The sequence below is a fragment of the Pleurodeles waltl genome, chromosome 10, assembly GCF_031143425.1.
Source record: "Pleurodeles waltl isolate 20211129_DDA chromosome 10, aPleWal1.hap1.20221129, whole genome shotgun sequence".
Taxonomy (NCBI): Eukaryota; Metazoa; Chordata; class Amphibia; order Caudata; family Salamandridae; genus Pleurodeles; species Pleurodeles waltl.
The window spans coordinates 565,724,213-565,796,301 of record NC_090449.1 but is presented as its reverse complement, the minus strand read 5'-3'; positions in this window follow the sequence as shown (position 1 = coordinate 565,796,301).

Below are 72,089 nucleotides of genomic sequence, written 5' to 3'. Positions count from 1 at the left end.
TGTATATTATGTTGTATGTGTGCGGAGTTCCTGGCCAGTGTCAGTTGTGAGTGTTTGACGTATTCATATTTGTGCGCTTGTGGTGCTGTTGTTACAAGTTTGTTTGTTGGATATGAATTGGTGAGGCTGGCCATGTGCTGTGTTGCCGTGCATATGTGTGTGTTATTGAGGTGTGGTGTGTGTGTGTGCTGGCTGCAGGGTGCGTGTTGTGTATGTGTGGATGTATTTATTGCTGTATGTGAGTGTGTGTCACTGTACTGTTATGTGTGAGTGTAGCCCTCTCCCCCTCTACCTATGGTTTGTTATGTAACAGTTCAAATCTATACAATTTATAACTGGAACAAGTGAGTGTGTGTACTTAAGGTTGTTGTCGTCCTCATCAGCAATGATTCTGTTGTCTTTCTGAGCGCAGGAGCAGGGGGATGTCATCTAGTTGTGGTTCCATGGCAGCTCCGGACGAATATGGCTTTCCGGAGGTGAGTGTCTCGTAATTTAGCAGTCCTCTCCACCAGCCTGTTGACGGTCGGACTGCCACCGCCAACATGTGGTCCTTGGACCGCCAAACTCGTAATGAGGCTCGTAGTCTTTTTCTTGAAGATGTTATTCACTGGGGCAAAGTAACAATTTGGATTTGACCTCCCTGGAGTCCTTTTTGGATACGGTTCGCAGGACACCTCAGTGAAGAATTCTACCTTCGGACTTAGAGGATTTTCCAAGACAAAAATCTTCATACAGGCCGACTTGAAATTGGATCCGAATTCCCTGGAGCCCTGCTTGCATACGCTGGGCGTGTAGCCTCTGTCAACCTTCTACATTAGGACTTAGAAACCTTTTTTGAGCTTTTTCTCTCTGACCTCTCTGACATCAGACGACCCTCCACAACAAGCCGATTTTGAGTCAACGTCATTAGATTGCCTTTCCAGGAGCCCCCGATGAAACCCTGGAAGTTTGGGGCTCCAGATCTTTTCAACTGAATGAACCTGCAAGTCTGGCTAGGTCGCAGTTGACGTAAGCCGGTTTGACTTACGACATCAGGTCGGTCCACTTATGGAGCTTTTTTTCAAAAGTTTCTCCAATCTTCTCAAAACTTCTGGGTCTTCTTCCGGAAGATATTTGAATGTCCTTTACGGGTCCACAACTCACCAGGTTCCAGAAGCTCTGAGTTGCTCCTTGAGGGTTAGGACTCCAACTCCCATGGGTCCAGCAGGGAAGTCCTTCTTCTTACTGTCTTTGTTCCTGGTAAGGATCTGAGGTGTGCAAAAATGCAATCTCAGGGGTTAGGTCTGGCTGAGCCCACCCACTGGTGTGGCTCAGTTTCCTTAACATACCCTCTGGCTGTCTGGTTTTGCAGGAAATGGGGGAGGTCCTCTTACAGGACGAAATGTACTTCTCTTCATTTAGTCCAGTTTGGCTGCCCTCCCTCATCCTGCTTCACTATCTGCTGAGGCATTCTTCTCCCTCAGGCACTTCCTTTGTGTTCAGCCCAGGCTACTTCACACCTTATCAATGCAGCCTAGTCAGGCTTCCAGGGACTGGCTAATCAGAGAAGGGCACTACAGAGTTTAAACTGGCAACTTTCAGGTAGAGTTCTACAACTCTTTCCCTGAGTTAGTTATATTAAATTCAACAATGGCAAGTTGTTGGATTTATTATAACAATACGTTTGATACTAAAAACTTATCATATCTAGCTCCTTCTAAGACTTTATTAATTAAAAATAAAGTCTCCCCATGTTAGTCTTTGGAGCACATTCACTACGATGGGGGGAAACGGATTTAGCTATTTTTCCCTCACCAGGGCTTATAAAATATCTTTTGTAAGGTCCCTGCTTATAGTTACACTGCACCAAACCCTGGAGGCACCTAGGGCACACCTTAGGGGTGACCTATATGTAAAAATAAGGTATTTTAAGACTTTGGAAATACTTTTAATTCCAAAGTCGAATTTGGGGTTAACTTTAATTTAAAAGCAGCCAGAAAGGCAGGACAGCCTTTAAAATGGCACTGGACAACACAGCAGTGCACCCGTGAGTGTACTACTTATGCTGAGGCCCCTAAACCTACATGCCCTACCAGATACTAGAGACTTATCGGTAGGTTGACACAGCCAATTAAGATTAGCTTAATTTGCATAATCATTTTAATCAGCGAAAAGGCCCTGGGACTGTTTAGCAGTGCCCAGGGCACCATCAGAGTCAGGAAAACACCAGCTTAAGTGAAAAATGGGGGGAAACATGTAGAAGGCTTCTGCAATCAACCTAGTTTTCTCACAAGGGCTCATGGTTTCAAAAGACTTACTGAAGGTTTAAAATACATATTCATGTTTATGTTCTTGTGATTGAGAGCTGTTATACCTGGCAGCCTTAGGATGGTCTTCCCCCAAACATTTTGACTGCCTTGCTTCACTTTTGCTGATCTGTTTTATTGGCTTTAGGACTCTGGCCACTTTACCACTGCTAACCAGTGCTAAAGTGCATGTGCTCACTCCCCTAAAAATTGGTAACATTAGTGTACCCACAACTGGCATATTTAATTCACGTATAAGTCCCTAGTAAAGTGAGATATATGTGCTCAGGGCCTGTAAATTAAATGCTACTAGTGGGCCTGCAGCACTTTTTGTGGCACCCACTTAAGTAGTCATTTAAACATGTCTCGGGCTGCCACTGCAGAGCCTCTATGTGCACTTTCACTGCCATGTTGACTTGCCATTTAAAACCCTTTGCCAAGCCTTAAACTACCCTTTTCTAATGCATAAAACACCCCTAAGGTGGCCCCTAGGTAGCTCAAAGGGCATGGTGCTGTGTAAGCTAAAGGCAGGACATATACTTTTTTGTTTTACATGTCCTGTTAGAGAAAAACTCCCAAATTCATTCTTCACAAGTATGAGGCTTACACCTCTGATAGGATAACATTGGGGATTCCTAAATACATTTATTACGTGTAATTCCCAATGGAGAAGGAGGCGGACTGTTATGTTTGATACCTATGGACTTGTTTTAATGAATTCTCCTTAATGGTAAAGTTGGATTTATGATTACACCTTGAAAACTGCCACTTTTGGAAAGTTAGCATTTTTCTGCTCTAAATTCCTGTGTGCCTACTACCTGCCTCCAATACATGTCTGGGTTTGGTGACAGCTAGACTTTGAGCATTTCTCCTAGACAGTCAGACACAAGGGGAACTGAGGTGTGCCTGATGGGCCATTCATATCCTGATAGGCCATCACTAGTTTTATGGGCCATCCTGGGCAGAATGGGATGGAGGAGCTGACACTTGCACCTGAATAGCGCCCTCATCCTAAAGGGTATGACGCCGCACCTGGAAGACATTGCATCAGCGACTGTGCGGATCGAGAACAATGTATCCCTGACTGCATGGATTGAACCCAATGCATCGCCTTCACAATGTCTCCTCTGCTCCTTGCATTGGATCCTCAACATATAAGGTACTGTTTTAGCAGGACAAGGTTAGTCCCTGTAGCCGGCCCACACTCCAGGCAAGCAAGCCTGCCTGCTCTGTGCCAAGCTACTACAGGGTGAGCACATGTTTATATATGGTGTGTAACTGACTTACCCTGACTAGGATTGTGGTCCCTATTTGAACAGGTTACACACTGCTGTCAACTACAGACCCAGTTTCTAACAAGAGCACAGTTAGTTAATGTTAAAGTACTGCAGTGATGTATGATGAATAGAGCCTTTGGTGCAAATATGGCCTAATGCCACTTAACCTTCATTCTTCGTTCTCTTTGGGTCCTTCTACAAAAAGAAAGCGCCACGTACAAATGATTATTGTCATATGGAAATGTAGTCAAAGTTTTGGCTTCAGAAGTACTTGTGAACTCTTTATACGTAGAGCCCAAGATATGCTGCCCTTTTCTGAATTATTGCCTCTTCCTTTCTACCTCACATGAGTCAGCACCATGGTCTCAGTAGGCCGGATGTCACTTCTCACCATCTAATAGGGTCAGTAAGTGTTGGTGAGTACAGTGCCATAACAAATCTTGAGGGAGGCCCCCTGCAAAGTACATGCCGGGCCACTCTGGACCCAGTCAGAAGCTCTTAGGCCAGGGGTGCACAGTGTACTGTGGTGAGGCGGCCCCTGGAGCTCAGAGTCCCTTCCACACCACAAGGGCTGTGGGGGCTAAGTTACACCACTGGGTGAGTAGACTGTTTCCTGAATACAGACTGATACTGCCTGAACAGTTACTGGTTCAGCTGCTTCCAAGCATACACCAACCAGACATGTGCGTCACTTCCTTCATCTCTTCTCCCTGAGATAACTCCATGTACTATTGAAGCCCCTTGTGTAGCCCCTTGTGTAGGGTGTCTTCTACATAGTTCTGCCGAAAAGGTTCCCCTGTGCTGCTCCTGAACATCGTGACTCTGCTCGAGCTTTGGCCTCCCTGGCCTACTTTTGCTGAGCCACAGAATGACCCACACGGCTCCCTTGTGAATGGTCCCTCTGTTGCTCCCACAGCGTTCACCTCAGGCATGAGCCACTGCCTGGGGATTGCTAGTTCAGTGGGTAGGACATGAGAGTCTCAACCACTCAAGTGGTTTACCCTACCAAGTACAGTGCTGTAGAGTGTGTATATGGTTAGCTCGTGATGCAGCCTGTGATATTCCTGTGAGTGCGTGCCTGTGTGTGTGTGGGGCGGGCTCTCACTCTTTCTCTCTGTTCCATGCCTGTGAGGAGGCATGCGTGTCTGCTCCTTGTTTTGTGCCTGTGTATGCGTGACAGCCCTGCAAAGAAATGCATTCCAAGCGTAAGAGTTAGGTCTAGGCCCCCTGAGTCGGGTCCCTTATGCATTTGTTGATTTTACTCGTTGTCCTCGTTTGTCTAAAAGGTTTTAACTTGCTATGTTTTAAATCGGGAATTAAGACTGAGGCCCAACTAATCAAAGCAGTATTGTTGAACTTGTTCCTCATGGGAACAGTGTATCCCAAACCTATAATCCCTCCATCTGTTTTTTGGTTTAGAAATGTACGATTCACTTCCCTGCCACCTCTGAGCCCCCACCCCATCCGAACCTCATTGATATGCTACGCCCATGATTTACATATGCCTTTTAACTTTGATTCAAAGTCCTCTATTGTGGGACCAATAGGTTGGAACATGATAGGTATTTTTCCTGGCAGCGTAAATGAAACTGTTAATTAGTGCGTTCTACTCAAAAAGCAAATATAGCAGGGATTGCTAAATGGATTATTGTTGTCACTGCTCGCTGGAGGTATACTGCTTAAGGTGGCAATAGTTAATCAGAGTGCATGTGAGTTTTCAACGTTTATTACTTGAAATTTTACTTTCCTCCCCTCAGGAGAACTGTTCAACTTCTAGCTGCGGGCTTTTGAAACCATGATGGATATTCAACACGATGGTGGGGCGACTGACTGTCGTGTTGCTTATTAATGGTTATTGAATATTAATAATTGACTACATAAAATGTGTCAAACCCCATATATCGGTTACTGCAAACTTTTACTTAATAAGACTAAATACCCTGCACACAGAAAACTATTTCTCCATGGCCCAGTCTCCACAAATTATTGTGACACTGTGATCTGCATTTTGACAGTTGATTTGGAATTAATTTTGGGCAAAGTGTATCAAGAAAACACTATCGTGTATATTTAAAACTTTCCTTAAGGCAACGTCACATCAAGCGTCTCAGTTTGACATACGGCCCTGTGGCTATTAATAACGGGAATACACTTTAAAGATTCACTCCAGGGAATGGCACTAATGTTATCATTTACTGTCCGTATTGCTTCAGTGGCCAGATCTTTTTTGAAAAAAAGTTCAGCAATCGCCGAGGGGTTTTACGCTTCAATGTTATGTAGCTGGCATCTTTCGATAGAGTGGTTTACGGTACGTCTGCCAGAAGTAGCTGAATAAATTCGAATGTGCAGTTTATTTTAGTTTCAGCTTTTGGCTTTCTTCACAAAGTGCAATGCACGCTGGGAGTTGTAGTATTGATTAAAAAGCACTGAACTCAGAGCCCTTAAGTTTCCCAGGTTCACGCTTGAGTAGGTGATCTAGTCAAGGTTTTTGCTTTGCAGTCTCGGGACATGTAGTTCTGTTCATGCCATTGTAAAATTGGAGAGCTGTATGAACAATCTGGACTACCACGTATGGTGATGAATTGATAGGTGTGACTCTCTATTCTCTAAATCTGTATATTTACTGCTACAGCATAGCCACAGTGGGAAACAAAACACAATTGCTGCGTCATGAATCTCAGCCTGCTCTGCCAGGACACTCTGGGAGTCTGTCAATCGAGTGCTGGCTCTCTGCTTCGATGGAGAACAGGGTGCACAGTTTCAAGAGTGGAGGGGAAAGGAAAGCACAAAGGTTGGTTGGCAGGAGTCCATTTATTTATGTTTGCAACAGGGAGGAGAGGCACATTTTGTATGACTGCTCCATTACTTTAGTGCTTCTGTATAATAGTTGAAAACAGGGGCAGATGATTTGGGGAGCCAATACAGAACATACAATCATAAATGGGTAAAAAGTGAATAACACATGTTTTTCACTGCAGGGTTCTGAGTAACATAATAGGCAATTTGAGCGTCACTCTCATTTTCAAGTTGATGTTACTCAGAGCCCCTTAGTGAAAGAATTCCTCATTTTTCACGTGTATTCTTTTGTAGTTCTATTTTCTAATGGGAAGCTCAGGACTGGAAGAACGTTTCTAGTCAACACTAGGAGATCTCAGAACATTACCCACATTGTAGTGGACCATCAAATAAACCATGGGGCATATTTATATTCTGTTTGCACCGAATTAGTGTCATTTTTTTAAAACTCTAATTCGGTGCAAAACTGACTCCATATTTATACTTTGGTGCTAGACCCCTCTAGCGGCAAATTTATGGAGTTATAGTCATTTTTTGAAAGTGGAGACCTACCTTGCCTTAATGAGATGCAAGGTAGGCGTTCCCGTGCAAAAAATGACTCTATGGCCTTAACGCCATATTTAGGGGCATATTTATACTCTGCGGCATATTTATACTCTGTTTGCACCGAATTAGCGTCATTGTTTTTACTCTAATTCGGTGCAAATATGACTCCATATCTATACTTTGGTGCTAGACCCGTCTAGCACCAAGGCCCTGATTCATACTTTTTTTGTGCCACATTAACGTCATTTTTTGATGCAAAAGTTGCGCAAACGTACAAAATATGGGCCCTTATTTATACTTTTTGCTGCAAAACTGCACTAACACAGTTTTGCACCAAAAAGTTTAGCACCGGCTTGCACCATTTCTGTGCACCAGCCGGGCACCATATTTATGGAATGGTGCAAGCCGGTGCAAAGGGTAGGCTAGAGTAGAAAAAAATTACTTTAGTCGGGTGAGGCTGGCAGTATAGAAGAAGAGGGTTTAGCACCCAAAAATGACTTTAGGCAGGTTAGAGTAAAAAAAAAAAAGACTCTATTTAGCGTCATTTTATGGTGCTAAACCTACCTTGCCACATGACTCCTGCCTTAAAAAAGGCAGGAGTCATGCCCACCACCCCAATGGCCAGCACAGAGGACCGGGGTCCCCTGGGCCTGGCCATTGCACCCATGGGCCCATTTCAGGGCCCCCTATGGCACTTTCAAAATTAAATGCAATCTTACCTGTACTTACCTGGGATAGGGCCTGGGGAGGACACCCGTGGGCTTATTCCATGGTGTTCCACCATGGAATTAGGCCCACAGGGCCCCTAACGCCTGCCCTGACCCAGGCTTTAAAAAATGGGGCAAAGCAAGCTTTGCCCCATTTTTTGACCCCTCCTCCCTCCCTTGTACCATTTTTGCATGGGAGTGTAAATATGGCGTTAAGGCCATAGAGTCATTTTTTGCACGGGAACGCCTACCTTGCATCTCATTAAGGCAAGGTAGGTTTCCACTTCCAAAGAATGACTTTAACTCCGTAAATTTGGCGCTAGACGGGTCTAGCACCAAAGTATAAATATGGAGTTCGTTTTGCACTGAAGTAGAGTAAAGAAAAATGATGCTAATTCAGTGCAAACATAGTATAAATATGCCCCTTAGCGTCAAAAAATTGTGCTAATCTGGTCAGAATCATTTATTTTGACTCAAACCTGCCTAATTTCATTTTTTTAAAGCTGGCCTACCCATTGCACCGGCTTGCACCATTCCATAAATATGGTGCCCAGCTGGTGCTAAAAAATGATGCAAGCCGGTGCAAAACTTTTTGGTGCAAAACTGTGTTAGTGCAGTTTTGCACCAAAAAGTATAAATAAGGCCCCATATTTCTAAAAACTGGTGTTGGGGAAGGTAAATGTTTATTACTTTTGTGCTCTCAAGCAGGATATCTCTAGTGTACGCTACCATTGGCTGCTTTGATGTGGTTTGGTTTAAAAGTGATTCTAACCCATCAGCTATTATTTAGTCTATAAATTTGGCATGAATTTGGCATGATAGGTGTACACAGTGCTTAATTTGTAAATGAAAAGGTGCCGGTGCCCAAAGCCCTCCTCTTAGACAAGCGGCTGCTGCAATCAAATGTGTGAACATGGAATATTGAGGCAGAGTAATCTTGAAGCCGTCTCGGGCCTCTTCTAGCCATATAAACCCACTCCCTGCCTCTTTAGCTCACTCTTGCAGCTTTCTACTTTCTCCCTTTGTGACGCTTTTTCGTTTTTGCCATCATCTGTCTTTCCCATATGTGTCTTTTGCTCGCAGCAAATGCCTGAGGCAGAAGAATAAGCCCCGGCCCTTAAAAATAAGTGCCGGTGCTCAGCTCCGGAAAGAACAAGCACAAATTAAGCACTGGCTGTACATCTCTTTGCCAATTGAAATACATTTTATTTAACTTCTAAACCGTTGTCAAAGACATTGCTTCATATAACTTTAACAGTTTATTTTCTATAGTTGCTGTTGGTGCTGCTTGCTGCCCGTGCAGTGCCTGTTTTATTTTTGAGAGTAGCTTGACTTCTGCTCCAATTCCTGCAACTGTATTTTTTATTCAAGGGATGCTACATGTCAAGCTTCCCAAGCTCATGCCAGAGTAGTTCACACAGTCCAGATTTTTTTGCTTAGCCTTTTGGACGTGTAGACCTGATTTTGTAGAGGGAGCAACAGGACACACAGGGACACATTATGAGTCTGGTGGTCCCAGGACTGCCAGATTCGAGGTAGGGGTCAGACGGCTGCACTCCAGGTGGTCTAACCACTACATAACGACCCTGGCTGTCTGATCACCAGGGGACCACCATCCCCGCAAGGAACATGGATCGGATGGGCTGACAGTGGTCTGATTCCTGCTCAGCCACGGTGGTGCTGAGTTCAGCACTGCTGTGCTGAGCATGAGACCCCTTCGCGCCAGTTGTATCTTGTAAGTTGCGCCGCATTTGTGTCAATAAATGACGGTAATGCGGCTCAAAAAAAGTATAAATCAGGGCCTAAGTTTGGTGACTCCAATCTGGGCTGGGCAACCGAATTTAACAGGGAAGAGGCCTGGGAGGCTTAAAAGGCTTCTCTGGACAGTTACCTGGCCACGAGAACATTTCAGAAGAGTGTTACAAACTTTACAGGACAACAGGCAATAGACTTCTATGGATGGTCCTCATGCAAAGGGATGCAGGGTTAAAGATGCTCAATGGATGTTCCAGATGCTGTGTGGTCTATAGGGGTGAAGTCCAGTCGAGTCATCAGTCCACAGGTGAGTGTGGGTAACTCCATTCATGGATCTTGGGGTCCAAGAAGTCCTCTATGCAGGGGTGAAACAGCTTCTGATGTAGACCTTTTGTTCTTGCAACACGGCAGCCATGAATCTTTGGTGGGGCCTGGAGTTCCTTGGGGTGGACAAATCTTGTCACAACGTATACTACAGGCCAGCAACTTCTGGCTATTTCCAAATTGTTAGTTGAAGTGCTTGACATCTGGTAGATGCAAAAGAGCTGTAGTGGCTACCAGTGATGCAGTTTGGGCTATTCCAGCTTTAATGTCCCCAGTACCATTCTCGGGGGGCCAGGTATGCAGAACAGGGGCCAAACTCGGCTAGCCCAAAGTGCAGTAGGTGGATTCACTCCGCCATCAGGGCATCTTTTTGTGCACTTCCAATGGGTGCAAATTAGCCTTCTTCTCATCCTTGTTCTAAAACCAGAGAGTACTGAAGTCTTGGGTGCCGGGGGAGCTCATTATATCTCAGTAAAGTGCCCCAAGGGGACAATGCGGTCAATAGACAATGCGCTAGTAGGTCCCCTCCTATCTGGTGACACTGATCCTGTGATATGTGGCGTCTGGATATCCCAGAGTGCATCTTCCATCTCACAAGCAACATGGCTGAAGTCTTCTTTGAGTGTACGGACCTTGGGAGCCCACTCCCGGGGGTGGGGCAACCATGGGCTGCACACACATAGAAAACTGATTCTGAAACTGGTTTTCCCTTCCTTTGCCTTGGTTCTACCTTTTCCAGGGGAAACAAAAGGCTTCCTACAAAGGAGTGTGGTTGCAGCGGCCCTTCAAGGCAACATCACCTCTGATGCCTGCTTTTTGGGCTAACACCCTTTGCAGACCATCCTGTGGGGGGGATCAGTCCTACAGCGTGGCAATAGCCTTTGTTCCCAGCCAGGAAGGCATTAACATGTCTCCCTAGGTGGGTAGAAGCCTGGCTCAGTCCCAGGCAGTGCCTTTGCAAAGTCAGTGGACCAGCTGAGTCGAAGAGTTGCAACTTTTGCGAAAGTGGCCTGTATTAAATTTGACCTAAAAGTTGACTGCACAACTGAGTTGCATTTCATTTCCCCTTTAATTGGATACCTTACATGGCATAGTTAGGTAGCCTCTGTCAGGAGTTAGATGCATTGGAATGCCAATGGTAACCCTGCAAATACCTTACAAGGCCACTTAACTGTTCTCAGCAACAGCAGCACTTTAGGGTTCTGCTGTCCAGACATATCAAATACATATGTCTATCTTAACAATATATAGCTCCTTGCTTTAGGGCTTCATAGGCCTGCCTCAGAGGAGACATATGTATAGTTAAGAGTCTATGCACGTTGACACTAGTATTAGTGGCAAAGTCAAGTGTGCAGTGTATGCACAGCCTCTTCAGTCTGCAGTGGCATCTAAAAGTCATGTTTTCACTTTGTCACACACAGAGTGTCACAACTGGTGCTGCAACTTTTGTATGGACAGCCTGAGTAACCTGGGTACCACATACTAGGGACTTATAACAAAGTCAGCACATGCCAATCGGGGACACCCAATTACACATACCATTTTGAGAAGAAAGAACACTGTCACTGAGGTCTGGGCAACAGGCCTCAGTGTACTCCCAAAGTAAAAAACCAGCAGATAATAGTCCAAATTGGGGCAAAAAGTTGGGGAAACCTGCAAAAAGCTTGTTTTCTCACACCTAAAAACAAGACTTTGGTTTATTTCATAGATTAATTGAAATACATATTGTGTCTAATGTATTCTTGTCCACAGGTATTCTTCGGATCATCTCAGGCTACAGTGTACAGAAATCTATATATTCACTGCACCTTACAATACTAAATCACTGACACAACATCATTCTAAGGAATAGTGCTGTCAAAAATAATGGCCATAATATCATGATCCTATTCTTACACAGGTAAGAAAAAAATATCAGAAGAAAAATCATTGACACTAATGTTATAAAAAAATAGATACGGATATTGATTTTTTAATTATAAATAGATTTTGAAGTAGTAAATATTAATTATCTCATTACAAAATGTTATTATAATGTATATTAAATATATCCCACTAATATGTATTATTATCTATCTAAAAGATAAATCTATTAATACATTTTTGAACTGTAACTCCAAGTTTCTCATATATGTCCTTGAATGCCCATGCAAGAAAAATGCATAGGAAGTACATTCACCCAGTCAAAAAGCATATCTTAGAGCATATTAGGGCAATCAACAACAAGTTTAAACATAATTCAGTGGCCTGCTATTTTGCGCAGTATCACTTTAGTAATAAAACATGATAAAACATTATGCGATAAAGCAGATTAAAAAAAAACCTAGAGGGGGTGAGAGAGCTCTGAAATTACATAGAACTGAATCTAAATATATGTATAGTATCTAGAAACCAAAGGTCCCACAGGGTTGAATACAGAAGAGGAACGTAGAGTACATTTAGGAGAGTGAAGGGCCAATGTCTGTTTTCTGCTCTCTGATGTTTGATGCTATGCCATGTATCATGATTTGATATTAACCTTTACCTCATTTTCATTTTCACAGGAAGCAGAGGAAGAGGTCAGGAGGGAAGACATCATGGAGGACCAGGTCAGCTGTCCTTCAACCCTCTACCCTTTTCTTCTCACAGACTGATCCCACTTTGAAGTAAGAATTTATTTGTTTACTGTTGTTTAGGGACTGTATTTTCTTATACAAGGCAAATATAAAATAGGATTCTACTTTATTTGCATGTCATAGGCTTTCCCTGGTTTATTCCTGTGATGATTGTTTCTCTCTCCTGTTTTGACTGATGTAGCAATAGACAGTTTTTTTGCTCAGTGGGGCTGTACTTTGAGCCAGATGTAGCAAACCATTTGCGACTCGCAAACGGCGATAATCGCCGTTTGCGAGTCGCAAACGTGGGTTTGCCATGCAGAAATGCATATTGCGAGTCGTTACCGACTCGCAATATGCATTTCCGACTCGCAAATAGGAAGGGGTGTTCCCTTCCTATTTGCGAGTCGCAGTGGGATGCAATACCATTTGCGACCTCGTACGCGGTCGCAAATGGCATCGCAGTTACCATCCACTTCAAGTGGATGGTAACCCACTCGCAAATTGGAAGGGGTCCCAATGGGACCCCTTCCAGTTTGTGACTGGACCCAAAAATATTTTTTCAGGGCAGGGAGTGGTCCAAGGGACCACTCCCTGCCCTGAAAAAATACTGAAACAAAAGGTTTCGTTTTTTTTTTAAGTGCAGCTCGTTTTCCTGTAAGGAAAACGGGCTACACTTAAAAAAAAAAAAACTGCTTTATTTAAAAGCAGGTCACGAACATGGAGGTCTGCTGACGTCAGCAGGCCTCCATGTTAGCGAGTGCCTATACTCGATACTCGCTATGGGGCCGCAATTTGCGACCCACCTCATGAATATTCATGAGGTGGGTCATTGCGACCCCATAGCGAGTCGCAGTCGGTGTTTGAGACACCGTACTGCATAGCAATTTGCGACTTGCAAATTGCGAGTCGCAGGGACTCGCAATTTGCAAGTCGCAAATTGCCGATTTGCTACATCTGGCCCCTTTATCACATAATTACTTGTGTATTATCTCACAGCATTGGTGGGAGTGTGATTAGTACCTTGGTCCTGTTGTTTCTTCCCAATATCTTTACTTTCAGCTGCCATGTTTGAGTCAAGTGCCAATCAGAACCTATTGTGTTCTTATGATTTGTTTTGAAACCTCAACAAAATGTATCGGGCTTTCATCTCATGAGCATCAGATGAATATTTTCTTCTTTAGTACATACCGTGAGCTTGACTACGGCACAAGCTGATGAAAATTTTAATTGTTCTTAGTTGATCTATATGTTTAAATAAACATGTAGGATTAGCTGGTTTGGAAAAAGATTTGAAGCATTAACTGCTATTTGCCACATTTTTAAATACATTTGTGACATTTCAAGATGGCGCCACGTTTACAAGGATATTTACAGTCCTTCTTTTATGTTTTATAACTGTACGTGTTAGCAACACATATTTCAGCACTGCTATTATGGCGTTTTGGTTATTGTGAACAAAACCAGTTAGGTCCAAACACATAAAAATGAGGCAAAATACACCTTTCTTCAGCACATCATTCCTCGGTCTGTGTCTTTCTTCTATATACAAGGTTTGGCATTTCTCCAGCTTCTCCACCACATCACGCACCAGCCCGCTGGGCAGTGGACTGGGCGTAATCTGGATGATAGATATGTATATGGCTAGTTTGATCACTACTTGAATCTACATATGGACAATCACATCATGAATTGGGCTAAGGCCAGTTTGATTATCACTTGAATCTATATGTGGATAATCACATATGAATCAATTAAGACAAAAAAACATTTTTAAGAAGATTTGACTGGTGCAATAATGTGATATATTGCATTTCATGAGGATATGTGATACACAAGGAAACCTTTTTCCGAATAACAGTGGATACAAATGTGTGCTGAGTCTCACTTTTATTAGATGGGGAGGTGGTGGTCCCCGGAGCAGCGGGGGACACGCGCCCCCTGCATATTTAATATCATTCCTGGGTAGGTGATGGTCCCCAGTGCAATGGGGGGCACACAGCCTCCTGCATATGACTCATAAGCTCTGAAGGGTGGTGGTCCACGGGGCAATGGGAGGGGGCCAGGAGCCCGCCTACATTTTTAAACAAATGCCCCTGGGACTTGGCCCACCTGGGGGCTTTATAACAGCGAAGCGCAGGAGACCATGCAGATCCGCTGATCCAAAGTGACTCCATTTGTAAAATAAAAAAATGCCTTTTAGCCCTTGGGGGTCCCTTTGGGAACCCACCACCAGAGCTAAGGGGTCAGAGTGTTTGTACCCTAGGCCATTTTCTTTATTTGTTACTTGTTTCTGGGACTCAGTTTCAGCTGAGTCCCAAGAGGACTGACAACACTTCAATGGCTTCTGATTTTGAAGTGTTATCAGATTTCTGTAGATCTCAAGTGGGGCCAAGAAAAAGAGGGGGGCCCAAAATGCGATTCCTTATTCATTTTTCCATAGGGATTTTGAACAGCAATAGCACCTAAACTAATGGACGGAATTACACCAAATTTGGCAGAAAGGTAGCTCTTGGTCTAGACAGTGGCCCTTTGGTTATCTGGTGTAAATCTGTTCTGTAGTTTTCAAGTTATTAGGTGAAAAACAAATTTGTATATATAGGGACGCAACTCAGCGCACGTGAAGCAGTACAGTGATTGGCTGACCACAACCTGTGCAGAAAGTTGCGGCCACTATTTTATGAACCGGCCAATGGTCTTGGGTATGGAATTCGGGGCAGAAAACAAAAGAAGGGATCAGGCTCAGGGGAACTCTAACCCCATGAGGTTTACTAAAAGGTGTATCCGAGGTCCGTTATGACCTTGAAAAGGTTAAAAACCATTTTTTTATCACAATCATGAAGCCCTGACTCCATTGTGGTGCTCAGCACGCCCCCCCATGTAATGCCACGACTGAGTCACGAACCCTTCTGAAAAAAAAATACAGATTCACACAGTCACTCACAGACCCAGACCGACTCTTGTACACCCACACAGACATCCTCTTAGTCACTCATGCACCCACGCCCAGACCCAGTCAGACACTCATGCATCCACTCACAGACCCACTTGGACTGTCATGCACCCAGTCACGGACACACTCAAACACTCACACACCCATCCACAGAACCAGACAACACTTGTGCACCATCTCAGAGACCCACTGAGTCACTTATGCACCCACTCACAGACCCACTGACTCACTCATATACCTATTCACAGATACAGAGACACTCATACACCCACTGAAAGACCCAGTCAGACACTCAGACACCCACTCACAGACACACTCAGATACTTATGCTTCCACTCACAGACCTACTTGGACCATCATACACTCACTCACAGTCCCACTGACACACTCATGCACCCACTCACAGCCGCATTAGCACTCATACACCCACTGAAAGACCCAATCAGACAGACACCGACTCACAGACCCAATCAGATACTCATGCACCCACTCACAAAATACACTCAGACTATCATATACCCACTCACATAGCCACTCAGATACTCATGCACCCACTCACAGACCCACTCAGACACACAAGCACCCATTTGCAGACCGAGACAGACACTTGTACACCCACTCAGAGACCCACTGAGTCACTCATACACTTACTCACAGACCCACTGACAGACTCATGCACCCACTCACAGACCCAGTGATACTCATACACCCACAGATGAACCGGTCCGACACTGAGACACCAACTCACAGACCAACTCAGACATTCATGCACCCACTCACAGATGCACACTGACTGTAATGCATCCACTCACAGACCTACTCAGATACTCACACACCCATCCACAGACCCAGAGAGACACTTGTACATCCACTCAGAGACCCACTGAGCCACTCATACACCCACTCACCGACCCACTGACAAACTCATGCACCTACTCACGGACACAGTGACACTCATACACCCACTGAAAGACCCAGTCAGACACTCAGACACCCACTCACAGACCCACTCAGATACTCATGCACCCACTCACACACCCACTCAGACACTCACATGCCCAACCCATCCACAGACCCAGACAGACACTTGTACACCCTCTCAGAGCCCACTGAGTCACTCATACACTCACTCACTCACAGACCTAATGATACACTCATGATCCCACTTAGAGACACAGTGACACTCATACACCCACTCAGTTACCCACTGATGGACTCATACACCCACTTGAACACCAATTCAGACACTCAGATACCCACATACAGGCTCACACACCCAGTCACAGACCCACACAGACACTTATGCACCCACTGAAAGAGGCACTGATACTCATACACCCACTCAAATACCGATTCAGACACAACCACTCCCAGACCCACTCTGACACTTAAACACCCAGTCTGACACGTAAACACCCACTGACAGACTTACTGAGATATGTTATCACCTATTTACAGAGCTACTGGAAGTTATAGACTCAGTGGGAGACACATTCTGACATTCACATATCTACTCAGAGACCCAGTCACAATCTCATGCACCGACCCACAGACCCTCTCAGATAGTGATGCACTCACTTACTGACCCATTCAGACAGTCATGCACCCACACACACAACCAGTCAGACACTCATGCATCCACTCACAGAGCCACTCACTGTTGCACTCACTCATAGATCCACTCTGATGCTCCTGCATCCACTTATAGACCCAGCCAAACTGCCAATGTCATAAGATGGAGGAGAGTACTGCCAGCCTGTTGGCAGTACTTTCCTCCATACTAATGCTGACCACTGTGGTCTTAATGACTCCCTCAGTGTCCCAGGGCTCCTCTCTTTCAGTATTAGCCCACAGCTGGTGATGGGGGAGGTGTTTCACATCATGTTAGAAAGCGTTGCCTTGCTCCCTATCAGCACGGACGTGCGTGGGAAGTGCCCAGGAGGCTGCCAGGGCGAAGACCGGGTCAAGCGTGAGCCCGTCTGTGCCTGTCAGAGCCCCGAGGAGGCCGGGCTGGGCCACCTCTCTAACACCTTTTGCCTTAGGTGAGTTCTTATATTATAGCATAGAATTGCTCAGCAAGTGCTGTTTCCTTTCTACCTCAAGTGGGAACTTTAGACAGGAAGCCGAATATAGTGACCCATGAATTTGTTCCTAGTTAATGTTTTAGGAACCATGAGCAAAAGAAAGTGTTTGGGACCACCACACGCTGCCACTCCTCCAGTGAGAATCACCCCAATCGACAAAATGCTGCAGCATGTTATAGGGGTGGTTTCAAATGTAATCTGGCTCACAGACAGAAGGCTCTCAATAGAGGAAGGGACGGTCCCACAATTGCAAGGCCCAAAGTCGGTCCCTTGAACTATACATTTGTTTTGAGTGCCGGTAGGGCTACTGAGGACTTGAGCCGTGCATTAGCTATGGTTCAAGCTACCAGCTGGGAGGAGGATGGTGCTGCCAGTTCATCTGTGGTCATCAGCGTGGGAGGCACTCGACCTGAAAAAGGTCAAAAGAGATCCAAAAGGGCACTGCGGAGCAACTCCAAACGTATTAGTAAAAGATGGGGAAACCATGGTGTGACTTTTGTTCAGTTACCTGATAACTAACAAACTGTGACTGGTGCCGACATGGCATGGATAGAAAGGTTTATGGTAGAGGTAGTGTCTGAGATGGCAACCAGGGTGGAGGAGCTTCTGAAAGCAGAGCTTGTACATTTAAGGACTTGTCTGGACAAGATAGAGCAAGTTCAGCTTTATTTCAGTAAAAAAAAAATACCATAAAAGCACACTTTACAAAACACCATGATAAATATAAAAACAGAGAGAAAAAGTCCTCTGGCTCATAATTTCAAACATCCAATTGATGCTATATAGCATGAGCAACATCTAAAACAGGAATACAAATACAGAGATAAAAATACAGTGTAATATAAATACATTTGAGTTTATAACCAAATATTTAAAAAGTGGCCTCACGAGAGGAACAAGTTTCTTACTCTCAATATAATACTTCTCATTCATAAATTATGTATAAAAGACTAAACTATTGGGCTGCGACTCCACGCTCAAATCAACTTTGATACAATACATTATAAATTACCCCTCAAAGATTCTGCTCTAATATGCCAGATTGCCTCTAAAAAGTTTGCCAATGCACATGCCACAGTCCCACGAGGGTTTGTTTTGCAAATCCTAAGGGCTGAGGACAAGATAGAGCATGTACTTAGCATTATTGCTGAGCCAGAACCGTGATCTACCTGGCGGGTGGGGGTGGCGGGCAAAATCTCCCCCAGACATCACTTAGGCACTGCACCTGGCCCAGTGATTCTGTCTTCTGAGTTAGTGTCAGAACATATGCTTAACTAATCCTTCACTAGCGCATCATTAATCCACTGAAAGTAATAGCAAGGGGAGGCACAGTAGAATAGATTAACAGGGAGGAAGATAGAGGGCAAACTGAAGGGAGAGACGACAGTGCACAAACTACTACCAGACCTGTTATTAATTTGCCCCGCATCATGTCCGTATGTGGTTATATTTTCAGTGGTACCAAAGTTGAGGATGGGACAGAGTGAAACACAAGAGGAACTGACTAATAAATGCATGCAATGGCTTGGAAGGAACGGAAATTTGGGCGACAAGAGCTGGGATGATGAGGCTGATATCCACGCAGCTCTCTTTGATGACACTTGTCTGTTTTTTACAGTTCCTTAGGTAACTAAGAAAATAAAACCTCAATTGTTCAAACAGGCAAGCTGGTATAATAAGTGGTGTAGATCAGCTAGGACAGACTTGGCTAAAGCCATTAAATCAAAGGATGGAAATAGCTTTCCAAGGTTTAGGGCATCTTATACGTTGGCTCAGGTACATACTAAGAAGGTCTGGGAGGAAAATAGGTGGCCAGACCTCAAAATAGCGTGTGAATCATGCAAAAGCACTAACTTTTGGAATTTAGTGAGTAGGAGATGGTGTAAAACAACATCTCGTGCAGATCCCAATAATGTGACTGCCCAAAGGTGTGGGTAGACCATTTTAGATCCCTCTACTCAAATGGTCATTGGTACACTTCATATAATTTTATTTGTATAGTACCCATAATTAGCCGTAGCAATATATTTATTTTGAAGGAGATTGTTACATCCATTGACTTCATCATGGCTTGTAAAGCTCCAGGGACAGATGGCACCCCTGGTGATTTGTTTAACCATGATAAGGGAGTTTGGGCAAAATATATGCTGGCTCTTGCTAACAAAATAGCTAAAGGTGCTCCTATCCCTGCCCCATCTTGGAAGTTAGCAGAGGTGGTACCAATTTATTAGAAGGGAGCAAGGGATTCCCCCATAAATTATAGTCCTATAAGTCTTACAGACGTAGCGCAGAAAGTGTTTAGTCGGGCATTATTAGGTTAAGATTCTGGAGTGGATTGAGGACCGTAATATCTTGTCTCCTTATCAGGCAGGCTTTAGGCCTAAGATTACCACAATAGACCAAGTCTTTAGGTTTATGCTGGTATATTGGAAGACTGTGGTGCTAGGAAATGGTAGCCTATTTGTGGCTTTCATTGATCTAAAATTGGCTTTTAATATGGTTCCTTGAAATAAATTATGGTCTACGCTAGCAGATATGGGTATGCCAGGGGATAATCTGTCGATCATCATCTGCTTGCATGAGAACAACCAAGCAGTTATTAGGTGAGGGACTCAGGGACAAGTTACTGAACATATTGCGATTGAGAAAGGAGTTAGGCAGAGCAGTGTCCTTTCCCCTACTCTATTTTCCTTGTTCCTGAATGAGTTGGTACATTTTCTGTCTATCCCACAGGCGGATGCCCCTTCAATTGTCAACCATAAGATCACTACATTATTAAATGTGGATGGTACTGTGCTGGTATCCAAGGCCACAGTAGGCCTACAGAGGCTTCTGATCAGATTTGAAAATTCTGCAAAAGTAGGGGCCTAGTTCTTAACAGCAGTAACACCAGGTATATGGCTATCAGCCCGCAGAAGTCCTTTAGGGGGCATTGTCTTTGAGGGCTAATAAGCGAGAGATAGTGACCACATTTGATTATTTAGGCATCAAGATGGCTCATAATATGGTATGGCAACCTCATATTAATACAATGGGAAGCAAACTGAGTCAAGTGGTGGGTACTCTTTTGTGTGAACATAAGGCTTCCTTCTCAAAGCCAGTAGCTGCCCCTAAACAGATCTATTAAGTAAAAGCAGTGGCGTCAGTTTTAAAAGGAGCAGAGCTATGGGGGTTTGAGGGTGTCAGTGAGCTGACTGGGATGGAGCTTAAAAGTGTTAGGAGTCTGGTCCAGCTACCTGCTAGTACACCGCTTCTGCCCCTGAAATTGGATTTGGGTTGAAAGTCCATAAGGGACAGGGCTAGGTTGAACCCTCTGATGTCCTGGAGAAGGTTGATGGTGACTCAAGAACTTGAACACTATGCCTCTACTTGTGGGGAGGTACTCAAGACATTGCTATGTGATTTTGGCTTCCAGAGCTCGAAATAATCTCTGAGAAAGTGGAATTAAAGAGAAGGTATTGAGCCTGGATCTTGCAAGAGGACCTAAAACTGGGAGGGAGGGGTACTTTAAATAGTGTGCTTCTGGACTTCAAAGCCACTAGTGTTTTAGAACCCAATCTAGAATTTATTCCAGTGCCAAGGGATAGGAAGCTAAACGTGCAGTTTAGATTTGGCTCCCTTCCCTTGTATTTTCACTGGGTGACAAGTTCAGCAGCATCATCACTATGCCCCGGATGCAAGCTAACAAAGTAATCAGTTAGCCATGTCTTTTTTGCATGTCGGGCTTATGCAGAACCGTGCAGAAAGCAGATTAGACCAGTTGCCAGAGCCCTGGCACGCACAGCAGCCTGGTTGTTTTGCGACTTTTTAGGTCAAATCCGAACTTCCTGTTTGCTTGCGCAGTCACAAAATTTGGGGGGATTGCCAAAAGATAGAAAAAGAGATCAAACAATGGGAGTGCACTGAGTGATAGTGGGGGTGTAGTGGGGTGGCTTGTGAGAGGGATTTTGTCAACACGGATCCTGTGCCTTATCATGTGATTTGCCAGTTGAATTTGCACTGAGTACTGTATTTTAACATGTTTATTTATTTATTTATTATGAAATGTATTTTTATACTGTAGAACTATGTCCTGCTGAGGGGTAATTCTGTCTTATTCTATTTTATTGTCTTTATTAATCTGTGCTTTATCGTGTTATGCGTGGTGCTTTAATGGCTATTTTTTGTCGAAATAAAGCTTATTGCTGGGACAGTGGTGTGTTCTAAAGAAGGTTGCTATGGCAGCTGTGGAGAAAGAGAGTGGGGAAATGGGGAGTTTTGAAAGCACACATACATTTGTCAAATAACAGACCTTTTAGTAGACAAGGAAGTGGAAATAAACGATTTTTCCAATTCAGCAGTATCGCTGAATTTACAATGTAGATACAAATTTTGAAAAAAATGATGGGATGTATATTTTCAAACCCCCTATTGGAGTTACCACACCATCACTAAGTTACACAGGGGGCCACACTGAACGCCACAATGGAGTCGCAAGTCCAACAGCACACAGTAATAAATTTGGCTTCTTATCAAAAATACTAGAAAGTTTTAACAGTCACTATCCAATCAGAAGTGGGATTACATAAATAAAACATGAAACACAGTTTCTGATTTGATAACTAGGACAGTGTCACTGGGAGCAAAGGTAACAGGTTGCCCTTACTGGTTGCTTTGATTAAGAGTGGTGTACCATTCTTGTTCTCAGATTTCATTATTATATAAAGAAAAAAGCCAAAGTAATATTGTGATAGTGTTTTACCTGTTAACAGAAGCTATTAACAGGTATGTGACTAAAAGTATTAGTTTCAAAGCAAGGTGTGTTTGTAAGTAAGAGTGATAAAAGTGTATATGACCTAGATAAAACTATATTAACTGAACTATAGGTAGAGAGGTGTTGAAACTTTTATTCAGATATATACAAATGTATTTCAAATTTTAGAAAAAAATATTAACAGTAAAAGCTTCTAAATCATGCATTTTGTTTAGTACTGTAGATTTTATATGCAGAGTTTATGATGCTAGTTGAATTGGTATTTATATCTACTTAGACAAGCATATAGTTACCTTTTAAGTAGATAGAGGTTGCATCGAAAGTAGAATGTATTTGTTATAGGGGGGTGGTATCTGTTTGTAATATTAGACATAAAGGGTTTTATTTATGATGCCCATGGCACAGGGTGTGCAACAAGTGTCTTATTGTGTTGCCCTGTGACACCGGGAAAGGGGAGAAATGTGCTCTCTGTGCAAGATACAGTGCATTTCGTTTCTCTCTCCTTGTGCTGTTGCAAACATTTGCTACCTATTCCCAATGCAGGCATCGTTTATTATACTGCAAAGGCACCTGTGTTGTCAGGTTGATTGGTCTTCTCCAGGAAGGGACACTTTGCTGCACAAAAAACAATCAGAACAGGTATTTTTTTTGTATAAGTGCTGTAGGATGATACATAGACCAACAGAATCAGGGATACACTAAGGCATACAGTGTCAGTTGCACTGTGACACTTATGGACACACACCAGTAGACATAATTACACGTTCCTGCATAAAAAGACAGTTTGAAGGACACACTGATAGATATGGTGAGATGGCCAGGCAATTCATAAAAAATAGATGTATAGTGCCAACAATGGTGTTTTATGAGTGACTGAATAAAGAGTATGTTATAATGATATATAATTGAACACTTTGTTATGTAAATGTAAATATGTTGCTATATTGTTTTGTGTTTCAGATTTTGTTTCACTAACAAGAGATATTGAAGATTCCAACAAAAACTAAAATAAAAAAACAAATCTTAAAATTATATGTGGGAAACTGCAAACAGTGAAAAATGATGTTAATAATAAGGAAACGTTTCAAGTCAACGAAGAAGGTAGAAAAATCATGTGAGAAACACAGTAAGAAATCATTGAAGAAACCAGTTAGGTTGAACGGAAGACAGCGACAGTTCAAATAAATTTGAGTAAGAATGTTTAAGAATGTTTCATGCCTGGGTATTTCAGAATTTTATTACAAGTATGAACCCATACAGAAAGAGAAGATAAGTAGTGAAACAAAAAAAATGTGTTGGAGGCTACAGTTGATAAGGCGTTTGCACTGAAGAGGAAGCTTTTTATTTTGATTTTCAATAGAATGAGGACATTTGATAAAACAGTGTTGGGTATGAAGAGATTCAGCCAAAGAAAAAGAATTTATTAATAAAACTAATTTTTGTAAAATCTTTAGTAGTGGATGGAAGCATTCTTCAAGTACTGACCTTTCTTTAATGAAGAAGGTTATTCGAAAGAGAACACGTTAGTACATGCAGTTGATTCAACTGGTCGGTGCTATGAGATAAAGGATGGGAGTCCCATTGAAAAAGGGGAGATTGTTTCTAGAAATATGGAATAGGTGATAGCTGAAGAGCTTCAGGGAAGGAGTAGATAGGGCCCTGTTTACAAATGGAACTCTAGCAGTATTTGTAGCATTCAGCAGCAATCTATTGATTTATTATGAACTTTTGTACGTGTGTTTCTATGTAGAAGTCTCAAGCCAAAAAATTCAAATTTGCCAAGATTAGATCAATGCAAAGTAAGAACTTTTACAAATTTACAAGGACATTCACAAGCATGTTTATCAAAGAAAGTGTGCCAAAGCACCTTTTATCACTTTAGAATATTGCCAGTTCACCATTCAAAAGTACGAAATTTAGAGACAGATGTAGCAAGCATTTTACATGGTGCAAACTGCAAAAATCGCAGTTTGTGCCATGCAAAATGCCGTTTGTGATGCTCATTCAGAATTTGCGAGTCGGTACCGACTCGCAATTTGTGAATGTGACTCGCAAATAGGAAGGGGTGTCTCCTTCCTATTTGCGACTCGCATCGCTATGCTAAATTGCTTTGTGACTGCGAATGCGGTCGGAAAGCAATTCGCAGTTACCACCAGTGTCACATTAGTGGTAACCCACTCGCAAAAGGGAAGGGGTCCCCATGGGACCCTTTCCCTTTGTGAATGTTGCCAAAAAGGGAATTTCAGAGCAGGCAGTGGTCCAATGGACCACTGCCTACTCTGAAAAACCAAAACCAAATGGTTTTGTTATTTTTTTTATTTTGCAACTCGTTTTCCTTTAAGGAAAACGGAGTGCAAAATAAAAAATAAAAAATGCTTTATTTAAAAAGCAGTCACAGACATGGAGGTCTGCTGTCTTCAGCAGGCCACCATCCCTGTGAGTGCAGGGACTCGCTATGGGATCGCAAAATGCGACCCACCTCATTAATATTAATGAGGTGGGTCTTTGCGACCCCATAGCGACTCGCAGACGGAGTCTGAGACACCGTTCTGTATCCGATTTTGCGAATCGGAAATTGCGAGTCACACCGATTCGCAAAATCTGAAAATGCTACATCTGGCCCTTAGTTAGGAGACTTTACTATGTGAAGACACCAGCATTATGTTTAGGAGAGATGAATAGAGTACTTTTGCATGGTACCGTACAAGAGGTAGAGACATTTTGTGAGGATGTGCAGTTTCGGTTCTTTGGTCCTGAAGAGGAATCTAGGGAGAATGAGGAATTTGTTGGTACAGGTATTGAGCAAGAGAGCACAGGTATTGCTACTGACAATTTTGAACAAGCGATTACAAAGTTTAATACATCTTGTTCTGAAAAAAAAAAACTATGTTTGCATTTGCTGTAGATACACTCACTGCAAAAGTCAAACACAAAATGTGGATGCATTTTCCAAAAATGAAGGAAAAACAGAGAAAGGTGGCAAGAATTTACTGCCTATTTATTGGCAGAGGAGTGTTTTGAGTTGTCCATTCAGCAAGTTATAAGTAAGTACTGATATGATAAGTTACAGGATCAGAAAATACCAGCTTGAGTAGTGTATAACAGGTTAGGACTTGTGACTGTCCCAGAATAACTACAAAACTTAAACGTATATGAATCTATTCTTATACAATCTGTAAATCCATTTCAAATGATTATACAATTGGAACGTAATTGCATCCAAAAGAGTTATTGGAAGGTCTTAAAGGAAGAGTAGTGCATTCGCCATTAGACTTTAAAAAAAATTGAAACTGTTGCAATAGACAAAGACAATGAAGAGCCACTTATGATCCTGGTAAATAGTGCACCAACTAAGAACAAAACAATTTGGCAAGAGTAAGTTGATGTTAATAAAGTTAAACAAGCAGCGTTATGCCTGTTAAAAAAAATAATGTTTACTACAAAAATGTTGATATGGAGCCTGGTGTACCAAATGTTGATGATGACAGCTTGCCACCAAGTGAACAAACAGAAAAAGTAGATCCATCTTGGTCAGAACACATTTATGAGCACTACAGCATCCATCCAATACATTCCAAAGAAATCACTGGTGATGTTATTGACCTTTTCCTAATGAAACAATCTAAAGGGGCTCCCATGAATGTGTGGGAAAAACTTTAGAGGAGCGCTGTTTTCCCCACATGTTTCCCACTAGAGTAGGGGGTCAGTATGATGACGACCCATACAAATACCAGCATCTGAATACTGATCAAAACGATTATATTCAGAGGATCCAAGATTCAGATAGTGTAGTCCATATACATTTCACCTTCTACTTGAGAGTGACTTGTCTAGACTTTCATATGCAGTAAGTCACATTCTAAAAACAGGAGTTATTCCTCAAAGAATGCCTGTAAGAGATTTTGTCAACAAAGTGAATGAAAAGGATGAGAACCTACAATACAACTTGATTAATTTAATGACATGCCAATCGGGTACCAATTAATATTGGTTCCATCATCATGGAGAACTGAAGTGTATGCTGAGAAACTTGGGAGCACCAAAATGATTTTTGACCTTGAGTTGCGCAGAGTAAACGTGGGATGACCTTATTCAATTCTTGAGAGAAGCAAACTCTAATATAAAATACATCAATGTAAGAACAGCTTAAATCATGTTAATGTTTGTACATATTTCAACCACAGGTTCGAAGCTATACTTGCTGTTATCTACAGTAGGAGCAATCCTCTTCTTGGTGAAGTGATTTCTTTTGGGGGAAAGTGTACCAGGCAAGAGGTGCTCCTCAAATTCACATACTACTATGGAGAAAAGATGCACCCAAATTTGGATCTAACAGTGATGAGTCCGTGTTGTCTTTAATAGAACAGGATGCCACTTGTACCATACCAAAACACACTGATGCAAAATGTCTCAGAAAACAAGTTTTTCATTTTCAGACACATAGATGTGGGAAGTAGTGTCGCCCTAGATGCAGGTTCAAAGAAAACTTCTACACAAGATGTTGATTTGGATCTCCAAGACCTGTCATTTCAAAACGAAAAGTAAATAGCTTCTTGTCTTCAGTGAGACATACACTGACACGAAAATCACCAAAGAACCCATAAAATTTATAAATAACTGAAGAATACAAATATATTAATGGCTACAACCCTGTGTTTTTAAAATGTGGAATGTTAATATGGACATACAATGTGTTGCAGATAACTGTATTGCTGTGGCTCAGTATGTTACATCGTATATCACAAAATCTGAAAAACTGGGATGAAGGAGATGTGGGAGGAGATTTCTGCAGAGAAGATACTTAGCAAGAAATTGTATTCCATTAGCTTGAAAATGCTATCCCGTAGAGAAATGGAGTCCTATGAAGCCTGTGACAGATTGAGTTTGGCAAGTGTGTTCTCAAAATCAAAAGGAATTGTCTGGGTAAGTCTTGGTCTATCTACTACAAGAAACAAAGTATTGAGATCTTTTCTTGAAATCCAGTACCTGGCAAGTTTGACCCAGAAAGTACAGACATCGTAAAATCAAATGTGTTGGATACATACTAGTCCTCATCTAGAAAACAAGTGCCTTTATGAAATTCTTCAAAACTACATATAAAGAAGTAATGTAAGTGAAAACATAGAAGAAGGAAAATATGTAGTTCGTGAATGTGACAGATGCTTAGTAAATGTTGGACCTGGCCCTTCTTGCTGGGTCATCCTCAAACTTTTCTTTGCCTTCCTCCTCCTATTTTTTCTGACCCTTTTTGCTGATGTTAGAACTCAGGGCACTTTACCACTGCTGATCAGCGCAGGTGCTCTCCCTTCTTAAGTTGGTATGATTGGCTTACACCTACTTGGCAAATTTAATTTACCTATAAGTCCCTTGTACAGTGGTACCTCTATACCCAGGGCCTTTAAATTAAATGCTACCAGTTGGCCTGCAGCGCTGCTTGTGCCACCCACTGAAGTAGCCTTTCAAACCTGTTTCAGGCCTGCTAGTGCAGTGCCTGTGTGTGCAGTTTACTGCCACAGGGACAAGTTTACTGCCACAGGGACCTGGCATCTAAATGTATTTGCCAGACATGGAACTTCCCTTTTACTACACGTAAGTCACCCCTAAGGTAGGCCCTAGCTAGCCCTATGGGCAGGGTGCTTTGCATATAAGAGGCAGGACATGTGCCTGGTTGTGTGACCTGTCCTACTAGTGACACACAGCCTATTTGGCTTCTCACTGCTGTGAGTGCTGCCTTGCTCATAGAATCGCATTGGAAATGCCCTGCTGTATGTCTAGGGATTATTGGTTGATCTATGAGGGGTAGCGTAGGCATGTTTGGTATGGTTGTAATGGTAGAAATACTGCTTACTGGTGTAGGTGGATTTTGTATTACCATTATAGAAATGCCACTTCTAGAAAGTGGGCATTTCTCTGTGCTTATGACTCTGGTGTTTTGCAGCATGACTCCAAACCACATCTGGGGCAGAGTGACAGCTGGGCTCTGTGCATACTTTTCAGACAGCTTGTACACAGGGAGGGTGAAGATGTCACAGAGGTGCATCTGCATATTGAATGGGCTTCCTGGGCTGAAAGAAGGAGAGGCGGGGCACATGTGCATTTATAAAGCCTGTGCCCTGACCTCACTCACAGGGCCTGTTTACCCCCAGCTGATGTCTGGAACCTATGCTGGAGGAGAGAGGGGACACTCCTAGAATCATTTAGGACTGGTTGGAACCTCTTCTTCACCCTTTTGTAAAGCTTGTGCAAAACTGAGTATGAGTAAAGGGGGTTTCCCCCATGTTAGGGAGACATTTATGGACTACCCACCGGGACATAGAATGCTGCTGGAGGGACTCATGAGGAACCGCCTTTGACTGCTGCTGTTGTGCTGACCTGTGACCTGTGGGTCACTAGGAGGAACTGCGACTGACTGCAATGCTTTGTGCTGGCCTGCATTTTAGGCTCTACCGCCCTGTGCTCCCTTTGGCTGTCTCCAGGGGCTGTGTGCCGAGGTCCCGGCTCTCTACATCGCAGAGCAAGAAGAGCGTTTTTTGCCCTGCTCCCCCAGCACAAGGGAAGCATTGTGGTGATCTCCTTCTGTGTTGGAGTGTGGCACAGGGAGAGTGCTTTGCTTTGTTTCTCTGAAGCTCAGGAAGAGCACTTTGCTTTGTTTCCCTGAAGCATAGGAAGTGCACTTTGCTTGTTTTCCCTGAGGCTCAGGAAGAGAGCTTTGCTTTGTTTACTCAAGCGTGTGAAGAGCGCTCTTTCATTTCTTCTCTGTGTGAGAAGCACACTGCTTTATTTGTTTAAGCGCGTTAGAAGCAATATTCCTCATCTCTCCGAGGGAGTAATCACCGCCCGCAACCCAGACCGGTCTAGAGCATCTGAACGCGCTTTGTGAAGTGCCCCCGGGGCACAGGAGAACGAAGGACGAGAGATTATGCCCTGCGTTGTGCCCCCAGGGTGAGGATCACAGAGAGGAGGGCCCCTGGAGCACAGTCCGGCATGATTTATGGTAAATTCACCGCTGTGGCCAGGGACAACTACATTGAGATGCTTGTGCACCAGATCGGGTGCAGGTGTGTAGCAGAACGACAGCAGGAGAGAAGGAAACCTCATTGGTGGTCCCTCCCAGCTGATGGGCTGCTCCAGGGCCTAGATCATAGGAGCATTGTGCTCGGTTAGAGACGCGTGGTCCCCTGAGGCACGAGAGGCTGTGTGAGCCTATGTTTCCCCCACTGAGTGGCAAAAAGGCCTCTGCGGAGGCCCCGTCCAGTGGAGAGGGAGTTGTAAGGTGACCCCCATCAGAGGAGGGGGCACCCACGAGCAGGACCCAGGGAGTTGAGGGTAAGTCCCTCTTTCCAGGTCGCTGCATGAGGAATGTGTGAGCTCCGTGCATTTGTGGGTGACGGAGACCTTTTCCTGCCGACCTGCAAGAGCCGGTCGGGGAGATGGGGAGCTATTTGGAGGTTTGTAGCTACTGGGGAGAGATCTCCCCATTGGAAAGGAGAGGGTGTGTGCTCCCCCCTCACATTCTGCAAGACAGCTCATCAGGCGGGAGGGGACCCTCAACGGGGACCCAGTCCACGCAAAGCCGGTGAGGGCTCCATCTATTGCGAAGGGAGCGCTGGAGTCCCTTTATGTGGCCCCAGGGTCTTGGCCTGTAAACAGGCAGGGAATGCTTCATTATTACGGGCATTTCAGATGTATGTGGTATTTGGGCTATATACTTTCTACTATACATTCATGATGGTGTTTGACCTTGTTGGCGACTTGTTTTCCATGATATGTGTATTCCTAGTGATATTGTTTTCCTGACTACTGCTTATGTTGCAGAGTAACCAGTAACCTATGTTTTTTATTTGCCTACTGCTGGCTTTGGCAGAGTACTAGTAACTGAGGAATGTTCTGACAACTGCTTGTGTAGAAGGGTATTACTGATATGTTGTGTTTGATCAAATGATGTTGTGTACAATACAGTTTATTTTTATAGAACTTGGTGTTGTGTTTCTTTTGTGGTGTAAGTAGTGCAATCGCTTTACACATTGCCTCTGGGATAGGCCTGACTACTCGTGCCAAGCTTCCAAGGGGGTGATCAGGGGTTATCCTGGGTATGTAACTCCCTCGCCCTGACTAGAATGGGTCGGTTTTGCTTGGCTTAGTTGCATACCCTAGCCAACCTGAATCCCCATTTTTAACAGTGAAACATGAAAAACAAAATGTAATTAACCATTGCAAACATAGCTGTCAAACTCTGGAGAAAAGATCATTTTTCTATTTAGCTCTTCTTCAACTATTCAAGCCTTGGCATACTGAATTGGAATTACTTTTTTTTAATGCTGTCAAAGATAGTATTCAGTATTCCATATTCAAAAACTACTTACAAATGATAAATGATGAGATGCAACAGATATGATTGCTGCTGAGGTAGCTAAGAATAGTTCTCCATGCAGCAAATGTTCAGCACCTTTAAGTAAGGATCCTCTTGCACAACTTATTATTGAAAATGATGCTGTAGCTACGGATGAAGTGGAAACTGCCATGTAACAAGCGATTGATCAGGAATAGTTACTCGAACAACTCAACAATGAACAGAGAGAGATTTATATTGAATTAAAGACAAAATAGATCATGGATTTCTACATGAGAAGAAGGAATGCAATTGCTTATAATTTACTATTATATATTAGTGGTCAGGCTAGTACTGGAAAAAGCTTTTTAATTAATGTTATCTCTACTTACCTACAGAAAAAAACAGATTCAAACTTATTGTATAGTCTAGTAAAAGCACCTACTGGATTAGCTGCACACAATATCAAATAAATAACTTCATGTAGACTACTTATGCTACCGGTTGAACATGATAATAAACTGGAATACCAGAAGTTATTTGGTGAAGCTTTTCATGAGGTAGCAAGTGTTTTGAAGAAAATCAAGCTCCTAATTATTGCTGAGGTTAGCATTGTCTCTAATTTAATGGTTGCCTTTGTACACCTGAGACTGTAACAGATACTAAAAACAGTGTATGACATCTTGTTTGGAGGAAAGCATTAGATTGTTTTTGGAGACCTTCTACAACTTACTCCAGTAAAAGGACAACCTGTTTTCAAAACTGTTTTCACATGAAGAGACTCAAAACTCACTAGGAAGTATTGGCAATGTAAACATCTGGCACCATTTCAATACAAGGAACTCCTGAAAAATATGCGTCAAGCTGCTGACATGGAGTATGTAAATGTTCTAAAGGACATTAGCGTAGGCGTTCTGACAGAGGAGGGAAAACTGATGTTGGAAAGAAGACTTCTTAAGAAACTGTTTTCCTCTAACAAGGCGGCAGCAGAGCTAATGTATACGTTTTGTAAACAGGGGAAAGCCAAAGTTTCTTTGATGCCTACATTTCATGAGTATGCTGAAGTTAATAAAGATTTACTAAAACTGGAGAATAAAGACATTTAGGAGGTTTCTGCTCTTGACAAAATGAAACAACAAGGAGTAATTGTACTATTCAGTGAAAAATTACAAGATAAATTGAACTCTTTGGAAAAATCTGTATCCAGGACTGCTGGACTAGAGAAGTGTTTACATGTCTGTCAAAACTGTAAAGTAATTTTAAGGTGTAATTTAAATGTTGAAGAAGGATTGGTAACTGGTGTCATGGGTAAAGTTGTTGATTTCATTAATTTTCCTAACCATGATGAAGTTGAATTCTTAGCTATAACTTTTGATTAGATTGACGGCATTAAGCAAATTGGATGATGTGTTGTACAGTTTTTCCTTGTGAAAGATTTGTATGTGCACAAAAAACAGTTACCAGTCTGTCTTGCGTATATACTGTAACTATCCACAAGTCTTAAGGTTTAAGTGTTGATGCTGCATTTATTAATATTGAAAGTATGGTTTTTAATGAAGGAATGTCATATGTAGCATTGTCACGAGTGTGAATATTATTTGGTATATTTCTGGTTGATTTTGATAAGAAGAAGCTTAGTGTAGATGCAAAGTATGTGAGAGAGTACAAAAGATTAAGAAGTAAATATGCTCCTCATTTAAGACAGAATCCTGTTTGCGAGAAATGCATATTATGTCATAAGCGGAATCTAACAAACAATCAAAGAAAATTATAGAAAAGACGGGAAGTAAAGCTAAAGAAGAAAGTGTGAAATAAGAAAACTGGAAAATTATAGCGATATTGCAGGTTACCAGTTGAATAACACTAATGGTGTAAACTGCTATGCTAATGTTTTTTTTTCTGAATGTTCTCTTCCATCTACCACATGTTGTAAATGCAATCCTTGGAGTTTTATGAGAAGAAGATGGAAATATTGATGACATATTTGGACTGAGTTGTACATGGAACCATGAGTGTAAAGATTGCTCTTTCTCATCTACCATTGAAATCTAGTCTGAGTGATTTCTCTATGCAACTCTGCCAGATTGTAAAAAGTGTGTCTTTTAATAAACTAACAAAAAAATAGTGACCAAAACATGACCTGTCCAACTTTTAAATCAAAAGTTTTGTCTACATTGCCTATACAGGGAAGTGGTGACTACATTATAGCAATGTTTCAATGAAAATGAAATGAATGATTTGATGGATCTAAATTGGACATTGAGATTAAAGTGGGACAAATATCTATTTCTGGAGAATGTACTGTACTTTGGCTATTATCTTCCATAAAGGTGTTAATATTACATCTGGACATTGTACTGTATAATTAAAAACTCAAACTGGTTGGAAGGAATGCAATAACAGCAGTCTATGATTTAAACAAAAACTGCCTTTCAAACTTCCTAATTCTTACCTATTATTTCTAAAGCCAAAGTTCTAAGAAGGATTTGTGGGAAAAATATGAGATACAGTCATCTGCCTATGTTGATCATTCCTGCTTAATATATTATTCAGCCTATAAGGGGTCATGCAGTGAAAAACATGAAAAAGAATAAAGGGTGGATGAAATGTGTTCAAATGTTTTCTGGTAAAAAACAAATATACAGTTTTCTCTAAAGATGGATCACCACAGTTCAAGACATCACTTGGCCTATCAGGGGTGATGTCAACAAAAAGATATCTAAAAATGAAGTGTGGATGGAATATCTTGATAGGAGTTCTGGAAGAAAATGAGTACATGGTGTTCTGTCTATGTGGATCATCACTGTTTAAGCCGTCATTTGGTGTATTAGGGGTGATGTCAAGAAAAAGATATCCAAAAATGAAGGGTGGATGGAATATCTTCATAGAATTTCATGAAGAAAATAAATATATGCTCTTCTCTCTACGTGGATCATCACTGTTTAAGACATCATTCGGCCTACCAGGGGTGATGTCTACGAAACAATGTGAAAATTCAAATGTGGATTATATTTGTTTGTAGTTTTGTACCAGGTATAATAATAACCAAAAAGTTTTTACAACGTTATTCTAGTAAGTGTGGCTTCATTAGATACATTAAAAATTGTAGTGAGTGCAATTCACAGCATCACTTACTTGTAGTGAAATACTGTGGAGATATATATTTTTTTTACAATCTAAATTGTTTTTTCCCCAACTGTTCAATGATGATCATACAGTACTATGTTTATAGGTACTAGTATAAAGACTAAGAACAGGAAAGAGGGAAAATAAAATGTTTTAGTAAAGTGTGACATACTGCTATAGCATAATTAATGTATACTGCTTTGTTTATATGTCTTATAAGCATGATACTATCATATGTATATTCTTCTTTTTTTGTCAACAGAATTTGGAGACATAACTCATCAAAACTTTGAAGATGGCAGGAGTGGCAGAAAAATATTGGTTTCACATAGTGATGTAACAGTGTTTATCCTTAGACAGTATTCTTTATCTGCTGCCTCCAGTGTGTTTTCTGGTTACTAACCTACACAGTGTTTGACACACACACACTCCCTCAGTGTGTCTTGAAAATAGTAATGTAACTGTTCATATATGACTTAGACATTCACTCATTCACTTGCACACATCACTGCTATACCCACTCATGCATATAACACTCATACCCTTACTTAGACACACATAGACCCACTCATTCATCCAATTACTCTAACATGGCAGCAACTAATACATACTCTGTCACCTATAAAATCAATAATATAGACCCACTTACTCACCAAAGCAGACACTCCTACACCCAGTCATTTATGTATACAGCCACTGATGCACCCTATTCCTCACCCATTTACCCACTCATACATCGATTCACTTACCCACACACTCATTCACTTACCCATACACCCACTCATGCACCCAGTCACTTGCCCATGTGGTCATAGGCAAAACCACTGACTCACCTGTGCACTCACTAATGCACACATTCACTCACCCATACAGCCAATCATGGACCCATTCTCTCACTCATACAGCCACCCATGCACCCACTCACCCATACATTCACTTACGCACTCAGGCACTCGCTCATACATTCAGTCATACACCCAGACACTCACTCACAGTGACTCATGCACACACTACTCATCCATGTAGCCACTCAAGCACCCAGACACTCACCCATACAGCCACTCATGCACCCAGACTCTCACCCATACAGCCACTCATGCACCCATTCACTTACCCATACACCCACTCATGCACCCAGTCACCCACCTGTACAGTCAGTGAGACACCCAATCATTCACTTATCTAGCCACTTATCTACCTAGATACTAACCACCCAGACACTCACCCATCAAGTCATTTACTCACCTAGTCACTCACCTATAGTCACTCATGCACACAGTCATTCACCCATGCAGCCACTCACACACCCAGTCAGTCACCCATACAGTCACCCATGCACCCATTCACTCACCCTCCCATGCATCTCCTCATACATCCAGTCACTCAGTCATCCAGCAACTTTTGCACCCACTCACTCACCCATGCAGCAACTCATGCATTGTCATTCATCCATACAGGAACTCATGCACCCAGTTACTCACCCGTACACTCACTCATGTATCCAGTCAGTCACCCATACAGGCACTCTAGTATGCATTTAGTCACCCACATAGCCCCTCATACACCCATTCACACAACCATACAGGCACTCAGTCACCCACTCACTCATCCATAAAACCACTTATTCAGCCATTCTCTCACCCATACAGGCACTCATGCATCTATTTAATTACCCATACAGATCCTCATACACCAATTCACATAACCATACAGGCACTCATTCACTCACTCGCTCACCCATACAACCACTATTTCACCTATTATCTCATCCATACAGCCACTCATACATCCATTCACTCACCCATACACCCACTCAGGCACAAATACACTCACCCATGCAGTCACTTATGCACCCAATCACTTCTCCATACAGCCCCTCATACATCCATTCAAATGCTTATACAGCTCCTCATACACTTATTCACTCACCTATACAGCAACTAAAGCACCCACTCACTTACCCATACAGCCACTTGTACATCCTATCACTCACCCATCCAGTCACTCATCCACCCATTAACTAAAGCATACAGGCATCACACACACTCACTGACCCATACAACCAATTATGCAGCTAGTCATTCACCCAGAGAGACACTCATCCATCCATTCAATCACCCATACAGCCCCTAAAACACAAATGTACTTACCCATACAAGCACTCATGCTCCCTATTAGTCATCTATACTGCCACTCATGCACCCACTAACTCATACACAACCACTTATGCACCCAGTCACTCACTCATACAGACACTCATGCATCCATTCACTGACCTATACACCTACTTAGACACCAATTTACTCAGCCACACAGTAACTCATGCACCCGTTCACTCACTCACCCATACAGTCACTCATGCATCCTATCACTTACCCATGCAGTCATTTAAGCACCCATCTATTCATACATACAGCCACTCGCACAACTATGCAATTACCCATTCAACCAATTACACACAGTCACTCAACCATACTGACACTAATGCATCCATACACCCGTTGATACACCCATTTCCTCACCCGTACAGCCACTCATTCACTCATCCATACAGCCACTTACGCACCCAGTCACTTACCTATACAGCGAGTCATGCACCCTATCATTCATCTATACAGCTACTAATACACCCACTTATTCACCCACACAACCACTTATGCACATAGTCACTCACCCATACAGCCAGACATGCATCCATTCACTCACTCATACACCTACTCAGGCAGCAATTCACTCACCCATACAATCACTTATACACCCACTCACTCACCCATATATCCACTCATGCATCCTATCACTCACCCATACAGTCACTCATGCACTCATTCACACACACATGCAGTCACTCACTCTCTCACTCACTCACCCATACAACCAATTATGCTCCCAGACACTCACCCATACAGGCACTCATGCATCAATTCAGTTACCCATACAGCCCCTCATACACCTATTCACTGAACCATACATGCACTCAGTCAGCCATTCACTCACTAATAGAGACACTCGTGCACACACTCACTCAACCATACAGCCACTTATGCACCCTATCAGTCATCGTCCAACCACTCATGAACACACTCACCCACACAACGACTGATGCACCCAATCACTCACCTTTACACTCGGTCATGCATCCATTCACTGACCTATATACCTACTTATGCACCAATGTACTCACCCATACAGTCACTCAAGCACCCATTTACTCACACAGTCATTAATGCATCGACTCACTCACCCAAACCACCAATTACCCCCAGTCACTCACCCATACAGGCACTTCTGCATCCATTGAGTTAACCATACATCCCCTCATATACCCATTCACTGAACCATACAGACACTCAGTCACCCATTCACCCACCTATTCAGACACACATGCACCCATTTACTCAGTCATACAGCCACTTATGCACCCACTCACTCACCTATACAATTCATGCATCCCATCACTCAACCATACAGCAACTCATACATCCTATTACTCACCCATACAGTCCATCATGCACCCATTCACTCACCCATATAGACACTTATGCACCCATTCACTCAGCCATACAGCCACTTATGCACTCACTTACTCACCCATTAAACGACATATGCACCCTATCACTCATCCATACAGCCACTCATGCATCCTATCACTTACCCATACAGCCAGTCATGCACCCATTCACTCACCCATACAGACACTCATGCACCCATTCACTCAGCCATACAGCCACGTTTGCACCTAGTCACTCAACCAAACAGCAACTCATGCATGCCATCACTCGTCCATACAGCAAATCGTGCATCGGGCCACTTACCCATACACCAACTTATGCATCCAGTCACTCACCCATACAGTCACTCAAGCACCCATTTGCTCACTCATAAAGCAACTGATGCACCTACCAGTCAATAGTATTACAGACATACATAAAACATATCATTCTTCTTACTTTAACCATAGTAAGGGGTTCTAAAATTAAATTTTTTTTTCTTTTTTCAAACAGTTTTTTTTGTTTTTTGAAGGTTTTTCAAATTATTTTGAATTTTATTCAATGTTTTTTGGTTTCTTTATAGAAAAAAGGCAATCTTTCTTGAAACAACAAGCAATAAAAATAACAAACTTAGCTTGTTTTCAAAAACAAAAAAATTAACAATGTTGTGCATTTCCAATCTGCACACATGTAGGGACTGCTTGCTCACTGAATAAAATTGGTTAAGGATAATCTCTCAGAGTGTGTGTGATTTCCTTCTGTTGAGAAATGCATATATACATATATATATACACACACACACACCCACACACATGTAAATATACACTCACACATATATCTATACTCATATATATTTGTCGGCACCAAGGCGTCGGTGGTGCCCATGACACACCGAACCACAGCATTCAATTTACAACACTTTCTCCTTCCGGTCCAAGAGAAGACAGGCACTATGGGGGTCATTCCGAGTTTGGTGGGCGGCGGTTGCCGCCCGCCAAACTTCCCCCGTCGAAAGACCACTCCGCGGTCAAACGACCGCGGGGCCATTTCGACTTTCCCGCTGGGCTGGCGGGCAACCACCAAAAGAGCACCCGCCGGCCCAGTGGGAAAGGCCCTGCAACATTGAAGCCGGCTCCGAATGGAGCCGGCGGTGTTGCAGGGGTGCGACGGGTGCAGTTGCACCCGTCGCGATTTTCACTGTCTGCAAAGCAGACAGTGAAAATCCTGCTGGGGCCCTGTTAGGGGGCCCCTGCACTGCCCATGCCAGTGGCATGGGCAGTGCAGGGGCCCCCAGGGGCCCCACGACACCCGTTCCCGCCATCCTGTTTCTGGCGGTGAAAACCGCCAGAAACAGGCTGGCGGGAAGGGGGTCGGAATCCCCATGGCGGCGCTGCAAGCAGCGCCGCCATGGAGGATTCTCCCAGCCGGGGGAAATCCGGCGGGAAACCGCCGGACCCGGCTGGGCGACCGCGGCTTTACAGCCGCGGTCGGAATAGCAAAGGAAGCACCGCCAGCCTGTTGGCAGTGCTTCCGTGATCGATGACCGCCAGGGTCAGAATGACCCCCTATGTGTGACCACTAGGCAATAGATTTATTGCAGCCTTAAAAGAACAGAACGTGATTTGGCACTCACTGCCTTTGTCAACCTCCAAACCACAATTTTCCCTGCCCTTATAAACTCATAATTTTACCCTCCTTCAACCAGTGAACATGTGCAACGTTGCTATACAAACAATTTTTCTAAATCAATACATCAGCAGCAGCTGTATACCTTTTTTTTCAACTATATCAATAGCTCGTTTTTATATATTTTCTATTTCTCACCAGTACAATGACCCAAAGATCACAAACAACGATGTGGATCAATAACAAAATATAGTTTCACCTTCTAAGTTCACAAAGGTGCTACCAAAACGCACATTGAGCCAGATTTAACAGAAAATGATGGTGCGCATCGCTGCACCAAATTTGGCAGCGTCGCACACCATCATTTTCAAAACACAGCGATGCACCGTATTTACTAGAATATGGCGCACCCCTGTGTTTCCTCCTGCGCTGATGTTAAATTTGCTGCTGTGTGCCAATGCAGCAGCTCTTGCACCATAGTGCTGCGACCCGTCCACAGCAACACCCATTGCACCCCCCTTCCATGTAAAGTGCTGCGTGTGAAGGGGCCGTATTTACAAGGTGGTCTTAAGCCACAAAAAGTGGCTTGACTCCACCTTGTAAATACAGAGAAGGGCATTGTGCCACCGGAGCATCACAAAAAGTGATGCTCCAGTGGCGGTAGGGGCTCTTAAGTGGGCTAACATCTCCATCACACACAAAATAAAAACAGTCCTCAAAAGCAAAAACAAAAAAATTATGAATCTGATTAAATATTATGAAATTAACAATCTCCTCATATAAACAACCTTTCAGTAGATTTGATAACTCTTTTACTTCTTTGCCAATTCATAACTCCAGCTCTGAAAAGGAAAATAACAAAAGCATTAAAAACAGGAAAAGACCAACTACTCCTAAGGCTAGTTTCAGCAGAAAACGAAAACAACATGTTACCACTTATTTACCTAGAATGGGCATAGTCACTACTTGTGAGATACTGAGTCCACATTAATTACCCAAATGCACACATATATAATTACCTAGCGTTCACCACTAGATAGTTATAGTTAGGACCTAGTTTCCATAGAAAAAGCATTTTTGACTTGCCTATGTCTTTGGTGCCCATTGGGGAATCATCACAAAATTTTCCCAAAAATTGGACGCTTACTTCAGCTGCTGTCTGGAAAGTTTTGGGATGATCTGCGTGGGCCAATCAAAAGGGAGAGGGGCCATGTGATCCCCCTCCCGGCCCACATGTGGCCCCGGGGACCACCACCTCCCCTGGGCCAACCTTGAAAAAAAAAGGAGGAGGGCCTTCCTGGAGCCAATAATGGCTCTGAGGACCACCACCCGCAGGGCTGGCTCCTACTATGTAGCAGAGTGCCCACCCCTAAGACACAGCTGTTTTCTTTTGAGAGCTCCCACCAAGCAAAAGCAAACACTCTGGTTCCAGCAGGTAGGAGCTGAAAAAGTGCTCCAGCCTGCTGGAAGTGGAGGTTTCATCTCTTAAAACTATTCCTTTTGCACAGAGTGAGCTGCATGTTTAGCAGGTCTCTGTGTGCAGTAGCAATGCTGGCTTCTGCAGGAGGCGGGGAGCTGGCTGGGACCCGGGGGGGCCTTGAGGCTCCCCCTGAAGTCCTGATCCTGTACACCGGGTGCCAAAGGGCACCCACGACAGATGGCTATAACTACAACTCGCTGCCAAGGGTACCTTTAACTCGCACCCTCACCATGCACTACTAATTACACCAGAAATTACAACACTCATGACAACTTTTATAAAATCTCAATGAAACATTAGCAGTCAAATTATTGAAGAAAATACTGTGCATGGTGGGTGCATGAGTTATAGTTACCTACAGAACCTAACTATAACATCCCTGTAACCTTTGGTTATTTTAAGGGAATAAATAGGGAATAATCTAAGCACGGCAGCCCTGCTGGCGAAATTGCAACACTATTTGGGTGGCAATGGTATTTTTAGGGTTTGGATGGATGAGGGTATTTTGATGGCAAGGGTATTCTTAAAGTTTAGGGTGGGTTATGCATGGTAACATTTTGTGTGGTAAAGGCATGAGTGATAAAGGTATATGCATTGTAATTGATGCATTCTAAAGGCATGTGTGGTAATTGCATAAATGGTTCCATCATGCAACCCCTCTCCAGTGCGTTTGTCAGCCGTTGGCTGACCATGGGGAGGAATATAACCGCCACCTGGTGCTCTCCACCGGAAGGAGTACCTTTTTCAGTTTGGGCTGCTTTTTTTTACTGTAATGACGATTAGCTCATGGGGCGAGCTGTTGTCATTGCAGTAGAAGTGATAGTGAAATGAGGCAATGGACTCATTTTACGTTCACCGAATCAGTGCTTGAGGACATATCTCTGCCCCCAAGGCACTGATTCCCTTTGGGAAGGTACTGTTAGAAAGAAGAGATTTTCCCCTTTCTCATGGTACCTCTGCCAGTGGATCTCTGCTTGGGTATCACTACATGAGAGCGACCCCCAAGCAGGGACTCACCCACTAGTTACCAGAGATGGGGGCAGCAGCCCCTTAAACAAAGGCTTGCACTCACCAGGGGAAAATGTAACATTTCAGTCTTTCTGCCTCCCCTAGAGGCCTGATGGGGGTGATGGCTCCAAATGTACTCCCCCTAGGGGGCAGAAGCCCACTAGATACCAAGGTTAATCAAAAAAATAAATATAGGGGTGGGGGCTGCCTACTATGGCTATGGCCATGCCTCCACCCTTACAAAATAAGATGGCAATCTTTCTTCCCCCCTCCCCCCAGAATGGGATAATTGCCCCAATCTGCAGTCCCCCGGGAAGCAGAAAGCCCACTAGAAACTAGTGATTGTTTTTTTAAAAAAAATATTAGACAGGTGGTAGCTGTCCATAATGTGCATGGCCATGTCACCACTAAAAAGAGGACAGACAGTCTTTTTGTCCCTCTGGGGACCTGATGTAGTAATTACCTCTGCTCTGCAGAAATCCCATTAGACACCAGGGCCAATATCAAAATAAATATAGGAGTGGGGGCTGCCCACTGTGGACATGACCATGCCCCCAACCCTAAAAATATATGGAGACAGTTTTTCTGCCCCCAGGAGGACAGATGGGGGTGATTGCTGAATGCTCACTAGACAAAAGGGAAAAACATAGGGATGGGGGCTACCCACAATGGGCATGGACATGCCCTCAACCCAAAAGGGCATAGACAGTCTTTCTGCCCCCCCCCCGGGTAGATTGGAGCAATTGCCCCAATTGCCCCTGTGGGCAAAAGGTCCACTAGACACCAGAGGCTACATTTATGTAACATTTTTTGAGGGGAGGAGCCCTCCCTAGGCATGGGCCCATGCTCTTCCTCACACCATGGCCCAATGGACCTTCTGCCACCTCAGGGGTGGCTAAGGGTATGTACTCCTAATCTGGTCTCTGGGAGACAGAATACCTACTAAACACCAAATATTTGTAAAATGGAGCCAAATTAAAACAACAGGAGGGTGCAGCCTACCGTAGCATTGAGCCATACTCATCCCCGGGGGGGCAATAGTTTCTTTCTGCCCCGCCCTGGGCTGGTATGAGTTTTGTTCCAATTGGTTTAGATTGCTCCAAATATGTCTCCTGGGGGGCACAGAGTTCACCCGACACCCTGACTCAGAGATTTTGCCTTTAGGGCAAAACAACAAGGTGCGATTGTTGCATTCTTGCTTTGGCTATATCAGCACCCTGAGAAAAGGAACAAACCTGTCTTCCTCCCCCAACGGGGGCAGACAGAAGGTTTGCCCCAATCTGCTCCTAGAGGCCATAAAGCACACTGTAAGGCAGGAATAGTTTTAATAATATAATGGGATGTGTTCTGGCCCATCCTATCATCTGCCCCAGTCTCACTCCTAAAGCCGTAACCGTCTTTCTGCTCCCTTGTGCACTAAGACATCCCATTCCAATGGCAAACGAGAAGACTTTCGATTTCTTTGGGTGTTGTTCTTACATATGGATCAGGAGAGTGTGGCTAACTACTTCCCACAGATTCAAGAACTTTCCATCACATAATTGTGAGTAAATTGTGGTTTTAAGTAAAAGCTTGAGGTTTGCAAGAGATTCTGGGTAAAAAAAGCCTGGTGAGAGCCACACAAGTCACTCCACCTTGGATTCCCCCTGGTGTCTACTTTTCAAAAATTTGCAAGTTTGCCAGGTTTCCCTAGGTTGGGCTAGGCCCCAAAATCCACAGCTACCCTCTTTGCAAAAAGGGTCAGCTTTTAGCAGAAAAATGTGATGTATCTATATTGTTTTTTGGGCCATTTCCTGCTGCAGGCACAAAGCTTACCCACACAAGCGAGGTACCATTTTTATAGGGAGACATGGGGGATGCTAAGTGAAAGGAAGTTTGTGGCTTTTGAAAGATCCCTGAAATTTCCATCACAGAAATGGGAGGTAAATATTTTTTTGAAGTCAAAGTTTGAGGTTAGCCAGGGATTCTGGGTAAAACAAACATGTAAGAGAAATGCAAGTCACCCCACCCTACATTACCCCAGGTATCTAATTCTTAAAAATGTTCAGGCTTGCTAGGTTTCCTTAAATGAAAGCTGAGCTAGGGACCAAAATCCACAGCTACCCACGATTGAAAAAAGCATCAGTTTTCAGTGGAAAAATGTGCTGTGTCCATGTTGTGTTTTGACCCATTCCCTATCACAGCCACTAGGCCTAATCACACAAGTGAGCTACAATTTTTATCAGAAGACAAGTGAAAGCATTAAAAAAATAGAACATTTACTATTACCAAAAAGTAAAACATTTGCTATAACCACTTGGATTTTGCTGCATTAGTGCCTTCCAAATGTAAGCCAGTGTATAAGAAAGAAGATATTTTGAAAATGACTTTCTAAAACATGTCTTAGTTTGGGTACCCACAAATTCAGAGATGTATAAAGAACCAATGGCCCTAAACGTCCTATCTTGTGCCCATTTCAGAATTACATAGGTTTCCTAGATTCCCATTTTTCACTCTACATATTTCACCATAGGTAATTGGTCTATACTCAGTACACAATGAAAATCCATTGAACGGTGTTGCTCAGTTGTTTACTCTAGGTAATTTGAATTCTTGGCAACCCTACAAACTCTATGTATCCCAGCAACCAGAAGTTTCTAGCCGATGTAATGGTATATTACTTTTGTAAATCAAATACCATAACAAAAGGTAACAGATGAAAGGTTGTACCTACTTATGTTTAATATTTATTCATTTCAACATTTAAGGCCTGATTTAGATCTTGGTGGTAATGGTCCCACCATCAGATTTTCCATCCGTCCACTTGGAGGTCCACCCGCCCGATTTAGGTGTTGGCAAGTATATAGACGAAAGACGGCTGACAAACCTCCATCTTGGCCAGGAATCAGCACCGGCGTTGAAGGCGTCACAGGCAAAAGCAGCTGGCAGTAAGACTCCAGCCCCTTTTCCCACAGAGTCAATCACGATGTGCATTCCTGCCAACCGAACTGTGTCAGTCAAGCTGCCACACCCGAGTTGGTGGTTTGGGAGAGATATAAGCTCAAAACTCACCTTTTTTTCAAAATGTTCCAGTTCCTGCCGCAAAGAATCAGATCGTACCAGTACTACCTCTGCTGCTGCTCCCAGACCAAGATGAAAATCAATCCCGTCATTGCTGGAATAGAAGGTAAATCACTGTTTTACCTGCCGTTCTCAGAAGTGTTGTTGTAGATTAGCACTGGATTCAAGCATGTGTAACAAAGGTTTGCAACCAATACTACAATGATGTACAATTCACATGGTGGTAATGTTGAAAAACACCATGAGATATTAGTAGCACCCACCAGTGTGGTACTAACTGCATTGACCACTGTGCATAGTCACCCTTGCACTTCACAGACACTGCCTCGGGTCATACAAAGAACTTCACACTAGCTTTTCGTGCCCCAGACATCCTGGGGCCAGAGCAGGGAGGCAGGACATTCCCAGACAATGGCGCCTCCTCTGACACTGCTGGCTGCCTTGCCACGCTGAACTTCACCTTCTCTGGCACTTTTTAATAAAAATTCTTATAAGTCCAAAGGCCGAATCCACTTTATGTATCTGAACTGTGCTCCATCATCGCCGGCCATAATGTTCAACCTTGCCTCAGTCACGTGCAACTACATGTCCGCGGTTGACCTATTAAGCGCTATTTATCACTTTAAATGTTAAAAGTTCATAACTCCAGTTCCACTGATTGGATTTTTGTCTTTTTTGTGTCAAACAATACTTGATAATTTAAACTATTTTCCCATACTATTGTGAGATTCCTCTTCTGTGGTGTATTAACTTTATTACTGTTTAAGTGCTACACGTTTAATAGTTGCCTTTAAGTTAAGCCTAACTGCTTCAGAGCCAAGCTACCAGAGGATTAAGCAAAGGCTTATTTAATGACTTTTTGTGGCTCACCCGGGCAAGGATTGTGGCTGTGCTTGAGTGGGTGTGCATCCCTTCATTCAACAACCAAATTTCTCACAAGGATCAATATTCTGCCTTACAAATGTGTAGTGCATCCATAAATAAGGATATGATGGGAATATAATTTTATGCAAGAAGATTTGGAGAATTGATCATGGCAATCAAAACTAAAATTCATTGTAATTCCGAACATAAAGATGACTCTAACTCACAGTTCTTGTGGAACGAATTAATAAGTTCATATGGTTGGAATTTATGAGAGGTCTCACAATAGTGTGTGTACATCATATAACTTCTCATACTTTCTGAAAAAAAGAAATTGTTGACAACTTTAAGCATTATAGAATAAATGAAGACATTCTTTCCAAAGCAATTCCAACAAAAGCTTTGAAAATTAATGATTTTGAGTTTTTTTTTATATGCTCATTGAGACCACTAGAAGTCAACAAGAATTAAAACTACTGATTCCCCCATTACGGAAAGGTGTCCAATCAGCTGTTTTTCAATTACTCAAACTGAACGTATCATTCAAGCCACAAAATGTCATGGACTTTAACTCAGTACATCAGTTTCTTGAGGAACTGAAGTGGGATGGGTAGCAAAAAAGAAACAATGTGAAAACAAGGGATGTATCACTCCCTGAAGAGATAGAGTGAGCAAGGTGCAAAACCGTAGCATCCAAAGGGAAAAAAGAGAATGACTGTGGAGTGGTCAATTTGAGCTTGAACTCTAGTTTCACGCACGCCGGAAGTTGGTATGAGACTTCAAGAGAGAAGGAAAGTGAACGGAAGCAGTAAAAGGCATTAAAAGGACAAAAAGTAACAACAAATCAATTGGGTGAAATTTTACAAATGCATAACCTGTTTAAAGCACATAGATATAGAGAACACACAAACAGTGTACCCTGAGTGGAACACACTATGGCCCTCATTACAATCCTGGCGATAAATCCCGCTGACCGCCGTGCCTATGGTCGCCAATATACCGTGTTCGTGGCGGAAATCTGCAACGGGCATTATGACCCACATTGAGAATTCCGCCACTATACAGACACCCACACAAGTCCGCCACACAAAAGGTCAGTGATAAACTGGCAATACCAAAACCCACACCGTTACGCCAACAGGAATACGCCCACAGTATCACGACCCACGAATCAACGCAGCAGTCATTCAACCACGGTAAACGATTGGCGGTACACACTGCCGGGCTCAAAATACACACACACTTACAAAACTACCCCACATTGGACAATTCAAAATACACTAACCTGACACACATACACACACCACACCCACACACTCACACCACTATAAAACACACACCCACATTACCCACAACCCCTTACACCGAAAATTTAGAAGAAGCAGAGAGAGAGAAAAGCAAAGACCACACCAGCATCCAGAGGCACACAACACCATCACTCATACACCATCCACGCACAACACACCACATACCCCAACACATGACCCCACACCCCACATCTACCATCACCTCACACATCACTCACACCACACCATGGCACCTCAAAGACACCCCAGGTTTTCTGAGGAGGAGTTCAGGGTCATGGTGGAGGAAATCATCCGGGTAGAGCCACAGCTATTCGGATTACAGGTTCAGCAGACATCCATTGCTAGGAAGATGGAGCTATGGCGGAGAATTGTAGACAGGGTCAAAGCAGTGGGACAGCATCCAAGAACAAGGGATGGCATCAGGAAGAGGTGGAATGACCTACGGGGGAAGGTGCATTCTGTGGTATCCGGACACCAGGTAGCCGTACAGAGGACTGACGGTGGACCCCCACCTCCTCCCCCACAACTAACAACATTGGAGGAGCAAGTCTTGGTAATAATGCCTCCTGAGGGCCTCGCAGGAGTAGCCGGAGGACTGGACTCTGGTAAGTCAACTTTTTACTATTATATCGCCCCACCCTACCTGCATGCCATCACATACTTTCACCCTCACCCTCACTCCCATCACTCCACCATCTCCCACACACCCCACCATCACGCCCCACCACTCCCACAACCAATCCCTGCATGCAACAACAATGCATGGACACTCATCAGAGACTTGCCTGGACACCCATCATCAAAGCATGTCCAATAGAGAGACCCACCAATGGCACACAATCACCACTCACACAAGAGCCAAGGCGATACTGCAAGCGCAGTAATAGAGGGAAACACACCCATTGCACTAGATGGCACACACAGATAAAATAACAATGCATTTACCCCCCAACAAGACCCCTACCCAACATCCCCGGACAGGAGGTGCCAGCCATATCCAGTCCCCCCAGAGAAGAGGCCCACAGTGATGACAGAAGCTCTGCACGCCTTGATCAAGATGACCAGCCTGGCCCATCAGGGATATCTGGACAGTCGTTTACCTTGCCACAGTCTCAAGCCACCACAGAACCTCCCCCCTCAGGAAACACCACCACAGCACCCACCCAGTGGGCCCATGCCAATGTACCCAGGACACATCAATTAGCAGTGTGTCCACCACTACAGGGACCCTGGGCCAACCGGCTAACCCAGGACGATCAGGGACCTGGGCTCAGTGGCAGTGGGCACACGGTTCAGGGGACAGAGGCACAGGACACCAAGGAAGCTGGGAGGACTGCTGTGCGACAGGGGGAGGATAGGACAAGGGAACCCACTCTCCACGAGGCACTCTCAAACATCATGGGAGCATACCACCATTCCCAGGAGACCATGGACACGGTACTGGCCAAGTTTCAGGAGACCCAGCGGCTGCAGGAGGGACAATACATGGGGATCAGGGAGGACCTCACCAACATATACACCATCCTGGTCACTATTGCAGGGGTGCTGGCTGACATAGACAAGACCATGAGGGAGGCAGTGGCACAACGAAGGGCCCCTGACACTAGCCAAACCGATGAACAGCCTTCCACCTCCGCCGGTGGTAGTGGACTGGAGGCCCCGCCACAGGAACAACAGCCCACCAGCACCCAACCCCCTGCAGAAGGAGAACCACCCCTCAAACGGTCCCTGCGATCCAGGCAGAAAACATAGAACATTGCTAAGACCCCCACCAGGAAATAGGACCCTCCTGATTGTCACCCTTCTGTCCCACTTTGTCACTCTGTCCTCCTTGAACTGCCATTACTCCCCTTCCTATGCCCCATTGGACAATGCACCTGTGATACCAAGAGACTGGACTCTACTATGGACCTTCCTCCACCATCACTCCAGCCCCTTCGACATACCACTATACACATTAGTCCCTAAATAAACACCCTTGAATCACAAACCAATTTGGAGTCACTCTGTTCTTTCACAAATATATAATTAAAACATCACTAACAAATATCAATGTAAATGTTCATTTGCTCATACCAATGTATGACAGTTGTTGGGCAGCAGTACATATAGCAGAAGGAAGAATGAGGCACCCAGATCTGTAAAATGGAAAGCCAAAGTGAACTGTCAGTGTCCATAGACAGAGGTGAAGAGGCTGACTTCTACAATGTCCTACAGTAGTCAGATATTTGAGGAGCAGTGACAGTCTCTTACCTGTGTGTCACTGGACGTACTGCATGATGATGTTTGTTCGGTTGTCCATATCTTTTTCCTCTGCCTCCTCTTCCTCACTGTCCACAGGCTCCACCGTTGCCACAAAACCATCATCAGGCCCATCCACCTGCAGGAAAGGCAATGCCAGGATGTGCAACATGCAGCATGCCACGAGTATCTGGCACACCTTCTTCATTGAGTAGTATAGGGAGCCGTCTGTTAGATGGAGGCACCGGAATCTGGCCTTCAGGAGGCCGAACGTCCTCTGAATAATCCACCTAGTTCACCCATGTGCCTCATTGTAGCATTCCTCTGCCCTTGTCCTGGCATTCCTCACTGGGGTCAGTAGCCATGAGAGGTTGGGGTAACCAGAGTCACCTGCAAATGTTGAGGGATATCTGTTAGACACACACTAACCCTTAGGGACGACCCCACACCCAGACACCTACTCATACTCTGTGGGGACCTTGGGCTCACCTATTAGCCACACCTGGTGCCTCTGGAGTTGGCCCATCACATAAGGGATACTGCTATTCCTCAAAATGTAGGCGTCATGCATAGAGCCAGGATACTTGGCATTCACATGAGAGATGTACTGGTCTGCCAAACACACCATCTGCACATTCATATAATGGTAGCTTTTTCAATTTCTGGACAATTGTTCATTTCTGCGGGGAGGACAAATGCCACATGTGTACCATCAATGGCACCAATGATGTTGGGGATATGTCCCAGGGCATAAAAGTCAGCTTTCACTGTGGGCAAATCACCCACCTGTGGAAACACGAAGTAGCTGCGCATATGTTTCAGCAGGGCAGACAACACTCTGGTCAACACGGTAGAAAACATTGGCTGAGACATCCCAGATGCCATGGCCACTGTAGTTTGAAAGGAGCCACTTGCCAGGAAATGGAGCACTGACAGGACCTGCACTAGAGGGGGTTCTCATGTGGGATGGCGGATAGCTGACATCAGGTCTGGCCCAATTAGGCACACATGTCTTGGATTGTAGCACGATCAAGTCTGTAGGTGATAATGATGTGAATGTCTTCCATTGTCGACAGGTCCACCAGGGGTCTCTACACCGGAGGATGATGCCATCTCATCATCTGCCCCAGCGGATGTGCCCTATGGAGGAGAATGGTGAGCAAAGGGCCATGTACCACATAGGTTGCACAGGAGTGTTTTCAGTAATGTGAGTAAATCCGTGCGTGGCGTAGTTTGTCCGTATATCTGCCAAATTGTGCTGTGACGCAGTTAGGTGCCATGCCATGTGCCCCACTGAAATGGCGGCTGCCTGACCTGTAAAGAGGGACAAGGGGAAATGAGGTAACTGCGCTGGCAGTGTGCAGCGTTGAGGTAGACAGTCGAAGACTGCCGCGCAATGTTGCATTGGTTATCATTGGGCCCTGTGGATTCCAGGAGGCAATGACTATGTACGCCGTCGGTGACGGTACGCACCGCGGCGGACGTGACTACCATTTTCTCTGTTCACTCACTTGATACCTGACCTTCAACGGGAGAGGAACTGCACTGCAAGTGCTGCTGTGACCTGAGTCTGGAAGCGACAATGGCTCGAGTTTCTGGGGCAAGGGCCCCTGCCTTCACCACAGAGGAGTTGGACAAACTGGTGGATGGGGTCCACCCCAGTACACGCTACTCTATGGTCCTTAGGACAAACAGGTGAGTACACTGTGAGCATGATGCGTGGGAAATGCCTGTTGTGAGTGGTGTGGATGGAAGATACATGTAGGGGGGGGCTGAGGCCTGCATGTGAGGATGGTGAGTGTATGTGCATCAGGGCATGGGTGGGAACTGGTGGGCAATGAGTATGACGTTCCGGACGGGTGAGTAATTCCCTTTCCTCCTGTACCTTTCTTCTTGGTCAGCGCCCACCAGAAGAAGGGTATTTGGCGTGCCATCGCCAAGGAAGTGCGGACCCTGGGAGTCTATCATAGACGGAGCACCCACTGCCTGAAGAGATGGGATGACCTGCACTGCCGCTGGAGAAAGAAGACGGCGGAGGCCCAGCTGGGGCTGGCCTCCCAACGTGGAAGGGGTGCCTGTCGCACCATGACCCCCCTGATGTTCCAGATCCTGACGGTGGCATATCCAGAGTTGGATGGGCACTTGAGGCCATCACAGCAGCCACAAGGGGGAGAGTACAGTGTTATTAAGCCTGCTCTGCGCGCTTCACAAAGTGTCTAGGTGGGGGATGTGGGCTGTGGGTTTCCCTAGGCCAGGGCGAATTTGGTAGGGAAGGTCCCTTTTTGGGCAGGCTCTGAGGCACTCCAACCCCAATAGTGTTAGTGGGCATCTACAACTAGGCAGGCTCCTGTGGGTTCCAGGTGTGCAGCAAATTGTGTTAGGCATAGTACCCCATGGCCTGGTGAATTTCCTACTAACTGCTGGTGCAAGGCCTACAGCATAGGGCTGCTCCTTGTGTGTTGTGTCTGCCAACGGTAGTGGTGTTGCTGGCATTGACCATGTGTGTCCTCTGACTTTCCCCCCTTCTTGTTTTGTCACCCTGTCCTTGTGTGCATTAGCATCATCTGGCGGTGGAGCAGAGGCACTGGAGGGAGCTGCATCCCACATGGCCCTGGAGGGTGAATCTACAGAGTCTGAAGGCACCAGTGGGACGGAGGGGAGCTCCACGATGGGAACAGGAGGGGATACCAGCGACAGCGACTCCTCCTCTGATGGAAGCTCCCTGGCGGTGGCGGACACCTCTGTGCCCGCCCCAACAACAGGTACAGCTGCCACCCCCCCTACGAGCACCGCCCTCCTAGCAGCCCCTCAGTGTGTTTCCTGTGCCCGCTCACCCAGGAGGATGGGCATCTCCTTCACCCCAGGAACCTCAGGCCCTGCCCCAGTCATCCCTGCTGCCCTCAGTGAGGAGGCTATTGACCTCCTGAGATCCCTCACTGTTGGGCAGTCAACCAGTCTGAATGCCATCCAGGGTGTCGAGATGCATTTGCAGCAAACAAATGCAAACCTGGAGGGCATTCATTCTGGCGTGGCGGCCCAACAGAGAGCATTTCAGGCTCTGGCCTCAGCACTGATGGCAGCCATTGTCCCTGTGTCCAGCCTCCCCCCTCCAAATTCCACTACCCAGACCAATCCCCTCTACCTCAGCCTATCCCAAGCACACCATCAGACCAGCATGCACACACTCCAACACACAAAAGTGGCTCAGGTAACCATAAGCACCACACATCACTCAGGCACTCACACAAGCACCATACCCATGCACACATACCAACATCCACTTCCTCCACTGTGTCACCCTCCTCCACGTCCTCCACCTCCCTCCCAGTCTCATCTCCACTCACACATGCATGCACTACATCATCAGCCACTGCCTCCATCACCAGCACGCCCATCACTACCCACCGCTCACGTGCAATCACCACCCCCACTGCCATTCACACGTCTCCTGTGTCCTCTCCCAGTGTGTTTGTAAGCCGTCCTCCCAAAGTACACAAACGCAGGCACATTCCCACTCAACAGCCATCCACATCACAACAGCCTCCAACCCATGCACCTTCACCCAAACTCAGCAGACGTACACCTCCTACAACCACTACCTCTTCCTCCAATCCCACACCCCTCCATCTTCCCATCCCAGTGTGTCAAACAAACGTTTCCTAGCTAACTTTGACCTCTTCCCTACACCTCCCCCCATCCTTCCCCTAGGGCCAGGATGTCTGGATCCCAGCCCAGCACCTCAGCCACAAAATCTGCATCCGCTGTGGTCCCTGCTACTCCAGTACGGTCTAAGGGGGCACCCATCAGAGCTGCCACCAACAGAAAAGAAGGACCACATTATTCCACCACCTGCAAAGGTAAAAAAGGGTCCAGCTTCCAGCAGGGGCAGTCACAACACCCACCCAGCAAGGCCTCGCCCAAACACTGAGTGGACAGTGCCAGGGTCCCTGCAGCGACTGTCAAGATGGGGAAGGGCCACAAACCAAAGGGCACGTCACCTCTGGGCACGATGTCTCCTGGTGAGGGGCTGGTGACCACCATATCATCAGGGATGGCAGCCACATGCACCACAGTCACCACCGCCGCTCCGACCACCACCTGCACCACCGCTGCCACAATGTCAGTCTGCAGCATCCTCCCCAAGAATCAGCCATCCGAGAATGGCGGAGACAGTATGGTGTCTCCGTTCACCGCAACAGTCACTTGCACCACGGCCAGCACTGGCAGCATCTCCGCCACAGCCACACCACCTGCACCACCATCGGCACCGCCAAGTGCACAGCTGATGCCACTCTGTCGGACGTCAGCCCTATCCCCAGTGTGCGGCTGTCAGAGTATGCAGGTGACGTCCTAGACCCTGGACACGCCACTTGAGACACCACCTCTAGCACTGACATGAACCAGCAATTGGCAGCCTAAGTCACCGCAGGATGGAGTGTGGGTCTGCCTACATGGAGTATCATGCTACCTGTTCCAGGTACATCGCGTGGCTGAGACACCCAGGTGAGACGAATTCAACTGCCACACCCCAGGTGCAGCATAAGTGGGCACAAAGCCCCCTCCAGAACCAGTGAGGGGATACATCCACTAGCCCAGTCCTTGGCAGGATGAAGCACTCTGGGCACAAAGCCCCCTCCAGAACCAGTGGAGAGAGGCATCCACAAACCCAGTCCTTGGCAGGATGAAGCACTCTGGGCACAAAGCCCCCTCCAGAACCAGTGGAGAAAGGCATCCACTAACCCAGTCCTTGGCAAGATGAAGCACTCTGGGCACAAAGCCCCCTCCAGAACCAGTGGAGAAAGGCATTCACTAACCCAGTCTTTGGCAGGATGAAGCACTTTGGGCACAAAGCCCCCTCCAGAACCAGTGGAGAAAGGCATCCACTTGAGAGACTTGAGAGACTGTGGCTTTGCACTCCCCAGGACCAAGCAGTGGGCAGTGCATCCACTTGAGAGACTTGAGAGACTGTGGCTTTGCACTCCCCAGGACCAAGCAGTGGGCAGTTCACCCACTTGAGAGACTTTGGCTTTGCACTCCCCAGGACCAAGCAGTGGGCAGTGCAGCCACTTGAGAGACTTCAGAGACTTTGGTTTTGCACTCCCCAGGACCAAGCAGTGGGAAACCCACCCACTTGAGAGACTGTGGCTTTGCACTCCCCAGGACCAAGCAGTGGGCTTGGAGCCCCCTCGAGGAGCAGTGGTGTTGTACCATCATCCGACTGAGGTGCCCCCCTCTCCTTCCCCATGAGGTGCCTGGTTTTTTTCGACCTGATGCCCCTGCAGTCTTCTCTCCGTTTTTAGGCAGGTGTCATGTGTGGGCTTCGCCCATGCTTTTTGGGACCACTGGTCCACGGAAATTTCATGGGACATTGTACGGACATGTGTACTTGCTGTAAATATTTGTCTACACTGATTATTTGCTGGTCTCTTGGTCTATCTGATTGTTCGAATATTACACTAGTTAAACTCATTTTGTTTGGTCCTTCCATGGGGTGACGGGGTGTATCTGGAATGTTATTGGATATGTGTGTGTGTTGTTGTGGGTGGGGGTGTTGTGTTTCGCGTGTGTGTGTGTCACTCTCTTTTCCCTCCTCCCCTTCCCTGTGTGCTAAGTGCCGTACTCACTGTCGTCATTGCCGTCTTCTTTCCACTTCGTGGTGTATTAATAGATACAGTAACACGGTTAGGATCTGCAATTCGGGCTCCATGGCGTCCTAGTTCTTCCTTGTGTGTCGAGAGGTGAGTGGTTTCCCTTCCAATTCCGGTTTCTGCCATGCTTTTGATGATGTTGGTACCGCCCCGGAAAAGCTGGCAGATTGGTGCCTTGTAATAGTGTGGGTGGTACATTGTCTTCCGCCTGTCTGTTGGTGGTGACCGCCGCGGTGTTTGTTGCTACCGCCGTGGCGGTCAGAGTATTAAAGTGGCTATCTGTGTTGGCGGTTTCCGCCATGTTCGTGATTCAATTTTTTTACCGCCGGCCTGTTGGCGGTATTACCACCACTTTAACACCGTCTGCCAGGGTTGTAATGAGGGGCTATATATGGAGATGTGTGAGTTATAATATTTGAAAGTACTGCATAAATTATAAATTAAGGGGCATATTAAAGAGCCCCTAGTGCCATTCTAACACCACATTAGTGTCGTTTTTTGATGCTAATGTGGCATTAGAAGACCAAAAACACAGTGCCATATTTGCAAAGAGGCACAAGGCACCAGGCATAATTTATGCAAAGGGGGTGTTTCCCAGTTGGGGGGCCGAAAAAATGAAGCAAGGATATCTAACAGATTTCCTTGCGTCATTTTGTTTCGGCACTTTTAACGCCTGCTCAGAGCAGGCGTTAACAGGAGGCGTGCCATTGAATACCATTGGCCCCTATGTACTCTGCAGGAGTAGCGCCAACATTTTGGCGCTACTCCTGCAAAGTACATTAATAGCATAAAAAAATGACACTATTGTACCCGACCCTGCACCATGGTGCACCCTATTTAAAATACTGCACACACATGGTGGCGGTAGGGGGGTGCTAAAGGGTGCATGAAAAGTGGCGCTGCACTACGTGCAGCGTCATTTTTCTTATACATTACCCTAAAGGTTTAAGTATAAAATTTTATATAGTGTGTTTGGTTTGTAGGTACAGAATAAAGTGATATCAACCTAAAGGTGATGGAAATAGTACAATTAAACTCTAACTTTAACTTAAGGATTTGTAATGCTTGTGTATTGTAAGTTTGATTAGCAAATAAAGAATAAAGAAAGATTTCCTAACTATATCAAAGATTTTTTCATTGAATTTCAATTTTTCTTGTGTTAATAAATATTTGTTTCAAATTGTAGAGTTTACTGTGGTCAAATGGAGTCTTATTAGGTGGAGTGTGGTACAGTGGTACAGTGGAGTGGAGGAGAGTGTTGTGCAGTGTACTGTTGTAGAGTATGGTGTCGTAGAGAGGAGTATAGTTGAGTGGAGCAGAGTGGAATGTGGCACAGTGTAGTGGCATATAGTGGAATATCGTACTATGGAGTGATGTACAGTGGAGTGTGGTACAGTTCAGTGGTGTAGAATGGAGTGGAATAGAGAGGAGTATTGTAGAGTACATTAGAGTAGAGTGGAGTGAAGTAGATGGATTAGCGTAGCGTACAGTGGGGTAACATTGTTTTATGATGTAGAGGTTTGTATAGTACAGTGGTGTGGAGTGCACCAGAGTGTATAAGCATAGTGTAGAGTCAAGTACATTGTCATAAATTGGAGTGGGGCCTTGTATAGTGGAGTGGGGTGTTGTAGAGTGTTGGAAAATTCTGTAGGGTGTTATACACTGGGGTGTAGGGACTTAGAGTGGAGTAGAGGGTTATACAGTGTAGTGTAGGGGTATAGAGTGGAGTGCAGTGTTGTACAGTGGCACAGAGTGTAGAGTCATGTAAAGTGGAGTTGCATACAATGAAGTAGAGTGTGGTACAGTGAGAAGGTGTAGAGTGGAATGTTGTAGAGTGCCACAGAGTGCAGTAAAGTGTCATTCAGTGGAGTAGAGTGTAGTAGAGTGCAGTGGAGTTGCATAGAGTGGAGTAGGGTTTTCTAGATTTAAGTAATTGTGGAGTCAAGTAGATTGGAGTGGCATAGTATACAGTGGAGTAAACTGTTGTAGAAGGGAGTGGTGTGTGGAACAGTGCCGTGGACTAGGGTGTTATACACTGTTGCAAAGTGCCATAGAGAGAAGCACAGAGGAGTTTCACAGAGTAGACTGAAGTGTTGTACAGTGGAGCGCTGTGGATTAGAGTATAGTGTAGTACAGTATGGTACATTGAAGTGGAATAGACTCATACAGTTGAAAGGCATAGAGTAGCATACAGTGGAGTGGTGTAGAGGGCAGTAGCGGAGTACAGTGGAGTAGTGTCTCATAGAACAGAGTATTGTTCTGGAGTGGAGCGGCGTAGAGGGAGTTGTCTAGAGTGACATGGAGTGGAGTAGAGTGTTGTAAAAGTCTATAGAATGAAGTAGAGTACTGTGAAGTGACATTGAGAGTAGTGCATTGTTGTACAGTGTAGTGCTAAACAGTAGAGTATAGTGTAGTACAGTGGAGAGGCACAGACTGTTGTTGAGTAGAGTATAGTGTTATTGAGTGGAGCATAGTGGAGTGGCATGGAGTGAAGTTGTGTAGAGTGAAGTGGCATAGAATGGAGTAGAGTGGAGTGGCATAGACTGAAGTGGCACATAGTGTAATAGCATAGAGTGGAGTGGCATAGAATGGAGTGGCGCAAAGTGTAATGGCGTAGAGAGGAGTGGCATAGCGTGGATTATCATAGAGTGAAGTGGGGTAGAGTGGAGTTATGTACAATGTAATGGAGTAGAGTAACATGTCATAGAGTGTAATGGTGTAAGGTAATGTGGAATGGCTTTAACTGCAGTGGAGTACCGTGGAGTGTCGCAGAGTGAAATATACCGCACTGTGGTGTGGCGTAGAGTGGAGTGGGGTAGATTGGAGTGGCATGCAGTGGAGCAGAGTAAAATGGAGTTGTGGACAGGGGAGTGGCGTGGAGTGGAGTGGGGTAAAGTAGAGTGGTGTAGAGTGTTGTGTGGTAGAGTGGAGTGGAGTGGCATACAGTGGAATATCATGCAATGGAGTAGTGTAAAGGGGAGCGGCATAGAACAGAGTGGCATTCAGTGCAATATGTAGAGCATAGTAGCATAAACTATACGAGAGTACAGTGGAGTAGCATAGAGTAGGGTGGTATAAACTGGAGATCCATACGGTAGGGTGGCATAGATTGGAATGGCATACAGTGGAGTGATGTAGATGGGGTATAGTGGAGCAGCATATAGTGGAACGTACAGTGGAGTGGTGTAAAGTACAGTGGGGTACAGAGGAGTAGCATAGAGTTGAATAGCCCAGAGTTGAGTGATGAAGAGTTTAGTTGTGCACAGTGGAACAGAGTATAGTGGAGTGGTGTAGAGTGGATTTAGGTGCACTGGAGTGGAGTAGATTAGAGTGACATATAGGGGAGTTCCGTAGAGTGTAACAGCACACAGTAGAGTGTTAAAAAGTGGAGTGGTGTAGAGTGGCAAGGTGGACAGTAGATTAGCACACAGTGGAGTGGCAAAGAGCGGGGTGGCATAGAGTGTAGTGTCATACAGTGCAATGATGTACAGTGGAGTAGCATAGAGTGCATTGGCATAGAGTGGAGTGGTGTACAGTGGAGCGAGGTACAATGTAGAGGCATACAGTACAACAGTGAAGAGTGGAGTGGCATAGATTGTAATGGCATGTAGTGTAGTGGCATAAAGTGAATTAGCATAGATTAGAGCGGAGTAGAGAGGAGTGGCATAAAGTGGAATAGCATAGAAGGGAGTGGTGAGAGTGGAGTTGCATACAGTGGAATAGCATACATTTAGAAGGGAAAAATGTAGAGAAAGACAAGGGGCAATAACACTTGTTTTGCTATTCTATGTTCGCCCAAGTCTCCCGATAAAAATGAAACCTCACTTGTGTGGGTAGGCCTAGCGCCCACGACAGGATATGCCCCAAAACACAACGTGGACACATCACAGAAAACAGAGCTGTTTTTTTGCAAAGTGCCTACCTGTAGATTTTGGCCTCTAGCTCAGCCGGCACCTAGGGAAACCTACCAAACCTGTGCATTATTGAAAACTAGAGACCTAGGAAAATCCACTATGGGGTGACTTGTGGGGCTCTGACCAGGTTCTGTTACCCAGAATCCTTTGCAAACCTCAAAATCTGGCTAAAAAACACATTTTCTTCACATTTCGGTGACAGAAAGTTCTGGAATCTGAGAGGAGCCACAAATTTCCTTCCACCCAGCACTCCCCCAAGTCTCCCGATCAAAATGGTACCTCACTTGTGTGGGTAGGCCTAGCGCCCGCAACAGGATATGCCCCAAAACACAACGTGGACACATCACAGAAAACAGAGCTGTTTTTAGCAAAGTGCCTACCTGTAGATTTTGGCCTCTAGCTCAGCCGGCACCTAGGGAAACCTACCAAACTGTGCATTTTTGAAAACTAGAGACCTAGGGGAATCCAAGATGGGGTGACATGTGGGGCTCTGACCAGGTTCTGTTACCCAGAATCCTTTGCAAACCTCAAATTTTGGCTAAAAAAACACATTTTCCTCAAGTTTTGGTGACAGAAAGTTCTGGAATCTGAGAGGACCCACAAATTTCCTTCCACTCAGCGCTCCCCCAAGTCTCCCGATAAAAATGGTACCTCACTTGTGTGGGTAGGCCTAGTGCCCGTGACAGGATATGCCCCAAAATACAACGTGGACACATCACAGAAAACAGAGCTGTTTTTAGCAAAGTGCCTACCTGTAGATTTTGGCCTCTAGCTCAGCCGGCACCTAGGGAAACCTACCAAACCTGTGCATTTTTGAAAACTAGAGACCTAGGGGAATCCAAGATGGGGTGACTTGTGTGGCTCTGACCAGGTTCTGTTACCCAGAATCCTTTGCAAACCTCGAATTTTGGCTAAAAAAATGCATTTTCCTCACATTTCGGTGACAGAAAGTTCTGGAATCTGAGAGGAGCCACAAATTTCTTTCCACCCAGCGTTCCCCCAAGTCTCCCAATAAAAAATATACCTCACTTGTGTGGGTAGGCCTAGCGCCCGTGACAGGAAACACCCCAAAGCGCAACGTGGACACATCCAAATTTTTGAAAGAAAACAGAGTTGTTTTTTGCAAAGTGCCTACCTGTAGATTTTGGCCTCTAGCTCAGCCGGCACCTAGGGAAACCTACCAAACCTGTACATTTCTGAAAACTAGAGACCTAGTCGAATCCAAGATGGGGTGACTTGTGTGGCTCGGACCAGGTTCTGTTACCCAGAATCCTTTGCAAACCTCAAACTTTGGCTAAAAAAACACATGTTCCTCACATTTCTGTGGCAGAAAGTTCTGGAATCTGAGAGGAGCCACAAATTTCCTTCCACCCAGCGTTCCCCCAAGTCTCCCGATAAAAATGATACCTCACTTGTGTGGGTAGACCTAGCGCCCGCGACAGGAAACGCCCCAAAGCGCAACGTGGACACATCCCATTTTTTTAAAAAAACAGAGCTGTTTTTTGCAAAGTGCCTACCTGTAGATTTTGGCCTCTAGCTCAGCCGGCACCTAGGGAAACCTTACAAACCTGTGCATTTCTGAAAACTAGAGACCGAGGGGAATCCAAGAGATGGGGTGACTTGTGTAGCTCGGACCAAGTTCTGTTACCCAGAATCCTTTGCAAACCTCAAAATTTGGCTAAAAAAACACATGTTCCTCACATTTCTGTGGCAGAAAGTTCCGGAATCTGAGAGGAGCCACAAATTTCCTTCTACCCAGCGTTTCCCCAAGTCTCCCGATAAAAATGATACCTCACTTGTGTGGGTAGGCCTAGCGCCCGCGACAGGAAACGCCCCAAAGCGCAACGTGGACACATCCAAATTTTTGAAAGAAAACAGAGGTGTTTTTTGCAAAGTGCCTACCTATAGATTTTGGCCTCTAGCTCAGCCGGCACCTAGGGAAACCTACCAAACCTGTGCATTTCTGAAAATTAGAGACCTAGGGGAATCTAAGATGGGGTGACTTGTGTGGCTCGGACCGGGTTCTGTTACCCAGAATCCTTTGCAAACCTCAAAATTTGGCCAAAAAAACACATGTTCCTCACATTTCTGTGGCAGAAAGTTCTGGAATCTGAGAGGAGCCACAAATTTCCTTCCACCCAGCGTTCCACCAAGTCTCCCGATAAAAATGATACCTCACTTGTGTGGGTAGGCCTAGCGGCCGCGACAGCAAACGCCCCAAAACGCAACGTGGACACATCCCATTTTTTTAAAGAAAAAAGAGCTGTTTTTTGCAAAGTGCCTACCTGTAGATTGTGGCCTCTAGCTCAGCCGGCACCTAGGGAAACCTTACAAACCTGTGCATTTCTGAAAACTAGAGACATAGGGGAATCCAAGATGGGGTGACTTGTGTGGCTCGGACCAGGTTCTGTTACCCAGAATCCTTTGCAAACCTCAAAATTTGGCTAAAAAAACACATTTTCCTCACATTTCTGTGGCAGAAAGTTCTGGAATCTGAGAGGAGCCACAAATTTCCTACCACCCAGCGTTCCCCCAAGTCTCCCGATAAAAATGATACCTCACTTGTGTGGGTAGGCCTAGCGCCCGCGACAGGAAACGCCCCAAAGCGCAACGTGGACACATCCACATTTTTTAAAGAAAACAGAGGTGTTTTTTGCAAAGTGCCTACCTGTAGATTTTGGCCTCTAGCTCAGCCGGCACCTAGGGAAACCTACCAAACCTGTGCATTTCTGAAAACTAGAGACCTAGGGGAATCCACGATGGGGTGACTTGTGTGGCTCGGCCAAGGTTCTGTTACCCAGAATCCTTTGCAAACCTCGAATTTTGGCAAAAAAAATGCATTTTCCTCACATTTCGGTGACAGAAAGTTCTGGAATCTGAGAGGAGCCACAAATTTCTTTCCACCCAGCGTTCCCCCAAGTCTCCCAATAAAAAATATACCTCACTTGTGTGGGTAGGCCTAGCGCCCGTGACAGGAAACACCCCAAAGCGCAACGTGGACACATCCAAATTTTTGAAAGAAAACAGAGTTGTATTTTGCAAAGTGCCTACCTGTAGATTTTGGCCTCTAGCTCAGCCGGCACCTAGGGAAACCTACCAAACCTGTACATTTCTGAAAACTAGAGACCTAGGGGAATCCAAGATGGGGTGACTTGTGTGGCTCGGACCAGGTTCTGTTACCCAGAATCCTTTGCAAACCTCAAACTTTGGCTAAAAAAACACATGTTCCTCACATTTCTGTGGCAGAAAGTTCTGGAATCTGAGAGGAGCCACAAATTTCCTTCCACCCAGCGTTCCCCCAAGTCTCCCGATAAAAATGATACCTCACTTGTGTGGGTAGACCTAGCGCCCGCGACAGGAAACGCCCCAAAGCGCAACGTGGACACATCCCATTTTTTGAAAGAAAACAGAGCTGTTTTTTGCAAAGTGCCTACCTCTAGATTTTGGCCTCTAGCTCATCCGGCACCTAGGGAAACCTTACAAACCTGTGCATTTCTGAAAACTAGAGACCGAGGGGAATCCAAGAGATGGGGTGACTTGTGTAGCTCGGACCAAGTTCTGTTACCCAGAATCCTTTGCAAACCTCAAAATTTGGCTAAAAAAACACATGTTCCTCACATTTCTGTGGCAGAAAGTTCCGGAATCTGAGAGGAGCCACAAATTTCCTTCTACCCAGCGTTTCCCCAAGTCTCCCGATAAAAATGATACCTCACTTGTGTGGGTAGGCCTAGCGCCCGCGACAGGAAACGCCCCAAAGCGCAACGTGGACACATCCAAATTTTTGAAAGAAAACAGAGGTGTTTTTTGCAAAGTGCCTACCTATAGATTTTGGCCTCTAGCTCAGCCGGCACCTAGGGAAACCTACCAAACCTGTGCATTTCTGAAAATTAGAGACCTAGGGGAATCTAAGATGGGGTGACTTGTGTGGCTCGGACCGGGTTCTGTTACCCAGAATCCTTTGCAAACCTCAAAATTTGGCCAAAAAAACACATGTTCCTCACATTTCTGTGGTAGAAAGTTCTGGAATCTGAGAGGAGCCACAAATTTCCTTCCACCCAGCGTTCCACCAAGTCTCCCGATAAAAATGATACCTCACTTGTGTGGGTAGGCCTAGCGGCCGCGACAGCAAACGCCCCAAAACGCAACGTGGACACATCCCATTTTTTTAAAGAAAAAAGAGCTGTTTTTTGCAAAGTGCCTACCTGTAGATTGTGGCCTCTAGCTCAGCCGGCACCTAGGGAAACCTTACAAACCTGTGCATTTCTGAAAACTAGAGACATAGGGGAATCCAAGATGGGGTGACTTGTGTGGCTCGGACCAGGTTCTGTTACCCAGAATCCTTTGCAAACCTCAAAATTTGGCTAAAAAAACACATTTTCCTCACATTTCTGTGGCAGAAAGTTCTGGAATCTGAGAGGAGCCACAAATTTCCTACCACCCAGCGTTCCCCCAAGTCTCCCGATAAAAATGATACCTCACTTGTGTGGGTAGGCCTAGTGCCCGCGACAGGAAACGCCCCAAAGTGCAACGTGGACACATCCACATTTTTTAAAGAAAACAGAGGTGTTTTTTGCAAAGTCCCTACCTGTAGATTTTGGCCTCTAGCTCAGCCGGCACCTAGGGAAACCTACCAAACCTGTGCATTTCTGAAAACTAGAGACCTAGGGGAATCCAAGATGGGGTGACTTGTGTGGCTCGGACCAGGTTCTGTTACCCAGAATCCTTTGCAAACCTCAAAATTTGGCTACAAAAACACATGTTCCTCACATTTCTGTGGCAGAAAGTTCTGGAATCTGAGAGGAGCCACAAATTTCCTTCCACCCAGCGTTCCCCCAAGTCTCCCGATAAAAATGATACCTCACTTGTGTGGGTAGGCCTAGCGCCCGCGACAGGAAACGCCCCAAAGCTCAACGTGGACACATCCAAATTTTTGAAAGAAAACAGAGGTGTTTTTTGCAAAGTGCCTACCTGTAGATTTTGGCTTCTAGCTCAGCCAGCACCTAGGGAAACCTACCAAACCTGTGCATTTCTGAAAACTAGAGACCGAGGGGAATCCAAGATGGGGTGACTTGTGTGGCTCGGACCATGTTCTGTTTCCCAGAATCCTTTGCAAACCTCAAAATTTGGCTAAAAAAAAACATGTTCCTCATATTTCTGTGGCAGAAAGTTCTGGAATCTGAGAGGAGCCACAAATTTCCTTCCACCCAGCGTTCCCCCAAGTATCCCGATAAAAATGATACCTCACTTGTGTGGGTAGGACTAGCGCCCGCGACAGGAAACGACCCAAAGCGCAACGTGGACACATCCACATTTTTGAAAGAAAACAGAGGTGTTTTTTGCAAAGTGCCTACCTGTAGATTTTGGCCTCTAGCTTAGCCGGCACCTAGGGAAACCTACCAAACCTGTGCATTTCTGAAAACTAGAGACCTAGGGGAATCCAAGATGGGGTGACTTGTGTCGCTCGGACCATGTTCTGTTACCCAGAATCCTTTGCAAACCTCAAAATTTGGCTAAATAAAAACATGTTCCTCAAATTTCTGTGGCAGAAAGTTCTGGAATCTGAGAGGAGCCACAAATTTCCTTCCACCCAGCGTTCCCCCAAGTCTCCCGATAAAAATGATACCTCACTTGTGTGGGTAGGCCTAGCGCCCGCAACAGGACACGCCCCAAAGCGCAACGTGGACACATCCCATTTTTTCAAAGAAAACAGAGCTGTTTTTTGCAAAGTGCCTACCTGTAGATTTTGGCCTCTAGCTCAGCCGGCACCTAGAGAAACCTACCAAACCTGTGCATTTCTGAAAACTAGAGACCTAGGGGAATCCAAGATGGAGTGACTTCTGTGGCTCGGACCAGGTTCTGTTACCCAGAATCCTTTGCAAACCTCAAAATTTGGCTAAAAAAACACATGTTCCTCACATTTCTGTGGCAGAAAGTTCTGGAATCTGAGAGGAGCCACAAATTTCCTTCCATCCAGCATTCCCCCAAGTCTCCCGATGAAAATGATACCCCACTTGTGTGGGTAGGCCTAGCGCCCGCAACAGAAAACGCCCCAAAGCGCAACGTGGACACATCCAATTTTTTGAAAGAAAATAGTGGTGTTTTTTGCAAAGTGCCTACCTGTAGATTTTGGCCTCTAGCTCAGCCAGCACCTAGGGAAACCTACCAAACCTGTGCATTTCTGAAAACTAGAGACCTAGGGGAATCCAAGATGGGGTGACTTGTGTGGCTCGGACCATGTTCTGTTTCCCAGAATCCTTTGCAAACCTCAAAATTTGGCTAAAAAAAAACATGTTCCTCATATTTCTGTGGCAGAAAGTTCTGGAATCTGAGAGGAGCCACAAATTTCCTTCCACCCAGCGTTCCCCCAGGTCTCCCGATAAAAATGATACCTCACTTGTGTGGGTAGGCCTAGCGCCCGCAACAGGACACCCCCCAAAGCGCAACGTGGACACATCCCATTTTTTGAAAGAAAACAGAGCTGTTTTTTGCAAAGTGCCTACCTGTAGATTTTGGCCTCTAGCTCAGCCGGCACCTAGAGAAACCTACTAAACCTGTGCATTTCTGAAAACTAGAGACCTAGGGGAATCCAAGATGGGGTGACTTGTGTTGCTTGGACCAGGTTCTGTTACCCAGAATCCTTTGCAAACCTCAAAATTTGGCTAAAAAAACACATGTTCCTCACATTTCTGTGGCAGAAAGTTCCGGAATCTGAGAGGAGCCACAAATTTCCTTCTACCCAGCGTTTCCCCAAGTCTCCCGATAAAAATGATACCTCACTTGTGTGGGTAGGCCTAGCGCCCGTGACAGGAAACGCCCCAAAGCGCAACGTGGACACATCCAAATTTTTGAAAGAAAACAGAGGTGTTTTTTGCAAAGTGCCTACCTATAGATTTTGGCCTCTATTTCAGCCGGCACCTAGGGAAACCTACCAAACCTGTGCATTTCTGAAAATTAGAGACCTAGGGGAATCTAAGATGGGGTGACTTGTGTGGCTCGGACCGGGTTCTGTTACCCAGAATCCTTTGCAAACCTCAAAATTTGGCCAAAAAAACACATGTTCCTCACATTTCTGTGGCAGAAAGTTCTGGAATCTGAGAGGAGCCACAAATTTCCTTCCACCCAGCGTTCCACCAAGTCTCCCGATAAAAATGATACCTCACTTGTGTGGGTAGGCCTAGCGGCCGCGACACCAAACGCCCCAAAACGCAACGTGGACACATCCCATTTTTTTAAAGAAAAAAGAGCTGTTTTTTGCAAAGTGCCTACCTGTAGATTGTGGCCTCTAGCTCAGCCGGCACCTAGGGAAACCTTACAAACCTGTGCATTTCTGAAAACTAGAGACATAGGGGAATCCAAGATGGGGTGACTTGTGTGGCTCGGACCAGGTTCTGTTACCCAGAATCCTTTGCAAACCTCAAAATTTGGCTAAAAAAACACATTTTCCTCACATTTCTGTGGCAGAAAGTTCTGGAATCTGAGAGGAGCCACAAATTTCCTACCACCCAGCGTTCCCCCAAGTCTCCCGATAAAAATGATACCTCACTTGTGTGGGTAGGCCTAGCGCCCGCGACAGGAAACGCCCCAAAGCGCAACGTGGACACATCCACATTTTTTAAAGAAAACAGAGGTGTTTTTTGCAAAGTCCCTACCTGTAGATTTTGGCCTCTAGCTCAGCCGGCACCTAGGGAAACCTACCAAACCTGTGCATTTCTGAAAACTAGAGACCTAGGGGAATCCAAGATGGGGTGACTTGTGTGGCTCGGACCAGGTTCTGTTACCCAGAATCCTTTGCAAACCTCAAAATTTGGCTACAAAAACACATGTTCCTCACATTTCTGTGGCAGAAAGTTCTGGAATCTGAGAGGAGCCACAAATTTCCTTCCACCCAGCGTTCCCCCAAGTATCCCGATAAAAATGATACCTCACTTGTGTGGGTAGGCCTAGCGCCCGCGACAGGAAACGCCCCAAAGCGCAACGTGGACACATCCACATTTTTGAAAGAAAACAGAGGTGTTTTTTGCAAAGTGCCTACCTGTAGATTTTGGCCTCTAGCTTAGCCGGCACCTAGGGAAACCTACCAAACGTGTGCATTTCTGAAAACTAGAGACCTAGGGGAATCCAAGATGGGGTGACTTGTGTCGCTCGGACCATGTTCTGTTACCCAGAATCCTTTGCAAACCTCAAAATTTGGCTAAATAAAAACATGTTCCTCAAATTTCTGTGGCAGAAAGTTCTGGAATCTGAGAGGAGCCACAAATTTCCTTCCATCCAGCATTCCCCCAAGTCTCTCGATAAAAATGATACCCCACTTGTGTGGGTAGGCCTAGCGCCCGCAACAGGAAACGCCCCAAAGCGCAACGTGGACACATCCAATTTTTTGAAAGAAAATAGTGGTGTTTTTTGCAAAGTGCCTACCTGTAGATTTTGGCCTCTAGCTCAGCCAGCACCTAGGGAAACCTACCAAACCTGTGCATTTCTGAAAACTAGAGACCTAGGGGAATCCAAGATGGGGTGACTTGTGTGGCTCGGACCATGTTCTGTTTCCCAGAATCCTTTGCAAACCTCAAAATTTGGCTAAAAAAACACATGTTCCTCACATTTCTGTGGCAGAAAGTTCCGGAATCTGAGAGGAGCCACAAATTTCCTTCTACCCAGCGTTTCCCCAAGTCTCCCGATAAAAATGATACCTCACTTGTGTGGGTAGGCCTAGCGCCCGCGACAGGAAACGCCCCAAAGCGCAACGTGGACACATCCAAATTTTTGAAAGAAAACAGAGGTGTTTTTTGCAAAGTGCCTACCTATAGATTTTGGCCTCTAGCTCAGCCGGCACCTAGGGAAACCTACCAAACCTGTGCATTTCTGAAAATTAGAGACCTAGGGGAATCTAAGATGGGGTGACTTGTGTGGCTCGGACCGGGTTCTGTTACCCAGAATCCTTTGAAAACCTCAAAATTTGGCCAAAAAAACACATGTTCCTCACATTTCTGTGGCAGAAAGTTCTGGAATCTGAGAGGAGCCACAAATTTCCTTCCACCCAGCGTTCCACCAAGTCTCCCGATAAAAATGATACCTCACTTGTGTGGGTAGGCCTAGCGGCCGCGACAGCAAACACCCCAAAACGCAACGTGGACACATCCCATTTTTTTAAAGAAAACAGAGCTGTTTTTTGCAAAGTGCCTACCTGTAGATTTTGGCCTCTAGCTCAGCCGGCACCTAGAGAAACCTACTAAACCTGTGCATTTCTGAAAACTAGAGACCTAGGGGAATCCAAGATGGGGTGACTTGTGTTGCTTGGACCAGGTTCTGTTACCCAGAATCCTTTGCAAACCTCAAAATTTGGCTAAAAAAACACATGTTCCTCACATTTCTGTGGCAGAAAGCGCTGGAATCTGAGAGGAGCCACAAATTTCCTTCCACCCAGCGTTCCCCCAAGTCTCCCGATAAAAATGATACCTCACTTGTGTGGGTAGGCCTAGCGCCCGCGACAGGAAACGCCCCAAAGCGCAACGTGGACACATCCAAATTTTTGAAAGAAAACAGAGGTGTTTTTTGCAAAGTGCCTACCTGTAGATTTTGGCCTCTAGCTCAGCCGGCACGTAGGGAAACCTACCAAACCTGTGCTTTTCTGAAAACTAGAGACCTAGGGGAATCCAAGATGGGGTGACTTGTGTGGCTCGGACCATGTTCTGTTTCCCAGAATCCTTTGCAAACCTCAAAATTTGGCTAAAAAAAAACATGTTACTCACATTTCTGTGGCAGAAAGTTCTGGAATCTGAGAGGAGCCACAAATTTCCTTCCACCCAGCATTCCCCCAAGTCTCCCAATAAAAATGATACCTCACTTGTGTGGGTAGGCCTAGCGCCCGCGACAGGAAACGCCCCAAAGCGCAACGTGGACACATTCAAATTTGTGAAAGAAAACAGAGGTGTTTTTTGCAAAGTGCCTACCTGTAGATTTTGGCCTCTAGCTCAGCCGGCACCTAGGGAAACCTACCAAATCTGTGCATTTCTGAAAACTAGAGACCTAGGGGAATCCAAGATGGGATGACTTGTGTGGCTCGGACCAGGTTCTGTTACCCAGAATCCTTTGCAAACCTCAAAATTTGGCTAAAAAAACACATGTTCCTCACATTTCTGTGGCAGAAAGTTCTGGAATCTGAAAGGAGCCACAAATTTCCTTCCATCCAGCGTTCCCCCAAGTCTCCCGATAAAAATGATACCTCACTTGTGTGGGTAGGCCTAGCGCCCGCAACAGGAAACGCCCCAAAGTGCAACGTGGACACATCAAATTTTTTGAAAGAAAACAGAGGTGTTTTTTGAAAAGTGCCTACCTGTAGATTTTGGCCTCTAGCTCAGCCGGCACCTAGGGAAACCTACCAAACCTGTGCATTTCTGAAAACTAGAGACCTAGGGGAATCCAAGATGGGGTGACTTGTGTGGCTCGGACCAGGTTCTGTTACCCAGAATCCTTTGCAAACCTCAAAATTTGGCTAAAAAAACACATGTTTCTCACATTTCTGTGGTACAAAGTTCTGGAATCTGAGAGGAGCCACAAATTTCCTTCCACCCAGCGTTCCCCCAAGTCTCCCGATAAAAATGATACCTCACTTGTGTGGGTAGGCCTAGCGCCCGCGACAGGAAACGCCCCAAAGCGCAACGTGGACACATCCAAATTTTTGAAAGAAAACAGAGGTGTTTTTTGCAAAGTGCCTACCTGTAGATTTTGGCCTCTAGCTCAGCCGGCACCTAGGGAAACCTACCAAACCTGTGCTTTTCTGAAAACTAGAGACCTAGGGAAATCCAAGATGGGGTGACTTGTGTGGCTCGGACCAGGTTCTGTTACCCAGAATCCTTTGCAAACCTCAAAATTTGGCTATAAAAACACATGTTCCTCACATTTCTGTGGCAGAAAGTTCTGGAATATGAGAGGAGCCACAAATTTCCTTCCATCCTGCGTTCCCCCAAGTCTCCCGATAAAAATGATACCCCACTTGTGTGGGTAGGCCTAGTGCCCGCAACAGGAAACGCCCCAAAGCGCAACGTGGACACATCAAATTTTTTGAAAGAAAACAGAGGTGTTTTTTGAAAAGTGCCTACCTGTAGATTTTGGCCTCTAGCTCAGCCGGCACCTAGGGAAACCTACCAAACCTGTGCATTTTTTAAAACTAGAGACCTAGGGGAATCCAAGATGGGGTGACTTGTGTGGCTCGGACCAGGTTCTGTTACCCAGAATCCTTTGCAAACCTCAAAATTTGGCTAAAAAAAAACATGTTACTCACATTTCTGTGGCAGAAAGTTCTGGAATCTGAGAGGAGCCACAAATTTCCTTCCACCCAGCATTCCCCCAAGTCTCCCAATAAAAATGATACCTCACTTGTGTGGGTAGGCCTAGCGCCCGCGACAGGAAACGCCCCAAAGCGCAACGTGGACACATTAACATTTTTGAAACAAAACAGAGGTGTTTTTTGCAAAGTGCCTACCTGTAGATTTTGGCCTCTAGCTCTGCCGGCACCTAGGGAAACCTACCAAATCTGTGCATTTCTGAAAACTAGAGACCTAGGGGAATCCATGATGGGATGACTTGTGTGGCTCGGACCAGGTTCTGTTACCCAGAATCCTTTGCAAACCTCAAAATTTGGCTAAAAAAACACATGTTCCTCACATTTCTGTGGCAGAAAGTTCTGGTATCTGAAAGGAGCCACAAATTTCCTTCCATCCAGCGTTCACCCAAGTCTCCCTATAAAAATGATACCTCACTTGTGTGGGTAGGCCTAGCGCCCGCGACAGGAAACGCCCCAAAGCGCAACGTGGACACATCCAAATTTTTGAAAGAAAACAGAGGTGTTTTTTGCAAAGTGCCTACCTGTAGATTTTGGCCTCTAGCTCAGCCGGCACCTAGGGAAACCTACCAAATCTGTGCATTTCTGAAAACTAGAGACCTAGGGGAATCCAAGATGGGATGACTTGTGTGGCTCGGACCAGGTTCTGTTACCCAGAATCCTTTGCAAACCTCAAAATTTGGCTAAAAAAACACATGTTCCTCATATTTCTGTGGCAGAAAGTTCTGGAATCTGAGAGGAGCCAGAAATTTCCTTCCACCCAGCATTCCCCCAAGTCTCCCAATAAAAATGATACCTCACTTGTGTGGGTAGGCCTAGCGCCCGCGACAGGAAACGCCCCAAAGCGCAACGTGGACACATTCAAATTTTTTAAAGAAAACAGAGGTGTTTTTTGCAAAGTGCCTACCTGTAGATTTTGGCCTCTAGCTCAGCCGGCACCTAGGGAAACCTACCAAATCTGTGCATTTCTGTAAACTAGAGACCTAGGGGAATCCAAGATGGGATGACTTGTGTGGCTCGGACCAGGTTCTGTTACCCAGAATCCTTTGCAAACCTCAAAATTTGGCTAAAAAAACACATGTTCCTCACATTTCTGTGGCAGAAAGTTCTGGAATCTGAAAGGAGCCACAAATTTCCTTCCATCCAGCGTTCCCCCAAGTCTCCCGATAAAAATTATACCTCACTTGTGTGGGTAGGCCTAGCGCCCGCGACAGGAAACGCCCCAAAGCGCAACGTGGACACATTAACATTTTTGAAAGAAAACAGAGGTGTTATTTGCAAAGTGCCTACCTGTAGATTTTGGCCTCTAGCTCAGCCGGCACCTAGGGAAACCTACCAAATCTGTGCATTTCTGAAAACTAGAGACCTAGGGGAATCCAAGATGGGATGACTTGTGTGGCTCGGACCAGGTTCTGTTACCCAGAATCCTTTGCAAACCTCAAAATTTGGCTAAAAAAACACATGTTCCTCACATTTCTGTGGCAGAAAGTTCTGGAATCTGAAAGGAGCCACAAATTTCCTTCCATCCAGCGTTCCCCCAAGTCTCCCGATAAAAATGATAACCCACTTGTGTGGGTAGGCCTAGCGCCCGCAACAGGAAACGCCCCAAAGCGCAACGTGGACACATCAAATTTTTTGAAAGAAAACAGAGGTGTTTTTTGAAAAGTGCCTACCTGTAGATTTTGGCCTCTAGCTCAGCCGGCACCTAGGGAAACCTACCAAACCTGTGCATTTCTGAAAACTAGAGACCTAGGGGAATCCAAGATGGGGTGACTTGTGTGGCTCGGACCAGGTTCTGTTACCCAGAATCCTTTGCAAACCTCAAAATTTGGCTATAAAAACACATGTTCCTCACATTTCTGTGGCAGAAAGTTCTGGAATATGAGAGGAGCCACAAATTTCCTTCCATCCTGCGTTCCCCCAAGTCTCCCGATAAAAATGATACCCCACTTGTGTGGGTAGGCCTAGTGCCCGCAACAGGAAACGCCCCAAAGCGCAACGTGGACACATCAAATTTTTTGAAAGAAAACAGAGGTGTTTTTTGAAAAGTGCCTACCTGTAGATTTTGGCCTCTAGCTCAGCCGGCACCTAGGGAAACCTACCAAACCTGTGCATTTTTGAAAACTAGAGACCTAGGGGAATCCAAGATGGGGTGACTTGTGTGGCTCGGACCAGGTTCTGTTACCCAGAATCCTTTGCAAACCTCAAAATTTGGCTAAAAAAAAACATGTTACTCACATTTCTGTGGCAGAAAGTTCTGGAATCTGAGAGGAGCCACAAATTTCCTTCCACCCAGCATTCCCCCAAGTCTCCCAATAAAAATGATACCTCACTTGTGTGGGTAGGCCTAGCGCCCGCGACAGGAAACGCCCCAAAGCGCAACGTGGACACATTAACATTTTTGAAACAAAACAGAGGTGTTTTTTTCAAAGTGCCTACCTGTAGATTTTGGCCTCTAGCTCAGCCGGCACCTAGGGAAACCTACCAAATCTGTGCATTTCTGAAAACTAGAGACCTAGGGGAATCCATGATGGGATGACTTGTGTGGCTCGGACCAGGTTCTGTTACCCAGAATCCTTTGCAAAC